At 42.9% G+C, this 72,089-nt stretch overlaps 1 protein-coding gene across 2 annotated transcripts; it reads right to left on the bottom strand.

The window, feature by feature from the left end:
* Positions 1-29,575: 29,575 nt before the first annotated feature.
* PROSER2 (proline and serine rich 2) lies at positions 29,576-57,287 on the bottom strand. Of its 2 annotated transcripts, none has more exons than XM_044276747.1 (4): positions 57,163-57,287; positions 46,917-47,113; positions 33,158-33,383; positions 29,576-32,539 (listed from the first exon to the last, which is right to left on the bottom strand). In XM_044276747.1, exons 2-4 carry the CDS (start codon positions 47,046-47,048, stop codon positions 31,548-31,550), a joined length of 1,350 nt encoding a protein of 449 aa, XP_044132682.1. In that variant the 5' UTR covers positions 47,049-47,113; positions 57,163-57,287; the 3' UTR covers positions 29,576-31,547. The 2 variants fall into 2 exon arrangements, with proteins under 2 accessions (XP_044132682.1, XP_044132683.1); XM_044276748.1 differs by having other exon boundaries at positions 57,167-57,256.
* Between the last annotated feature and the right edge of the window lie 14,802 nt (positions 57,288-72,089).

The raw sequence follows: 72,089 nt of genomic DNA, 5'->3' as shown, positions 1-72,089 counted from the left end.
ACAATTTTTATTTTAGACCACGGGAGTACAGGCCCCAAACATTAGGCATTCACCGGACAGAAAACATCAAGTGATTATGTGGCTGGAGGTATATTAGACGGCAATTGGATATCAATTTCACTGCAGGCCAGTGAAATACAGGCCCCAAACATTAGGCATTCATTGGACAGAAAACATCAAGTGATTATGTGGCTGGAGGTATACTAGACAGTCAATCAATATCAATTTTACTGCAGGCCAGTGGACTACAGGCCCCAAAAATTATTCATTCACCATACAGAAAAAAACTATTGATAATGTGGCTGGAGGTGCATTAGGCAGTCACCGTATAACAATTTTACTTTTGGCCAGTTAGATTACAGGCCTAAAAATTATACATTCAACATACAGAAAAGAACAAGTGATTATTTGGCTGGAGGTATATTAGACAGTCATTGGATATCAATTTTACTGCAGGCCAGTGGACTATAGGCCCCAAAAAGTATTAATTCACCGTACAGAAAAGAACAATTGATAATGTGGCTGGAGGTAAATTAGGCGTTCACCGTATAACAATTTTACTGTTGGCCAGTTAGATAACAGGCCTAAAAAATTATACATTCGCCGTTCATAAAAGATCAAGTGATTATGTGGCTGTAGGTATTAGAAGCAGGGCCGTCTTTAATATTGATTGGATCCTTGGCAAAAATTTACTTGGGCCCCCTGGATCCCGCCTTCCCACATCCTAGCATGCAATCACACCCTCCACCACAACACACAAAAAAAAGAAAAATCCACACACCTGGGAGAGTACAGCGAATGACTGTAAATACTTCCAGTTCTGAAGACTCCAGCGGCTCAGGATCAGTGCTCTGGGCAGCTGGGCACAGGCTGGAAGTGGGCACCGCTCTGCAGGAAGGAGACCGGAGCTCGGCTCACCCTAGCGTTACAGTGCACCCCAGTACCCCACAGTATGCAGTATAGCACCCTATTGTATACAGCACCCAGCAGTATGCAAGAAGTATAGCACCCTATAGTATACAGCACCCCACAGTATTCAGTATAGCACCCTATAGCATACAGCACCCCACAGTATTCAGTATAGCACCCTATAGTATACAGCACCCCACAGTATGCAGTATAGAACCCTATAGTATACAGCACCCCGCAGTATGCAGTATAGCACCCTATAGTATACAGCACCCCACAGTATGCAGTATAGCACCCTATAGTGTACAGCACCTCACACTATACAGTATACAGCACCCCACAGTATACATCACCCCACAGTATACAGCCCCCTATACTATACAGTATACAGCACCCTACAGTATACAGTAGAGCAGTATAGCACACCGCAGTATACAGCACCCCACAGTATACAGAACCTCACAGTATACAGTACAGCAGTATAGCACTCCACAATATACAGCATTCCACAATATATAGCACCTCACAGTATACAGCACCCCAAAATATACAGTATACAGCACCTCACAGTATACAGTAGAGCCGTATAGCACCCCACAGTATACAGCACCCCACAATATACAGCCCCCCACAGTTTACAGCATCCCACAGTATACAGCACCCCACAGTATACAATAGAGCAGTATAGCACTCCGCAATATACAGCTCCCCACAGTATACAGTAAAGCAGTATAGCACCCCACAGTATACAGCAACCCAACGGTATACAGCACCCCACAGTATACAGTAGGGCAGTATAGCACCCCACAGTATACAGCACCCCACAGTATACAGTAGAGCAGTATAGCACCCCACAGTATACAGCACCCCACAATATACAGCCCCCACAGTATACAGCATCTCACAGTATACAGCACCCCGCAGTATATAATAGAGAAGTATAGCACTCCACAATATACAGCTCCCCACAGTATACAGTAAAGCAGTATAGCACCCCACAGTATACAGCAACACAACGGTATACAGCACCCCACAGTATACAGTAGAGCAGTATAGCACGCCACAATATACAGCTCCCCACAGTATACAGCACCCCAAACTATACAGAATACATCACCTCACAGTATACAGCACCCCACAGTATACAGCACCCCACATTATACAGTAAAGCAGTATAGCGCCCCACAGTATACAGCAACCCAACGGCATACAGAACCACACAGTATACAGTATAGCAGTATAGCACCCCACAGTATACAGCCCCCCACAGTATACAGCTCCCCACAGTATACAGCACCCCAACGTATACAGCACCCCACAGTATACAGTAGAGCAGTATAGCACCCCACAGTATACAGCACCCCACAGTATACAGTATAGCAGTATAGCACCCCACAGTATACAGCACCCCCCACTATACAATAGCTTACAATATATTAGTATAACAGCCTCTGTCACCTTTTCCTGATGTAATCTTCACAAAAAAAGCTCCACAGTTAAGGCAAACTTCTCCTGCAGCAACACTCCTAGTATACAGGACCTTTGATTACCTCATAGCCATGTGACCAGTAATAGTGCTAGGTTACTGGTCACATGGTGATGATGTCATCTAAGGCCCTTTCTCCTAAAAGAATAACAGCTCTCACAGTTCGCTGCCTGGAGTGCCAGCAGGCAGGCATGGCAGCACCCCCCTGTGTAGCTGACAGCCTGACACCCGGGGCAGCTGCCTTGGGCCCCCGAGGAGCAACTGGGCCCGGGGAAGCTGCCTCTTTTGCCCCTTGTTAAAGATGGGGCTGATTAGAAGGTCGATAGATATCAATTTTACTACAGGCCAGTGAACTACAGGCCCCAAAAATTATTCATTCACCGTACAGAAAAGAACAATTGATGATGTGGCTGGAGGTACATTAGACTGTCACCGTATAACAATTTTACTGTTGGCCAGTTAGATTACAGGCCCCAAAAATTATGCATTCACCGTACATGAAAGATCAAGTGATTATGTGGCTGTAGGTATATTAGAAGGTCGATAGATATCAATTTTACTGCAGGCCAGTGTACCACAGGCCCCAAAAATTATTCATTTATCTAACGAAAATAAAAATTGATATTGTGGCTGGAGGTACATTAGGCGGTCACCGTATAACAATTTTACTGTTGGCCAGTTAGATTACAGGCCCCAAAAATGATGCATTCACCGTACATAAAAGATCAAGTGATTATGTGGCTGTAGGGATATTAGAAGGTCGATAGATATCAATTTTACTGCAGGCCAGTGGACTACAGGCCCCAATAATTATTTATTTACCGTACCGAAAATAACAATTGATATTGTGGCTGGAGGAACATTAGGCGGTCACCGTATAACAATTTTACTGTTGGCCAGTTAGATTACAGGCCCCAAAAATTATGCATTCACCGTACAGAAAAGAGCAAGTACCGTATTTATCGGCGTATAACACGCACGGGCGTATAACACGCACCTTCATTTTAGAGGGAAATTTCAGGAAAAAAAATGTAAATTTCAAATAAAGCCTCTGATCTGCCCCCTCTGGTAACGCAAACCCCCCCTCCCTCCCCAGTATTAATCATTGGTGGCAGTGTCAGTTCCTATCGGAGCCCCAGCAGTGTAATGCTGGGGCTCCGATCGCTTACCATGGCAGCCAGGAGTCACGCTACTGAAGTCCTGGCTGCCATGGTATGTTAGTGAGCAGAGAGCAGCGCATTATACTCATGTGCGCTGTGGCCGCCGGTCGCTCCTTCTCATAGGTCTGTGCGGCGCATTGCTAATGCTGTAAGCATTAGCAATCCGCCGCACAGACAGAAGAAGGAGCGACCGGCGGCCACAGCGCACGTGAGTATAATGCGCTGCTCTCTGCTCACTAACATACCATGGCAGCCAGGACTTCAGTAGCGTGACTCCTGGCTGCCATGGTAAGCGATCGGAGCCCCAGCATTACACTGCTGGGACTCCGATCGGAACTGTGGGATATGGCCGGCACATTCATTGGTGGCGCAGTGGCCACAGTCCCTCCCCTCCTCCTCCTACTCTGTCCTCGTTGGTCTTCAGCGGCAGCCGCGCACAGAGGGGAGGGAGGGACTCCCTCCTCCTTCCTCCTTCCTCCTCCCTCCTCCCTCCGCTGTGCCGGCCGGCTCAGTCCTGCCTCTCTGGCCTCTGGAGGACACGTTTCAGCCCTAATCGGCGTATAACACGCATACATCATTTGCCCCCTATTTTCAGGGGGAAAAAGTGCGTGTTATACGCCGATAAATACGGTAATTATGTGGCTGGAGGTATATTAGATGGTCAATGGATATCAATTTTAATGCAGGCCAGTAGAGTGCAGGCCCCAAACATTAGGTATTCACCGGACAGAAAACATCAAGTGATTATGTGGCTGCAGATATATTAGACGGTAATTGGATATCAATTTTAATGCAGGCCAGTGGAGTACAGGCCTCAAACATTATGCATTCACAGTACAGAGAACATCAAGTGATTATGTGGCTGGAGGTATATTAGACGGTCAATGGATATCAATTTTAATGCAGGTCAGTGAACTACAGGCCCCAAAAATTATTCATTCACCATACAGAAAAGAACAATTGATAATGTGGCTGGAGGTACATTAGGCGGTCACCGTATAACAATTTTACTGTTGGTCAGTTAGATTTACAGGCCCCAAAAAGTATGTATTCACCATACAGAAAAGGTCAAGTGATTATGTGGGGGGAGGTATATTAGACAGTCAATGGATATAAATTTTACTGCAGGCCAGTGGACTACAGGCCCCAAAAGTTATTCATTTACCGGACAGAAAACATCAAGTGATTATGTGGCTGGAGGTATATTAGATGGTCAATGGATATCAATTTTAATGCAGGCCAGTAGAGTGCAGGCCCCAAACATTAGGTATTCACCGGACAGAAAACATCAAGTGATTATGTGGCTGGAGATATATTAGACGGTAATTGGATATCAATTTTAATGCAGGCCAGTGGAGTACAGGCCCCAAACATTAGGCATTCATCGGACAGAAAACATCAAGTGATTATGTGGCTGGAGGTATATTAGACGGTCATTGGATAGCAATTTTAGTTCAGGCCAGTGAAAGGCCCCAAAAATTACTGCAATTTTACTGCAGGCCAGTACAAATATATGTAAAATACAAATGTTTAAAAGAACTAAAAATTTTAAATTGGAATGAAAACATGGCTAACGAAATCCCCCCTCTTAAAAAAAAAACTAAATGATAATAGTTGAAATTAGATAACACGTGGTCGTCACAGGTGTTGAATACCTCCATTGACCCAAAAATTAGGCATTCACGAGACAGAAAAGGCCTTTTATGCCGCTGTATTTACATAAGACAGGGACCATTATTTGTTCTGGGTGGTGGCGGATATGTGTGGGCTGGCATGAGGAAATTCAATTAAATGTGGTCATCACAGATGTTGAATTCCTCCGAGATCCATGCCTCATTCATTTTTAGAAATGTGAGGTAGTACACTGTCGTGAGCTAGGCGAGTGCGCTTATCAGTCATGATCCCCCCTGCTGCGCTGAATGTCCTTTCGGACAGGACACTCGACGAGGGGCAAGCCAAGAGATCCATGGCAAATTGTGCCAGTTCTGGCCTGAGGCTGGATCCGGAGGGAGGCTGTCGATGGGTTGGCTGCAAGAATGGCCTCATATCCGAAGTGACCAACACGTCTTCAAACTACCCTCTTCTTGCATGCACTGTAGGATTGGTACCTGCAACAGTTTTTCTGTGGGTGAAAATTCCTCTGCCAGCACCCGCAATAGCAGAATGCAGCATCTCTCGAATCAAGGGCTGGAAATGCTGCATTCTGACAGCCCTCTCTGATGCTTGTAACATGTCTGCCATTTTGTGTTTGTACCGGGGGTCTAAGTACATTGCCACCCAGTACTGGTCCTTGCCCTTTATGCTTTTTATACGGGGTTCCCTCTTCAAACACTGGAGCATGAAGGCCCCCATTTGCACTAAATTGGAAGCGGTGGAGCGGCCTGGCTCCTGCTCATCGCCCAGGAGAATGTCATCCTAGGTCTCCTCCCTCCCAGCCACGGACAACACCAGGGACCCCAGAAAAGTTTAAAGCCTGCTCTTCTTGCTCCTCCTCCCCTCAGGCACCATCCTCCTCTGACTCCTCTTCAGACTCCTGGCATTGCGACTTCCTCATCTTCATGCGTCGCACATGAGCAGCCACTGACGCTGTGAAAAAAAAAAACCTCCCCAGAACCTGTCCTGCCGCAGAGTTCCTACAGGTAGTCGTAAACGGCACGTTTCTGTTGGAGCAGCCTATCAAGCATATACAAGGTGGAGTTCCAGCGCGTCGGACAGTCACAAATCAGACGTCTGACGGGCAAGTTGTGTTGCCGCTAAACATCAGCAAGGCAAGCCATGGAGGTGTAAAATCTTCTAAAATGATTTTCCTGGCCTGCCGCAAGACGTACTGGACCCCGGGGTATTTGGCAACGAATCACTGCACGACTAAGTTCAGGACGTGTGCCATGCACGGCACGTGTGTCATTTTGCCCTGTTTCAGGTTGCTCAGCAGATTGGCACCATTGTCGCACACCACTTTACCAACTGTCAAATTAAGTGGGGTTTGCAACTGATCGGCCTGTGACCGCAGAGCTGAAAGGAGTGCAGGACCGATGTGGCTCTTGGCTTCCAGGCACAACAGCCGCAGCACAGCATGGCAACGTCTCAAATGGCACGTCAAATAGGTTCTGGGGAGCTGAGGGGGTGCAGCGGAAGAGGCGGTAGCAGTGGAAAAGGAGGAGTCAGCCGAGGAGGAGACAGGGGATGGATTAGGAGGAGGAGAAGAAGAGGCAGGTCTGCATGCAATCCGTGGCGGTAGCACCAAATCCACACGGGTGCCATGGGTTGCATGCTTGACAGCGTCAGAAGGTTCACCCAGTGGGCGGTAAAAGTTATATACCTTCCCTGCCCGTGTTTGCTAGACCACGTGTCTGTGGTCAGATGTATCTTGGCATCGACACTGTGTGCCAGAGATACATTCACTTGCCGCTGAACATGGCCATGTACAGTTGCGTTCAAAATAATAGCAGTCAGACATCACTAACCTGATCAATCGCTGTTTTTGGTAAAAATGATATTTCTACATGGCAAATAATTTAGAGAGATAGAAACCCAACAGACCCAACAGTCATGACATGCATGCTGCTGATTCTCTGTAATTCAATTACTTAATGAAAGGGGCATGTTCAAAATAATAGCAGTGTGGAGTGTAATGAGTGAGGTCATTTATTGTTTAAAAAACAGGTGGCAATCATTGCCCTTATTTAAGGAAGGAAGGCAGCAAAAGTTGTACATGCTGGTTACAGTGCATTTCTCTCTGAAATTGTAAGGAAAATAGGTAGTTCCAGACATTGTTCTGAAGAACAGCGTACCTTGATTAAAAAGTTGATTGGAGAGGCGAAAACATATAAAGTACAGAAAATGATAGGCTGCTCAGCTAAGATGATCATAAATGCTTTAAAATGGCAACCAAAACCTGAAAGACGTGGAAGAAAGCAAAAAACTACCATTCGAATAGATAGAAGAATATCCAAAATGGCAAGGACTCAGCCAACAATCAGCTCCAGGAAGTTCAAAGAAGGTCTAAAGTTACCTGTGAGTACTGCTACAATTAGAAGACACCTATGTAAAGCCAAACTATCTGCAAGAAGCCCCCGCAAAGTCCCACTGTTGAAAAAAAGACATGTGCTGAAGAGGTTAAAATTTGTCAAAGAGCCTATTGACTGGCCTAAAGAGACTGTGGACTGATGAAAATAAGATTGTTTTTTTGGGGTCTAGTGGCCGGAGACAGTTTGTCAGATGACCCCCTAACACTGAATTCCAGCCACAGTACACTGTGAAGACAGTGAAGCATGGTGGCCCAAGCATCATGATATGGGGATATTTCTCATACTAAGCTGTTGGGCCTATTTATTGCATACCGGGGATCATGGATCACTTTGAATACATCAGAATACTTGAAGAGGTCATGCTGCCTTATGCTGAAGAGGAAATGCCCTTCGAATGGGTGTTCCAACAAGACAACGACCCCAAACAGACCAGTAAATGTGCAACATCTTGGTTCCAGACCAACAAGATTGATGTTATGGAGTGGTCAGCCCAATCCCCCGATCTTAATCCACTAGAAAACTTGTGGGGGGACATCAAAAATGCAGTTTCTGAGGCAAAACCAAGAAATAGAGAAGAACTGTGGAATGTAGTCCAATCATCCTGGGCTGGAATACCTGTTCACAGGTGCCAGAAGTTGGTTTACTACATGCAACACAGATGTACAGCAGTTCTCAGAAACAGCGGTTATACAACTAAATATTAGTTAAGTGAATCAAAGGAAAGCAAAATCTTCAAACATTTTTCGGTTTATATAGTGAATGTTTGAGTTTGTAAAGAAGAATACAATCACTGCTACTTTTTTGAACAGTCTAATACTCACTTTTCTTCAATTTCTTTAGAGGAACAACACAAATTTGATATATTTTACTTCATGTTTTGATTTGGAATAGAATGTGTAGTGTTCCCAATGCATTTGTGCGTATGAAAATAAAAGCTATTAGAAGGATTTTGAGCTTTATTCACTTTTTTAAACACACTGCTATTATTTTGAACACAACTATAGCTCTGGGATGCCCTTCTGGGAGAAATATTTCCTTCCGGGGACCTTCCATTGCGGTGTGCCAATGGCCAAAAATTACCACTTTTTATGGCAGTAGTTGGCAGGCTACCAGTTCCGACAAACCGGCGGTCAGCCGTTGTATAAGAGGGTTATCCGGCGTCATCAACTTTTTACATTCGAACATTTGGGCCACGGAAGCCTGCCTTTTGCCAGATGAACGCGACAACGGCACGGTGGAAGGTGGAGTTGAGGACAAATGGGAGGAGAGAGGGGAAGGAGAAGAGGCAGGACGTGGAGCACCGGGAGTTTCTCCCACTGGGCTCGGTGGTGGGAGGCCAGGTGACTTCTTAAGGCGGTCAACCCTCTATCAGTATTTTGTGGAAACAGGTATATAGAACCTGATAATTAGTATTTGCTGTAAGACGATAAATCAAACCTCTTAATCAATATTTGTGGGAAGCCGATGCATCACAGGCCTCAATCAATATTTTGTGGAAGCCGGTATATCAATCCCCTCTATCAGTATTTTGTGGAAACAGGTATATAGAACCCAATAATGAGTATTTGCTGGAAGCTGGTATATCAAACCCCTTAATCAATATTTGGTGGAAACAAGTGTATCACAAGCCTCAATCTACACTGTGCAAAAATACAAATGCAACACTTTCGGTTTTGCTCCAATTTTGCATGAGCTGAACTCAAAGATCTGAAACATTTTCTACATACACAAAAGACCCATGACTCTCAAAAATTGTTCACAAATCTGTATAAATCTGTGTTAGTGAGCACTTCTCCTTTGCCGAGATAATCCATCCCACCTCACAGGTGTGGCATATCAAGGTGCTGATTAGACAGCATGAATATTGCACAGATGTGCCTTAGACTGCCCACAATAAAAGACCAGTTTGTGCAGTTTGATCACACAGCACAATGCCACAGATGTTGCAACGTTAGAGGGAGTGTGCAATTGGCATACTGACTGCAGGAATGTCTACCAGAGCTGTTGCCCGTGCAATGAATGTTTATTTTCTCTATCATAAGCTGTCTCCAAAGGTGTTTCAAAGAATTTGGCAGTACATCCAACCGGCCTCACAACCGCAGGACCACGTGTAACCACACCAGCCCAGGACCTCCACATCCAGCATGTTCACCACCACCTGGACAGCTGCAGCAACAATTGGTTTGCTTAACCAAAAAATTTCTGCAGAAACTGTCAGAAACCGTCTCAGGGAAGCTCATCTGCATGCTCGTCGTCCTCATTGGGGTCTGAACCTGAAATGCTCACATTCGATGGCGTCTGGCATGTTGGAGAGACGTTCTGTTCACGGATGAGTCCCAGTTTTCACTGTTCAGGGCAGGTGGCAGACAGCCGATTCAGAGCATCCCAAACATGCTTAATGGGAGACATGCCTAGTGAGTATGCTGGCCATGCAAGAACTGGGATGTTTTCAGCTTCCAGGAATTGTGTACAGATCCTTGCAATATGGGGCCGTGCATTATCATGCTGCAACATGAGGTGATGGTCGTGGATGAATGGCACAGCAATGGGCCTCAGGATCTCGTCACGGTATCACTGTGCATTAAAAATGCCATCAATAAAATGCACCTGTGTTCGTTGTCCATAACATATGCCTGCCCATACCATAACCCCACCGCCACCATGGGCCACTCGATCCACAATGTTGACGTCAGCAAACCGCTCACCCACATGACGCCACACACGTTGTCTGCCATTTGCCCTGAACAGTGAAAACCGGGACTCATCCATGAACAGAACTCCTCTCCAACGTGCCAGACGCCTTCGAATGTGAGCATTTGCCCACTCAAGTCAGTAACGATGATGAACTGCAGTCAGATCCAGACCCCGATGAGGAAGACGAGCATGCAGATGAGCTTTCCTGAGACGGTTTCTGACAGTTTGTGCAGAAAGTCTTTGGTTATGCAAACCAATTGTTGCTGCAGCTGTCTGGGTGGCGGGTCTCAGACGATCATGGAGGAGAACATGCTGAATGTGGAGGTTCTGGGCTGGTGTGGTTACACGTGGTCTGCGCTTGTAAGGCCGTTTGGATGTACTGCCAAATTCTCTGAAACGCCTTTGGAGATGGCTTATGGTAGAGAAATTAAAATTCATTGCACATGCAACAGCTCTGGTAGACATTCCTGCATGCCAATTGCACGCTCCCTCTAACTGTTGCAACATCTGTGGCATTGTACTGTGTGATCAAACTGCACATTTCAGAGTGGTCTTTTATTGTGGGCAGTCTAACGCACTCCTGTGCAATATTCATGCTGTCTAATCAGCACCTTGATATGCCACACCTGTGAGGTGGGATGGATTATCTCGGCAAAGGAGAAGTGCTCACTAACACAGATTTAGACAGATTTGTGAACAACATTTGAGAGTCATGGGTATTTTGTGTATGTAGAAAATGTTTCAGATCTTTGAGTTCAGTTCATGCAAAATTGGAGCAAAACTGAAAGTGTTGCGTTTATATTTTTGCTCAGTGTAGATTGAGGCCTGTGATACACTCGTTTCCACCAAATAGTGATTAAGGGGTTTGATATACCGTTTGTGTTTATATTTTTGCTCAGTGTATATTTTGTGGAAGCAGGTATATCGCACCCCTAATCAGTTTTTTGGGGGGCAACAGGTATATCACACCTGTTGCAATTACTTATTCCAATAGCGTTTGTCCCTCTATTTCTAGCTGCGGTATCTCAGCAGAACCGCACACAACTGCTGCACAATACAAATGCACTATAATATACTTTCTATGTTAGAAGGCATATTATAGGTATATTACACCCCTCAGTAAGTCACACCTATCGATAGCACACCTACAGCAGTCCTTAAAAGGACTTTTGCGGCCCTCTCCCTACACTGACAAAAGACTGGATGCAAAATAGCGGCCAGATCAGGTTTATTTATAGGGTGGGGGTGTGTCCATGTGCTGAAACGTCTCAATTGGCTGTCCTGTCCCACCTGATGGATGTGTCATGGGTCAAAGTTCATCGCTATGCCAAAAAATATGGCGCATGAGAATATAGCCATATGTTCGCCACGAGACGAACGCCGGGTGAACCGCAAGGTCATCTCTAGAATATATGATGTTAATAATTCAAATTAGTAAATAGCCTGACTAAATAAAGGGACCTAGCCCTCTGTGATTCAGACTGTATGGCCAAAAAATACTTCCTTGTTGTGTGGTTAATCTAATAATTGCCTCACTGGATATTTGTTCTGTCAAATGCTCAGTTAAAAAATATTCTATCCTTGAGATACCAACCCTTACGTCATGTGAGTGTTTAATGTGATGCACTCATATACGGGACATTCCGTATTGGTGAACCACAGGACAAAGGTGTGGTAATAGTCAGTCACAGTCAGCAAGTGAGCCTTCTGAAAATGAAAGACTTTTATCATAACGTACAAACTCCCGATGTGCAATTCACAAGACATTCCTAGAAAACTAGTTATGCAAACAAACATGGCAGGCTTTATCTTATTTCTCATTTACACTTCATAAAGGGATTGGTTAAAACGTGCTTAACTTTGTAAGAGTGAAACGGAGAGATCAGGCTGCAGGCAATGAGAAGAGACCAGGGCCAAGGCAGTACCTGATCCCAAATTAACAGCACCAAGCGCCACAAATGTCTTGCTGAAAGCTTCAACAGCATTATTGAAAAGATGTCCTGTAAAGTTAAGCACATGAACATTTCTTGGTCTACTCATTTATGCCAATTAGCATAAATGTGACACTATGGCCTCTTAAGGTGGCCATACACATTAGTCTAAAGTTGATTAAAACAGTCGATTTCAACCAAACTTGGGTAATACTTAAGAATGAATGATTGTTTTAGCTGACAGATAATAGACCATTATCTTTAGTTTTTACAACATTTTATTAAATGCACTTTAGTAGGTAGCCATTACATGGAACCAGAAAGAGAAGGTACAAAAAGGAAGCACCACATTTTTGTTACATAGTCATCTGGAAAAATCAGCATATACAAAACATCTGATATTGGCACATATTTCAATGTACAATGAGACAAATAAGAATGAACATAAACAATAACAATATACATGTAAAAAGTAATGTGTATCTGCACCTCAAAGAGGAATTATAGATGCCAGCTAACCAGATTCCGTAACCAGGGCAGGACACCAGACCAGCAAAATATTCTAAACTGTAGAGAATTGCCTATATCTTTCCCATGAACCTCAAATCTGAGAAAACCTATGTGTAGTACCAGAGTCCCAATGAGCAATCTGCTCCATTCTGTAAACCTGATCACATCTATTAACCTATGCCCTCAATGAAGGCACCTCTGTACTCCTCCAGTGAAGAGCCAAGTTGGCCGTGTTTAATATGTTAGTTCGATAGTCATTAGAAAGATGTTTTGTTCAAAGAAAGGTCTTTCCTCCATTGCCTGTTTCATTGACCATGTATGGGCAGTTTGAACAAATGTAACAGCCAATATGGACTTAAATGTGTATGGCCATGTCTGTGAAATGAACGTTCACCAGATGATTGTTCATTCAACTGCTGTTCAACATCGACCAACTTCTTTCTAATCTGTATGACCACCTTTATATCTAGACAGTAGCAGTGTGGCTTGAGATTTCTCCATAGGCAGAGTGATCATATTAAGTGGGCCCTGCATCAACTTAGTGAAGATATCTGTTAGTGAACTGTTCAAGACTGGTACAGAGATAACAGGGCTATATTAGCAAGTTAATGTTTGTTAATGAAACAAATATCAAATGACACTGTCTTAGGGTCCATTCACACGTCCGTTGTTTCTTTCCTGATCTGTTCCGTTTTTTGCGGAACAGATCTGGACCAGATGTGGACCCATTCATTTTCAATGGGTCCTGAAAAAAATCGGACAGCACAATGTCTGATTTTTTTTCAGGACCCATTGAAAATGAATGGGTACAGATCTGGTCCAGATCTGTTCCGCAAAAAACGGAACAGATCAGGAAAGAAACAACGGACGTGTGAATGGACCCTTAAGGCCCTTTTACACGGGTCCTTTATTGGGGCAAACATATGTATGAACATTAGTTGTCGTAAATTTTCTTCAAACGCTCACTCTTTAGGTGAAAGCATCATTGATGTGGACACCAAAATCATTGCGCTATATAAACAGGGATCTGCTGGCTTGAAAATTTGAATCTGTATGTGGATAAATGACCGCAGTAGCAATCAATGGTCCGCAGGTGATTTCTGGATGTAAATCATTAAAAATGGTTTGTTTCCAATAATTGCTTTGTCAGTTGACCTACATAAAGGGTTATGCTTGTGTGTACCCTGTACAGGAACAAAGCCTCTTCCAGAAACCACTGGGGGCATCTTATCTCCCCGAGAACAAAAGGATTGTGACTTTCACATCCAACTTACAGCAACTTTCATCAGACAGGTGCAGATGCCACTTAAGGTGGATTTATACAGTGCAATAAACCGGGCAGATTATTGGGAACGAACATTCCTGCAAACCAGGGCCGTAGATACATTTTTTTCCCGGGGGGGGGGTTCAGCTTTCTCAAATTATAAGACTTTATCTAGCAGACACACCAGGGTTTGAAAAAAATATACCAGCCATATCATTCCTAAACCAATTCTTTACCTTGAGCAATACCGATTTAGTTGTTTGACACCATATGGAAAAAATTTTTTTAAAAAGACTCGTAATTATTTGGTACCTACCCACTGCACGTTTTCACTGGGACTGGGACTGTCAGGACTCCAGATAGTATTCACAATTACATCAGTTTTTCTTTTTCACAGACAGTGCACAAAAGACATCACATCACCATCCATTCACTGCCTGGGCATGGGCAGTTGGGCACTGGGCGAGTGGGCGGGCAGGCAGGCTGGTTCCCGCTCTTCAAACACTAAAACTAGGCGGCCGGCGGCAGCGTAACGTGACATCACTCACTATGTCACGCCGCAGGCGCATGCTACTCCCACTTTATTAACTAAGGCGGAGCAGGCGTGTGACGTCGGAGTGAGTGACGTTATGTGGCCGGCCGCCGGAGTCACGGAGGCGGAGCACAGGAGCAGTGGGGGTGGACTGAATACACTGTCTACAGTATGTGTCTTTGTATCATAGTTACCATCTGTGCGGTCGTCGGTCGGACACTAGTGTGGGGCTGGCAGGCGGCAGTGCAGGAGGCGGAGCACAGGGGTGTGATTAGGGTGTGCCCAGGCACACCCGGCACACCCCGTGCGCACGCTTATGCTGCCCGCCCTGCAGCCTCCATCACCTCTCTGTGTGCCGCACTGCCCGCACCGCTAATGCAGGCAGCGGCACGCCCGAGCCGTTCTCTGGCAGGTTAGGAGGACAGACACTCTGGGGGGGGGGTTTGAACCCCCCTTATCCCCCCCCCCTTATCTACGCCCCCTGCTGCAAACGCTCGTTCCCATCAATCGGCCAGTCTAAAGGTGCGGCTGATCCCCTGATGAACAAGCAAAATGCTCATTCATCGGGTGAAACTGACGTTCGTGCCTGCACCTAAATTATTGTTTCTGGGCAGCAGATCAGTCTAAACAGGAATCTGCTGCCCATAAACAATGCAGTTGTATGAGGACGAGGGATGGCAATAGCGGCCGCTCATCTTCATACTGTAGAGGTGATCATTGCATGTAAAAGCAGCGCTTCACCCTCATCGAATGAGCAGTCGACTGTCAAGAAGGAATGCATCCTTCCCGACAATCTGCTGCTCCTTGGCAGGTGTAAATGCACCTTTTGTCCCTATCCCCAAGTGAGCTTGCAATCAAATTTCTCTATCTTATAATCAGGCACACTAGGACCAATTTCATAGGAAGATAATGAATCTGCTAACATGTTTTTTGGAATGGGGAGAAACATGGGGAGAAAATCCAAACTTTATAAAGATGTTTGTACATTTCTATATTTTCCTAGCTGTGCATATTCACCACCAATGGGTTTACCATCAAACAATCATAAAGGCATAAATACATCAATATGGATTTACCAAAAACTGCCTGAGTTCTTCTTAACATGACCTAGGTATGAGTCTAATAAAAATAAAAGGCTGATCTAAATCAAATGACGACACTTTTTGACAGTCTTTCAAACATGCAGACTTGTGTGTTCTTTTTACTTCATTGTGCCAATATTGTATGTGAGTGAGCAGTAGAAGTCATACTCACAAGCTGCTGGTACAAAACCTTTTGTTTCTTTTTATTTCTTTAATTCATTCCAGTATAAAATGGTACATCATGAGGGATGCCGAGACAGACATCGTTCACACCTCTTCCCCTCTACGTGACTTTTCGGCAGAACACGTTCCCTTACTTATGCATGACATTGCTCACTCACATACAATATTGGCACAATGAGCTAAAAGGAACACACAAGTCTGCATGTTCGGAAGACTGTCAGTGCTGGGTTCAGCAGAGCTCCCGGTGTGGACTTGTATTTGCTACAGGTGGCTGAAGTGCTACGTATTATACAGACTTTTTGACACAAAACTTTCACAATCTCCTGTAAAGTTTACATTTAAGTTATGTATTAGTCTGGATAGAATACAGACACATGATAACCAGAAGCTGCACCTCGAAGCTACTCCTCACAACAAGCCTTGATGTTTTCCAACACATTCCTTTTTACTTTGTCATGGCAACCAAAATCCCTGAAATTCTTCCTACTCCGATCTGTAAGAACAAACATCTACTATCCGTTTTTCCTTTTATTTACTGCACTGTAGGAAACAAAGCATCGATAATTACATAGCAAAAAAGAACTATATGGGTCATTAATTAAGACCGGCATTGGTCTCAACCCCCATGCTTTGGCGTCAGCTCCCTTGCTGGCGTAATTTTAAAAAAAAATCCACGCCGCAAACTGGCGTAGAAAATGATAAATGAGACTGGCTGGTCGGCCCGCCCACTTCCCCACCCACACCACACACCCCTTTTTCGCCACCTTGAATACGCCAAAAAGTGTGTATATTTCTTAACAAATGACCCTCTATGTGCGTTTACAAGGCTAGGCGGTTCAGTATTTAGCACTGGGTCCTTGCAGTCCTGGGTTCAAATCTGACCAAGGACAACATCTGCACGGAGCCTGCATGTTCTCCCAGTGTTTGCGTGGGTTTCTTCCCACACTCCAAAGACATACTGATAGGGATTTTAGATTGTGAGCTCCACCGGAGACAGTGAGTGATGCTAATGCCTGTAAAGTGCTGCGCAATATAGTAGCGCTATATAAGAGTACAATAAACAGTAAATATATGAAGCAGTATTTCTACAGGGCCATATGTGGTTGCCAGGGACGCCTTACAACAATTATAGTGATGAAGCAGATAGCAAAGGAGCATAGCTGGTATGACAAGAGGATATCTTCCAGACCTTGGTCTTTCCACATGCAACATCTCTCAAGTGCACAGACTGAATTATACCAGAATGTAATATTATGGATATTGATTCCACTTTGTCATCACTGCTTACTGACCATCACCCAATTCTCTCATCTCCAGGTATGTCTGCATTGAACCTTACTGCTACACCCAGCTTTTCCAGTCTGATATTGTCCACCCCCTCATCTCTCCTTCTAAATCTTGGTATGTCTGCATTGAACTATTAATGTCTCTTTTCCTGCTGGATTTATTGAGTATTTGTTTACATTGACTATTTCACCCCTGTATCTGGTCCTATCTTGATTAGGCCATATGTAGCCCCCTCCCCTCTTGGTCACACCTGATTGATCACTGAGTGGTATAAATCTAAGTTCATAGGTCTTCCAGACCTTGGTCTTTCCACATGCAACATCTCTCAAGTGCAACTCTTTAAGTGCACAGACTGATTTATACCAGAATTGGACCAGAAGGGGACCACAGGTAATTACAGACATAGTCAATGCAAACAATGTTTACATTTTTCCTCTTACTCATCCTACTTGTCCATAACCTCCTGAAATACCCCCACATCCATTCACCCAGCAAGGAACTATTCATCTCTTCGTCCATCTTACCTTCTCATCTGATCGCTTGCACAAACCTGTTTGCCAACATAAAACACTTCCTTCCCAAACACACACAGACACCTCATGCCCTCTCCTATTCTCATCTATTAACAATTTCTCTGCTTCTCCTTACTGCTGGTGATATCTCTCCAAATCCAGGACCCCCTCAGCAAATCCCCACTATCACCTCCATGTCCCACTACAAATCTCCGTCTACAAATTTCTACAACCCCTTAATCCTAATTACCATTCCTCTGACCCCTGCGCCTTTAGTTCCTCTTGCAGGAGCATTATGGAACGCGCGCTCCGTCTGTAACAAACTGTCGTACATCCATGAACTGTTCATCTCTCAAAACCTTTCCTTTCTGGGTCTCACAGAGACATGGCTGACATCCTCAGACACCACCTCCCCTGCTGCACTCTCTTATAGTGGATTTCAATTCACTCACACCCCCCGCCCTGGCTGCAAACATGGTGGAGGAGTTGGTCTTCTCCTATCAGACACCTGCTCCTACAGCCCAACTCCACTGCCATCCTCCATTACGCTCACCTCATTTGAAGTACAATCTGTTCGCATCTACTCTCCCTCCAACCTTCAAGTAGCAGTCATTTACTGCCCCCCAGGCCCAGCCACCATATTTCTTGACCACTTTAACACATGGCTACTACACTTTCTTTCTGCCGACATCCCCACTATCATCATGGGTGACTTCAACATCCCTATTGACACATGTCACTCGGCCGCCTCTAAACTCCTGTCGCTCTCTTCCTCCTTCGGCTTATCACAGTGGTCTTCAGCTCCCACCCACAGAGATGGTCACACTCTGGATCTGATCTTTTCCCGCCTCTGCTCCCTATCTAACCTTTCTAATTTGCCTCTCCCCCTATCCGACCACAACCTACTCACCTTCTCTTCATTGGTCTCTTCTGCAGCTCCCCCGGTCCACACACTAGCACACCCCCGCAGGAACCTCAAACAGCTTGACTTTCTTACTCTCTTCTCCCACTCTCTACCATCTGTTGCCTCCAAGACCCAGAAGCTGCTACCACCCTATATAACACCACATTAAGTACAGCTCTGGACACTGTTGCCCCCCTCGAACACAACAAAATCCAGAAAATCAACAGACAACCCTGGCACACCAACCTGACCAAAAAACTCAGACAAGCTTCCAGGGCTGCTGAGCGGCGATGGAAGAAATCCCATTCTAAAGATCATTTCACCGCATACAAGCAATCCCTCCTCATATTCAAATCCTCACTCGCTGATGCAAAACAGGCTTACTTCTCATCTCTCATATCTTCCCTGTCACACAGCCCTAAACAACTTTTTAGCACTTTTAATTCCCTTCTCCGTCCCCCAGCGCCCCCACCCTCTCCTCTCTTCTCAGCTGAGGACTTTGCCAAATATTTCAAACAAAAGATAGTCCACATCAGAGAAAGCTTTACTACACAGTCCCCACAGACCCTCTACACAACTGCTCGGTCCTCTTCTCCCAAAACCCACTTCTCTACCATTACAGAAGGTAAACTCTCCACTCTACTCTCCAAATCTCATCTGACCACCTGTGCACTTGACCCAATCCCATCCCACCTCATCCCTAACCTCACTGCAGTGTTTATCCCAGCCCTAACTCATCTCTTCAACCTATCACTAAACTCTGTTGTCTTCCCCTCTGCTTTTAAACATGCTACCATTACACCCATCCTCAAAAAGTCTTCACTTGACCCATCTTCCTTGTCCAGTTATCGCCCCATATCACTTCTTCCGTATGCCTCAAAGCTACTTGAACAACATGTCCATTCAGAACTGTCCTCCCACCTCTCCTCCTGCTCCCTCTTTGACCACTTACAATCTGGCTTCCGACCCCACCACTCGACCGAGACTGCCCTTACCAAAGTCACCAATGACCTACTCACAGCCAAAACCAAGAAACAATACTCTGTCCTCCTTCTCCTTGACCTGTCCTCTGCCTTCGACACTGTTGACCACTCCCTTCTGTTGCAAACTCTCTCATCTCTTGGCATCACTGACCTGGCCCTCTCCTGGATCACATCATACCTCACAGACCGGACGTTTAGCGTCTCCCACTCCCGCACCACCTCCTCGTCTCATTCCCTCTCTGTTGGTGTCCCGCAAGGCTCTGTCCTAGGACCCCTGCTCTTCTCTATCTACACTTTTGGCCTGGGACAGCTCATAGAGTCCTATGGCTTTCAGTATCACTCCTACGCTGACGACACACAAATCTACCTCTCTGGTCCAGACATCACCACCTTACTATCTAGAATCCCGCAATGTCTATCTTCTATATCATTCTTCTTCGCCTCTCGCTTTCTTAAACTTAACATGGATAAGACAGAATTCATAATCTTTCCCCCATCTTGTTCAACCCCCCCCCAACAGACCTATCTATCACGATCAATGGCTGCACATTATCCCCAGTCAACAAAGCCCGCTGCCTTGGAGTGATCTTGGATTCTGCCCTTTCCTTCCGACCGCACATCCAAGCCCTTTCCACCGCCTGCCGTCTCCAACTCAAAAACATCTCCCGCATCCGCGCTTTCCTTAACTTTGAATCTGAGAAAATACTTGTACATGCCCTCATTATCTCCCGCCTAGACTACTGCAACATTCTCCTCTGTGGCCTTCCATCTAGCACTCTCGCACCCCTCCAATCTATCCTCAACTCTGCTGCCCGACTAATCCACCTCTCACCCTATTATTCCTCTGCCTCTCCCCTTTGCCAATCCCTTCACTGGCTCCCCATTGCCCAACGAATTCACTTCAAAGTACTTACAAATACATACAAGGCCGTCCATAACCTGCCCCCTCCCTACATCTCTGAGCTAATTTCCCGATACACCCCCACACGCACTCTCCGATCCTCACAAGACCTCCTTCTCTCCTCTCCTCTTATTGCCTCTTCCCACAATCGACTCCAGGATTTCTCCCGTGCATCCCCCATACTCTGGAACTCGCTATCCCAACATATCAGACTCTCACCTACAGTGGAATCCTTCAAAAGAAACCTGAAAACCCACCTCTTCAGACAAGCCTACAACCAATGACCCTGCTGCCTCTATACCGCCATGACCAACTTAACCCGCACCTACTGTGTCCTTCTCCCATACCATGTAGATTGTAAGCCCTCACGGGCAGGGCCCTCTCTCCTTCTGTACCAGTTTGTAACTAATTTTGTTTATGATTAGTGCAATTGTCTGTATTATGTATGTGCACCCCTTCTCATATGTACAGCGCTATGGAATGAATGGCGCTTTAATAATAAATAATAATAATAATATTAGCAATCATGTAACACATCCAGGCTAGTTATGGCCTTTACTCACCTACGGCCCCTTTCACACGAGTGTGATGGATTAGGCCGGATGCGTTCAGTGAAGCTGGCACCATATTGCAAGCAAGTTCAGTCAGTTTTGCCTGCGACTGCGTTCATTTTTTTCCACGTGAGTGCAATACGTTTTGATGTGTTTTTTACGCGCGTGATAAAAAACACTGAAGGTTTACAAATAACATCTCCTAGCAACCATCAGTGAAAAACTGCATTGCATAAGCACTTGCTTCCAGATGCAATGCGTTTTTCACTGAAGCCCCATAGAGGTATAGAACATGCTGCTTTTTTCACGCAACGAAGAACTGATGCATGAAATAAATGCTCATGTACACAGATCCATTTAAATGAATGGGTCAGGATTCAGTGCGGGTGCTATGCGTTCACATCACACACTGTACCTGCGCGGAAAACTCGCTCGTGTGAAAGGTGCCTTACGAAAATACTATAATGATGTCAAACGAGTCTTCTCATTTATTAACCTGTTCAATATTTGATCATTTACACACACTTCCGACAAAGCTATAACCTTTTTCTATTGTTATGTAAATAATGTTTGCACCTTTTATTAGTGATAAATAGTTTTTTTGTTGTCATTTAAAAAATAAATCTGTTTTTATTTCTCATACCTAGGGAAATTCAATTTTTAATTTATTAATAGCATAATGTGCAACTATTTTAAATGATGTCCAGTTTCCACAACCTTCATTCTGATATAGGGGATGCATGGGTTATGGTTGCTGGGGGTGGGTCTAGAAGCTGCGGGTGGTGTTCGGTGGCATTTTGGTCATGCAAGACCTTTGGGGGACATTTAACATTAAATTTTTTGTACTGGTTTCTCCTTTTATTGGGGCTGACATAAACGCTCCAGTTACAGGAGGGATACACCACCACCACTGCAGAGCTGATCTGGGTCTACTAAGATCCAGCAGCTCAGGCAGAAACTCTGCCCCTAGTAATCACATAATCGGTAGTACTGGCGCAGAAAGCAACACTGCTCCTTTCTTATCTGTCTGTGCAGCACTCATTGAGTGCTGTGTATACAGAGAGGGGGAAGGAAGGGTCAGTAAAAACTCTTCTTTGCTTTCCCTATAGGGAGACCTACTTGTGCAAAGCTGATCAGAAATGTCTGTGCAGAGATAGGTGTTGACTGCCCGAACCCATATAGTCAGCGTACGGTTAGCAAGCAGCTAAATTTTTTTAAACTTTTTTAAAGTACAGGTCTATGATTACCTGCTGGTGTATGAAAACTCAAATCATATACTGTACTTCCCATAGTACTGAGTGGAATTCGTGATAAAGCCCCATCCCTTATCACTTGAGGTGTGTGAGTACTTGTAAAATACAGTCTATGTCAACAGGTACTATTGAAGAAGGTCAATACCTGCTTAGTAACCTAACAGAAACTGGCCATATTCATATTTAGACTTATGGTATATATTCATAGAAACTAATAATGTTCTTGTAACAGCATCTACTATGGCACCCTATTAGAAGTGCAGAATTCATCAAACTAAACAGGAAATATCAGCCCCTGAAATTCCATTATCTTTTAGGTTTATTCATTTTAACATAGTTGCCATTTCACAGTATAATATTATTCATTTACTACTACAGGAGACCATAGTTTATAATGCATTCACCTTATACCTTTGCATTAAACCGAATTATATCTTGAAATATGTAACACCCCGAAATATTGTGATACCACTCCTGCACCCTGCTTCTATCTGTGTCTACTAACATTTATGTCATCTATGCAGTAGTGTTCCATAGGGGGCGGGGGGCGTTGCGCCCTGGGTGTCAGGCTGTCAGCTATACAGGGGGGTGCTATACAGCAGCGCCCAGCCCAATGTCTCTGCAAGGAAGGAGAGCTGTGATTCTCTTTGAGAAAGGATCTTTGATGACATATCATGTCGATATTACTGGTCACATGGCTATGAGGTCATCAAAGGTCCTTTCTATCAGGAGTGTTGCCGCAGGAGAAGTTTTCAATAATTGTGGAGCTTTTTTTGTGAAGATTACATCAGCAAAAGGTGACAGGGGCTGTTATGCTAATATACTGTAAGTTACTGTATAGTGGGGTGCTGTATAGTGTGGGGTGCTGTACTGCTCTGCTGTATACTGTGGGATACTGTATACTGTCAGGTGCTGTATACTGTGGAATTTTGTATACTGTGGGGTGCTGTATACTGTGGGGTACTCTATACTGTGAGGTGCTGTATACTGTGGGATACTGTATACTGTGAGGTGCTTTATACTGTGGAGTTCTGTATACTGTAGGGTGCTATACTGCTCTACTGTATACTGTGAGGTGCTATACTGTATGCTATAAGATGCTATACTGCATATTGTGGGGCCTTGTATACTGTGGGGTGCTATACTATATATTGCATACTGTGGGGTGCTGTATACTATAGGTCGCTATACTGCATACTGTGGGGTGCTGTATATATAGGGTGCTATACTGCATACTGTGGGGTGCTGTATATATAGGGTGCTATACTGCATACTGTGGGGTGCTGTATATACACTACGTGCAGAATTATTAGGCAAATTAGTATTTTGACCACATCATCCTCTTTATGCATGTTGTCTTACTCCAAGCTGTATAGGCTCGAAAGCCTACTACCAATTAAGCATATTAGGTGATGTGCATCTCTGTAATGAGAAGGGGTGTGGTCTAATGACATCAACACCCTATATCAGGTGTGCATAATTATTAGGCAACTTCCTTTTCTTTGGCAAAATGGGTCAAAAGAAGGACTTGACAGGCTCAGAAAAGTCAAAAATAGTGAGATATCTTGCAGAGGGATGCAGCACTCTTAAAATTGCAAAGCTTCTGAAGCGTGATCATCGAACAATCAAGCGTTTCATTCAAAATAGTCAACAGGGTCGCAAGAAGCATGTGGAAAAACCAAGGAGCAAAATAACTGCCCATGAACTGAGAAAAGTCAAGCGTGCAGCTGCCAAGATGCCACTTGCCATCAGTTTGGCCATATTTCAGAGCTGCAACATCACTGGAGTGCCCAAAAGCACAAGGTGTGCAATACTCAGAGACATGGCCAAGGTAAGAAAGGCTGTAAGACGACCACCACTGAACAAGACACACAAGCTGAAACGTCAAGACTGGGCCAAGAAATATCTCAAGACTGATTTTTCTAAGGTTTTATGGACTGATGAAATGAGAGTGAGTCTTGATGGGCCAGATGGCTGGATTGGTAAAGGGCAGAGAGCTCCAGTCCGACTCAGACGCCAGCAAGGTGGAGGTGGAGTACTGGTTTGGGCTGGTATCATCAAAGATGAGCTTGTGGGGCCTTTTTGGGTTGAGGATGGAGTCAAGCTCAACTCCCAGTCCTACTGCCAGTTTCTGGAAGACACCTTCTTCAAGCAGTGGTACAGGAAGAAGTCTGCAAGGTAAGAAAAACATGATTTTCATGCAGGACAATGCTCCATCACACGCGTCCAAGTACTCCACAACGTGGCTGGCAAGAAAGGGTATAAAAGAAGAAAATCTAATGACATGGCCTCCTTGTTCACCTGATCTGAACCCCATTGAGAACCTGTGGTTCATCATCAAATGTGAGATTTACAAGGAGGGAAAACAGTACACCTCTCTGAACAGTGTCTGGGAGGCTGTGGTTGCTGCTGCACGCAATGTTGATGGTGAACAGATCAAAACACTGACAGAATCCATGGATGGCAGGCTTTTGAGTGTCCTTGCAAAGAAAGGTGGCTATATTGGTCACTGATTTGTTTTTGTTTTGTTTTTGAATGTCAGAAATGTATATTTGTGAATGTTGAGATGTTATATTGGTTTTACTGGTAAAAATAAATAATTGAAATGGGTATATATTTGTTTTTTGTTAAGTTGCCTAATAATTATGTACAGTAATAGTCACCTGCACACACAGATATCCCCCTAAAATAGCTAAAACTAAAAACAAACTAAAAACTACTTCCAAAAATATTCAGCTTTGATATTAATGAGTTTTTTGGGTTCATTGAGAACATGGTTGTTGTTCAATAATAAAATTAATCCTCAAAAATACAACTTGCCTAATAATTCTGCACTCCCTGTATAGGGTGCTATACTGCATACTGTGGGGTGCTGTATACTATAGGATGTTATGCTGTATACTGTGTATTGCATACTATGGGGTACTGTATACTGTGGGGTATTACACTGTATACTGCAGAGTGTTGTACGCTATGCACTATGAGGGGCTGGGGGTATTATACAATAGACGTCAATTCAACAAATCTGACCTAGATAAATTAAGGGTATTAGGTTATCCTAAATAAAAACTGGCCCTCCCTACGGCTGATAACCCCCAATTTACAATTTATCCTATAATCTGTAATAATAATTGCATTCAATTTTATTAAAATTCCTCCCACCACTACACACTGGCGAACTATCGTAGTGTATTATTCTGCGTTCACTCCTGCACCAGGGATGTGGTTCTGTGCACTGTCACCACTCCTACCTCTATTGCTTCCCTTTCATTGATTAATCACGTCGATTATATGGTTTAGGCTCAGCACGGACGATAGCAGTCTTCTAAAATCGCTTCATGCGCTGCCCTCAAAATGTTTGCTAGATCCCTGGCATCCTCAAGGGTAATGGGCAACGACATTATAAACATGGTATAGTTTTCTTTAATATTTACCAGAAAAATAAATAAACATGGGGCACAACACGAAAGAGGGGACGGTCGGGGCAAATGGAGAGAGGAGGCCCAAGATGGGTAAACAGCCCACGGCCTATGATATACTTAATCTGCCCTCAGTGTTCCGATAAGTCAGAGAGCACGCTGACGCCTGTCTCACTTGTATGCTCGCCGCCGGCCACCGCTCACCTTCCAGGTGGGAAAACCTCCCATGGTCCTTGTAGCCGCTTGCTACAGTGCTCCTGAGAAAGAAAACGGCTGTGCGGCCTGTGCCGTCTAGTGAAGTGACTGCCTCACCAGTGTTATGTGTATCAGTGTGTGTCTGCAGATACACTGCCGCTGAGCTGAGCCTGCAAAAACCACTGTGGTGTGTGGCAGGAGTGGTGCAGACAGTCACAGTGGCACTGTGGTGTGTGGCAGTTAGGAGTGGTGCAGACAGTCTCAGTGGCACTGTGTGTGTGGCAGTTAGGAGTGGTGCAGACAGTCTCAGTGGCACTGTGGTGTGTGGCAGTTAGGAGTGGTGCAGACAGTCACAGTGGCACTGTGGCAGAACAGTGTGCAGGCAAGAGGCAGCAGACTAGACAAGTATTTTTTTCAGTTAAGGGCCTTGCTGCTTTGAATTTTCAATGGGGGGAGGGGTGTTGAGGAGTCACAAGGCTGCTGCCAGCCAGTGCCAGGGCAGAAATTTACAAGGGGCTCAAGTATGGATGGGAAAGGACCAGGCGTATTAACCTGTAGGATAACAGTGCCGTACCTGTACGGCACTGCAGGACGTGACTTGAGCCCCAGCGCTGAACAGGTATGGCAGGCTGATCGGGCAGGTGCAGGAGCTGTACCCGTCCGATCAGCGGCACGGGTCCGGCTGTCAGGACAGGGTGCACCGGCATCAGTGAAAACGACAGCCCTCTCTATAAAAATATGACCTGATCCGTCCCATCAGGTGAACCTGTAAAAAAATAAAAATAAATTATATATATATATATATATATATATATATATATATATAATTAAAAGCTGTGCAAAAACAGCAGTTTTTTTCTTGACCTTCCTTCACAAAATGTTTAATACCAAGCTTACATTGTATTTTCATGGTGACAGATTACCTTAAAATTTTCATTTACGAGCAAATTTCTGTTTACTAGTGATAAAAAATGTTGTTATTTCAAACAAACTAAATATTTCAGCATATTTAAAGGGAGTCTTTCACCTATACTGACCATCTTTGAACACTAACACCATTATCAGCATTATAGTCCCCATACGTGAATGCTACTTACTGTTTAGCTGTCCGTCGCTTATTTCCTTCACTTTTATCCAATATTCAAATTAGGTCTGTAGGTGCCCAGGGGCGGCGTTCAAGCGGCTGGTGCCCAGGCCCCTCTTCGCTATTCATATGAAACCCCTCCCCTTTAAAAACTAGGTTCTTCTTATTACCGCCTCCCTTCAGTGTGAAATGCCGCACCTGCGCACAGTATTACCCATTATGGGCATCGGCATTCAGAGCGTTTATTACGTATGTGCCGGCCCCAACATCCCGATCTAGCACGGCGCAGGCGCGGCATTTCACACTGAAGAGAGACGGTAGTAAGAAGAACCTAGGGCCGGCCAGAGTGTTTAAAGGGGGGGGGGGGGGTGTCATATGAATAGCAAAGAGGGGCCTGGGCACCGGCCGCTTGAACGCCGCCCCTGGACACCTTCAGAATACTGGATAAAAGTGTTTTTTTTAAGGAAATAAGCGACGAACAGCTAAACAGTAAGTAGCACTCACATATGGGTACTATAATGCTGAGAATGGGGTTAGTGTTCAAAAATGGTCAGTATAGAAAGACTCCCTTTAAATATAATAAAGTTTCTTATGGTTTCGGAGGGGGGAAGGGGGGTGCCAGAGAAAGTACCGGCCCCGGGTGCCAAATACCCTAGGCACGCCACTGCATCTATGTATTCTGTTCCAGGTTCACCACACTGTGCATTCCTAATATTGACTGTTACGAATAAGAACCTTTCGAAACGCGTCAACAGCCTACACCAGAGAGAATTGAGCCTTGTATTGTCTGTGCACCATTGATAAATAAAGCCGGAGAACCTGACACTTTAAAAAAGTGAGTGCTGGAGTCTGAATCTTTCCATTATTTCCATTCCTAATATTGTATGCAACTGGTTATTTCATGTAATGTGCCTGGTTCACCAGCAGCTGGCAGCAAACACGGCAGAGCTGTAATTACTTAGAATGGAGCTAATCATTCCATTCTACCCTCCTCTGTAGAGAAGTAGACGAGTCCTGTTTCCTGCAGGAAGAGTAGGGACCAATTAGAACTGGTTCTAGTGCTAGTGGTATTGTGTGTGCTGGTAGGGACTCCATGTTGGAGCTCACCGGATTCTACCACATCTCTTGGCTGAACATAAGCCCGACCAAAGAGTGAAACACAGCATTACGAAGAAAGCAAAGACACTAAATAAGCTTGTCAGGACAGCAAAGTCAGATATAGCAGAGTTGAGTTTGCCTGCTAGTTTAAAGCTAAAGCCTGCTGGAACCAAGACAAAGCCTGAAACTGTTTGGATAAACATTTATTCAAGTAAAGCTGTGACTGAACTTCATCTCAAGGTCTGGACTCAAGTTATTTCTTCAAACCCCTTAATTATTCCCCCTATTTATTGCTCCAGAGCCAAAGCCTGGGTTCCAGCCGTATCCAGGTAGGAGCACCGTGACACACAATAAGTGACATTTTAGGCCGCAACATACCACTCTGCAATTCCTATACCTGGGACGCGTGTTATATAGAGGGCCTTAGGGGGAGGCACCCGTTGCAAAGACGGTGGTCGATAAGAGGACAAGTTCTAGTTGTCAAATAAACATGAGCCAACAAAGACCACTTACATGTATATAGAATTCTGAAAAATATATTTTGAGCAACACCAGGTACAGTACATAAAAGTATATGATATACAGTATATTTTACAGACTATAAAGGTAAAAAATAAGCCCATAGTTGAACAACAAATGTATTTGTATTGCCAGTTGATAGTTTGTTGAGGTTCGTTGTTTGATAACTCATTTCACAGTATTCTAAAATGCCACTCCACTCAAATTTTACTCCTATTTTAATGATCACAAATTACTCATGTTTTACAGTGTAATAACAATCCATTTTCTGAGAATGAAATCAGCCCTTTACACATAAAAATGAGGAAGATATTATCACAGCTTCTCCCTTGAATGGCAACAATATATTTGGCACAAAGTTCAATGTAATGTTTTTGCTCATTTTCCAGATTCTTGACAGATATGGCAGCTAAATCTATGGTATTATTTTATATTTGAGCAAGTAGTAGGGCACACCTACACTTGGACACACATAGGAGATTTAGTAAATACAATTTATGCAAACAAACACTGTGTGCAATAACACATATGTATAATAACACATAAAATGTAATTAAACAAATATTTGCATGCTATAAATTCTCATAAAAATAGATAAAATCTATAAAAATGTTCATTTGAATGTAGTCCTGAAAAAAGGGAGCCTGATTTAGACAGAGAAGGATGGATCCTTCCAACTATGTTTGTCTGTGAAATGATGCTTGTATAGCAAGTCAGAAATATTCAGCTCTTTAAAATAGTTCGTAGTATTCAGGAAATACAAGGCAAAGTTCACAGGAGTAAGAACTATGCCTTGTATTTCCTGAATACTACGAACTATTTTAAAGAGCTGAATATTTTTGACTTGCTATACAAGCATCATTTCACAGACAAACATAGTTGGAAGGATCCATCCTTCTGTCTAAATCAGGCTCCCTTTTTTCAGGACTACATTCAAGTGTGTGACTCAGTGAACATTTTTTATAGATTTTATCTATTTTTATGAGAATTTATAGCATGCAAATATTTGTTTAATTACATTTTATGTGTTATTATACATATGTGTTATTGCACACAGTGTTTGTTTGAATAAATTGTATTTACTAAATCTCCTATGTGTGTCCAAGTGTAGGTGTGCCCTACTACTCGCTCATATATACATTATTTTCTGAAGATTGGGTGTAATCTTCTTTGTAGGTGCACCCACCTCTATCATTGTCCAGGAAGTGAGCCCTCTCCAAACACTATTTTATATAAAATAACTATTATTTTATATTTCTCAGCAAAATTCTCTGGCTGGATGGTGGCATTCTGTGGCCTAAAATGAACACAAAAGTAACACAACACCAGACTTATGTGCTGCTTGTGAAGCCAGACACTAATTCCAGTGATTTTTCATAATCAGTCTGGAAGGACAGGTCTATTGCATGTATTTCAAAAGAGAAGCCAGAGAATTTTAGTTCAAAAAGGCTTCTCCTAAAGTTATGCGTTGTACTTTAAGTGCCGTGTTCAAAGAGTAAAGCGTGTGAAGCCCGAAGTTTGTGACGCTAAAACACTTAAACTGGATTAAGTATATACCGACATGTATGTGCCTGAAGACGTTTTCTTTAGAGTTCAAATAACCCAGTATTTGACATTATATCTGAGTATCCAATATAGTATATTCGGAATTATTACAGAACATGTCCCAGGTAATACAGTAGATCTCATTGCACTTGATGAAATTGAAAAACACTAAACATCTCACAGGTGTAATGAACATTTTAGGATTTCATGGTCATATGAGTAGAATGTGGTCCCTGTCAGACTGAATACTGAAGGCTCTTTGTGGTATCCGGGCATGCATACCTGCTCCAAATTGTTGACTTGTGTTTCCACACAAGGTTGCTAGAGGCATCTGGTGAATTATTAATAAATCTGAATAACGACATTCTTTAGCTTCTGGTATTTTTGATGAAATTTATACTAAATATATGTAGACACGAGCATTTCCTTCTTTGCATTTTGGAACATCTAAAAAATGTTATAGTGGCAGGAAATTAAATTTATACCTGTAACTCTTAATATACAGAACTTGAACTTTCAAGGCTGTGATGCAAAGTTTATATGGTTAGCAAACCATCTCTTAGCGCTTATAATTCTACTGTCCTTTTAGAGACCAGTTGAAACAGGAACCTCTGCATTCCCTATAGTAATGTCACTGATCTGATATAAATCACATGACACACGTTGCCGTGTAGCCCCAGACTAAATCAGGGCGCACCTTTAGACTGACTAGTTAAGTTTACACCAACTGGTAGGTGGCTTACTTTACTCCAGAATTGTGAATGGTCCATCTAAAAAGGCATGTTCCCTTTCAATTAGGCCTTGCCTGTTTCCTGATAAGTCACACCCCCATGTCTGACAAGCTGAAAACGGTGTCCAAAACACTTAATGGTGGTGCAAAGCATGTAAGCCAGTGTTTTATGCAAATAACTGCAGAATTTTGCCACATTTTGATTAGTAAATGTCCTCATTTTGTTAGATATTCTTGAAATATTTCTAGAATGTTCCCAAAAATAACTTGCCATCGATTTCAAATAAAAAGAGTAACTAGATATTTCTTGGACATTGCAAAGAGGCATAAACTTCTCTAGAAGGTATTCTGCTCTAAGAACATCCTGTCATTTACAATAAGATGCAAAAAAAGTTAATAAATAGAAAATATTTATAGATATCATAGTTAAACACAGATTTGAAAATAAAAATCACAACTAAAATAACAGTATTAATTAACCAATGTGTTTCTCCACTATTTTAAGCAAACTTAAATCCATAAGAAGTACACAGAATTGTTCTGCCATGGATAATCCATTTGTAGTCTTAACTTTAATATTTGACCCTTCATATTTTCTATAATATGACTGCATTAAAAATAAAAGATGCGTAATTATAATAGATACATAAAACCAACTGTACATAAAAGTAGTTGTAAGTCACTGCTCCGTTCCTTGTGGTTGTGAGAACGTGGCCTTGTATAGAACATAGACAACATAAAAAGTCATAACTGAAGTCCAACTGTGTCCAGAAAACCTGGAATTATTTCAGTGTCCTGACATTAGGCCGAGTCTTCTCAAAGCGTCTTTTCTAGACTCCTCTGAAGAGTCACGTCCTGAGAACTGTACTGTAATTCCTTGAGACCGGAAACCTGTAGGTCTTGGCATTGAATAAGTTCTTTTAATTTCCTGATTAGTATTTATCTGTGTTTTCTCCTGTGCAATGTGTATGCTACTGGGTCGTTTGTTCCTTTCTATAGAAGTTCCTGGTTCACCTTTTATAACAACAGTTTTTCCAAGAGAAACAAAGGCACTTGGCTCGTTCATCAAGATTTTGCTGATACTCTCATTCTCATTTGAATGCCTTCTGCTTGTTTCTGGAGGCATCATCTTGACTGAATGCTCACCATTTGAGACAGGAGACTTGCCTACATCAGCTTGAACAGGGATTTCTTTAACTAAGCCAAGTTTGATGAGGGCTTCATATCTTGTCTGCTCAGAAGTGACTTCCCGAAACGAAGTTCTCCGTCCCACTTGTTCATGACGATTTGTTGCATCAATTTCATCTGCAAACCATCCAGGACCGTGTATATTAGCCAACACTTGAGCTTTACGTTCCTGTACATTGACAGCTGCCTTGGCGATAGTTTTGTTATACTGCTTCCCAACTTGTTTAATAATTATGTTGTTTGGAAAACGACTGGGTTTGGTATTTGGTGATCCTGGAAATATAAAATGACCTTCACTGATTGGTGAGGTACCAACACTTTTTTTCAGTTCTGGCGACTTCCCATCTTTAGGTGACAAGGGTGACATGTTTCCACTTTCACGTTTTTTCTCCAACATTTTTTGAGCAATAATTACAGGTGTTGGAATAGCCCCATGTAGTTTTCGTTGTTCTGATGGCAGGTCAGGAGAAAGATTCTCAGTTTCCTTCAGTGGAATAGTCACAGATGAACTTACTGTTGTGGGTGATTGTGAGGTCCAAGAGTCTTTTTGAGTAAGATTCCAGTTAGTACTGCCTAATCCAATTCCAGAGTCTATATAGGGAAAAAAAAATGACATACATGAGATATCTGTGAATGTTATTCTTCTTCTAGGTCATGGTATATAAGTAGTAATAAGTCAGAGCAACTGGACTTGTATTTTTTTCTTGAAGACATTTTGCTAGTGATCCGATTGGCTTTCTCACTTAGAATGGCTTGTACAAGGGAAAATTCTCATACAAGCCCTCTAACTTGAGAAAGCTGGTTAGATGATTTCCGAAAAGAAAAAAATACAAGTCCAGTTGCTCTGACTTATTGCTACTGATATATGTGTGACATATTTCTTAGTAATATACAGTGATCATAGTTAGGGACATGGCAGAAGCCTTGATTTAAATCTATCATTTTTCTAAATTATGTTTAAAGGAGTTTTCCCAGAAATTTTATATTGATGGTCTATTCTTAGGATAGGTCCTCAACATCTGATCTCTTGGGGTCTGACTTCTGGCACTGTTTTTCAGTAGCTCTGGCTCTTAAATGGGAGTATCACTGCAATAACCAGCTCCGACCACTATCCTATGGATAGCCCATCAATAAAAACTCAACAAAAAAAAATCACTATAATATTTCAAAGAATACAATTTTTTAGTATAATACAGTATAACAGCTTACCTTCAGGTGAAATCTCAACATGGTTGTGGTCAGTCTCCACCAGATCGATAATGTCATCAGTGTCAGAGTGGCTATCTTCTGTTGACCTCGGGGAGTAATAGCCAAGACTAGAATTAGCAGAAAGCGGTGGTTCTTCAGGGTCATCTTCAAAAGCATCTAAAGTTTCTTCAAAAAACATGAGGGCATTTTTCTCTTCATTTGTTAAGTATTTCAAGTTTTCATCATCCTAAAGAAAACAGAAGAAAAAACTCACAGCAAGAGGCAACACGGTAAAAGCACACACCTTGTCATGTCATAGTGTTGCTAAGGATGGTCACTGTTAGTGCTTGTAAAGTCAGCTTTTGAATGCTGCCTTATAAAAACACAATAATGCAACTCAGTCAGTAAATATCATATACAATATGCAATAGGTGGTATAAAGAATAATACATTTTTTTTTAAATATATTCATGTATATAAATTCATGGAAAACTACTACAGATGTAGCAGGCTTTAATGTAATTCCTAGCGCATTAACAAGCTTATCGAGCTGACTTAGTTTAACAATGTGCAAAACTTGTTGCACTGTTGGGTTTTACATTGATGACCTTTAGATAAGTCAACAGTATCTGATCTGTGGGGGGCAGACATCTGGGATCCCTGTCAATCAGCTGTTTGAGAAGGCAGCAGTGCGGGCAGTAGCGCTGCAGTCTTCTCGCAGCTTAGCCTAGGGCATATGAAGTCACGTTCATTGGTCACATGGCCTAGACCTACTTACCTGTCAGGGGAGATAAAATGATCACTAAGGTGGTTCTCACTGAGGTGGTTTTGATGCGTTTCTGCTAAGGTAGCTTCATGGTCTTTTAGCTTAGACCATGCGGAGTATCTGTTCTTATCAGTAGGTGAACAGATGAACAAGGCCACTGAGATGGAGCTGAGAAACGCTAAGAGGTTAACCCGGAGGTGTAGGCTGGTGGCTGAAAGACAGCTCCAGGAGTGGCAGAAGTGCCCCAGGAGTGGAGACCCTGTGGTGCCTAAACTAACTGGGGGTGAGTGTCCACACATTTGCACGCACTTCACTTTCACACATTTAAGCGCACCCACCTCTCTTTTCCTGGTTTTATGGCCTGGCGTAAGATGAGGAAATTTTTATAATTTCAGCCAAATGTCTGCCGTGCCGTAACTGGCACACATTCACTTTAGTCTTTATTTTTTATGTTCACTGTTCACGTTCCATGTTTTGTTTGTCACTAGGAATTGTGGCTCTTGGCCAACACCTGGGGTGGCAGCCAGGTGGAAGCCAGAGCATAGTTTGGAGCTTTTCTAGCTTCAGCTGAGGGATGGCCACTACTTCCAGACCCTTGTGTGTGCCTTCTGGCCCGGAGGGACTGGGATTGGTTTATGGGGGTCTTCTGTTATAGAAAGGGCCTACAATAGACCCCAACCTCGTGCACGCTTTTGTGTGGTATGCTGCACAATTTTGTTGCATGAGTATAGAAAGCATGTACCTAGGGGGTTTAAAAAAAAGTGCCTAGGTGCAGCTCAGCCCCATTGAAGTGAATGAGGCTGAGCTGCGATACCAAGCATAGCTGCTGTAAAATATAGAGCACAATGCTTGGTGAGCTGAAAGAAAGCCACGGCTACTGCCATCATTCGTACCTTCTAAAACAGCTAATTGGTGGGAACTCAGATCAGATACTGATGATTAGAGATGAGCGAACTTCTGTTTTAAGTTCGGCGTCTAAAGTTCGGGTTTGGATTAGCGGAGAATCCCGATCTGGAACCGGATATGGATTCAGACTTCCGTTGTGGTCCGTGGTAGCGGAATCAATAATGGCCGATTATTGATTCCGCTACCACGGACCACAACGGAAGTCGGAATCCATATCCGGTTCCAGATCGGGATTCTCCGCTAATCCAAACCCGAACTTTAGACGCCGAATTTAAAACAGAAGTTCGCTCATCTCTACTGATGATATATCTAGAGGAAATTTATTAGTAAATTGACAACTAGATGTTACCAGCTGGGAGTGTGTCACTAATCCATCCTATTCTTTTTAATATCTGTTTGTCTGTTTGCCAATGACACAAAAGTGTGTAATAGGGTTGATATTCCTGAAGGGGTTTGTAACATGGAAACAAAATTTGCTTCACTAGATAAATGGTCTCAACAATGGAAACTGCAGTTCAAGGTTTTCAAATGTAAAATAATGTACTTGGGGAGAAGGAACCCTCAGTCTGAATATCGCATTGGCAGCTGTGTGTTATCGAGGACTTAGAAGAGAAGGATTTAAGGGTCCTGATATCAGACAGCTTCAAAAAGGGTGCACAGTGTAGACAGGCAGTAGGGAAAGCAAGTAGGATGCTTGGCTGCATAGATAGAAGTATAACCAGTAGGAAGAGATTGTGATCCCACTGTTTAGAGTATTAGTAAGGCCACATCTGGAATAATGTGTCCAGCTCTGGAGAGCCCAACACAAAGACATATATAAAATGCAACAGGTGCAGAGATGGGTTACAAAAATGGTGGAGGGTCTTAAGTATAAAACATACTAGGATAGGCTTAAAGAACTTAGGCAGACATTTATGAAAACTGGCAATTTAGACGCCAGTGTCTGTCCCTCCTGCACTAGCGGTTCATACACCTAAGTTATGTAAAGGCGGCGGCCTGTATATAACTTAGGCTGACTTTTCACTTCTACATCAGCAGATGTAGTTGGGAAATCTACAGTAAGTGAACTTAAAGAGGACCTTTCACCGCTCCTGACATGCCTGTTTTAACAGCTTCATGCAATAACAATTCTGGAGCATCTATTCTTATGGTTCTATGTTCTGCCATTCCTGTATTATTTCTACTAGAAGTTATGAAAGAATTGCTAGCAGTCTGCAGTAAGGGTACAGAGGGGTGGTATTCAGTTGGGGGGGTGTACCTCCACAGTTTGAAGATGGCAGCATGGATTGGCTAGAGCGAGTCTGCGCAGGGACACCCTCCTGTACCCTTAGTGCAGACTGCTGGCAATGCATTTATAACTTCTAGTTGAAATAATAAAGGACATATGGAGCGATAAGAATAGATGCTCCAGAATTGTTATTACACAGGGAATGCATGAAACTATTAAAAACAGGAGCGGTGAAAGGTCCTCTTGAAACATGCCTGGGATAAACACATGTCTATTCTAAGGGCAGACTAGATGGTCCAGGGGGTCTGTTTTCTGACATCAATCTTTTATGCTTCTATGTTTTACTACCAGGGCTGTGGAGTCGGTAAGATAATGTTCTGACTCCAACTACTGCATTTTATCACACTCTGACTCTGACTCCTTCATAAATTGCCAATAATGTAGTACAAGGGTTGCTGGGACATTTCACTGGTGTTCACAGCATGCCTCTGCTTCATACTTACCTGTTATCCACAACTCTGGTCTGGCTCTTGTGTGTCTATCTTTCAGTCTGCAGCCTTTTTACTACCTCTCCGCCACTGCAGCCGATGACTGGATTCAGTGGTGACAAGAGACACCTCACCACTGAAGCCATTTATTGGCTGCAGCAGAGCAGATGATCAGCCCCATGCAGGGGACGAATTAAACAAGCCGTGGACTAGAAAATGGACACATGGGAGCCAGTGTGTAGGACGAGAGCAGCAGGGAGTAGATAAGCATAATTCTTTACATAGCAGAGCCAGGGTGTAAGCATCTGTGAAAAGTTCCCAGACAACACCTTTAATGCTGTCTGCCTGTTCTGTGTACTGGTTCTGAGATGTAAGGCATGCCCAGTAATCAACGTCCTCCTCTGATCTTTAAAGGAGGAACTTTCTACTGAGCATGTAAAGCACAGTTTCAGGCATTGTTACTAATTGAAGAACACAGAATAGAAGATACCTAGTATAAGGGACAGGAGAGAACACATGAGCGGTGAGAAGATACCTAGTATAAGGGACAGGAGGGAGCACAGGAGAGGTGAGAACATACCTAGTATAAGGGACAGGAGGGAACACAGGAGAGGTGAGAACATACCTAGTATAAGGGACAGGAGGGAACACATGAGAGGTGAGAAGATAGCTAGTATAAGGGACAGGAGAGGTGAGAAGATACCTAGTATAAGGGACAGGAGGGAACACATGAGAGGTGAGAAGATACCTAGTATAAGGGTCAGGAGAGGTGAGCAGAAACCTAGCATTAGGGACAGGAGAGGTGAGAAGATACCTAGTATAAGGGACAGGATAGAACACATGAGAGGTGAGAAGATACCTAGTATAAAAGACAGAAGAGAACACAGGAAAGGTGAGAAGATACTTAGTATAAGGGACAGGAGAGGTGAGAACTGATTTTATATCACCACTTAGTTAGACAGAACATAAAATATATTTATGAGTCACATTTCAAAACTTTTCTAAAAAAAGTTAATAAATTAATTACACATTATTAATAACTGATGTTTTTTGCCACTATATAATTTAGAGTGTGTAGAAATATGCCCCTTTGACAACGATAAAGGTTCACCCAATGGTTAATCTATTAATTCACTTCTAGGCGGAATTACAGAGGGATGAACAGAACACAGAATTCTACGAAAATGAGCTGTAGAATCGTTATTTGATGGGCAACTCAATTATTTAACAAAAAAGATTTGTCAGGAGAGGTGACAGGTCCTATTTACATAACAATGGGTTGCAATTTGTGGGACTGGAAAAGGATGCAACACTGTTCCTTAATGCAGACTTTACTACAATTACCAAAATGGCCAAAAAGTGACTGTACCACTGACCACAAGAGACCGGCTGTGAAATAAAATACTGTCCACTAGATGCTAACCAAGAACAATTCATAGTAAATTCTGCTAATGTGCTTAGTATCTGAGCTATAGACATAGGGTTCATTCAATCCGGTTATCCAATCTGCCCATTAAAATGCTTTTTCTAGTTGTTCAAAAACAAAAAAAAAAAGGGAGCTACCCTTCCTTGATGATTGGGCGAGTTATGACATCTGCAAAAAAATGTAAGGGGTTTTCCGAGATTTTTAAATTATGACCTATCGTCAGGATAGGTCATTAATATTATATCGGCAGGGACTCCAACACCCTGGTTGAAGAGAAGGCCGTGCACCGTGCCAGCGCAGCCTTCCCTTCTTTCTTTACCTGCTCTCAGGTGACATTGCAGTGGTGAGCAGGTGTAACTACAAGAATCCATCCCATTCACCCCTTTACGGTCACCAGAATAAGTTAAAATGAAACTGCTTAAGAGGTCTTTTACATGATGCGATTTTTATGCAAAATTTCGACAACAAGTTCTCAAACATCGCCCAGTATAAATGCGCAGCAAATACACCATGTTGTTGATATAATATTTTTTTATGATGAGCTAAAAATGATCATTTGTCAGCAGACAAGGTATTTTAACAGCGACAAATATTATAACGCTAATACGTGCTATATTGTCAATCAGTAGTCTTTTTGTACAAATGTATATTCAGGTGTAATCTGACTCAAACGTTGTTCAAGGTCATGGTTAGCAGCTTAGCTTTAAGAGGGCAGAGTGAAAAATGTATGGTAAACGGTCAGGCCAGGCATCAGCTCGTGACAAGTGGAGGAGAACAGTGTTTTACAAGTCATGTAGCACATTTCGTTAATTAGTGGCTCGGGTAGCGCATTCCTTTTAAGGCTTTGTTGTTCCTCTAGGCACAGCGGCTTCATCACGTACACACTATCTGGCTATTTACTACTGAATTCCAAGCACAGGTGAATGACAGTGACATAACTAACTAAGGAGTCTCATTATGCTAATTACCAGTAAGCCAATGATTACCAAATGATTTACAAAAAATATTACTGAGAAAGCTCATAATGTTTGTGTCAAAAATGTTGACCATCATAATTACCTCCTGGCATGAACACAAAAAATATCTTAAGAAATAACAGCTTGATGCAGAATCTATTCAGCTATGGCTAGAAACGAAGCATTTTTAGGCTTTGTTTTAGGTATTGCATTACTGATATGGATCTAACAATAGTACTGGCTATGCACTGTTAATAAGTAACAGTACATAATCATTACGTCTAATGGCGGGTGACAAAAAAAACACAAGCCATGCAAATGCTAGAAAACTGTAAGAACAGGAAGAGTCAAGTCACCTAGTAGCCCATGTTACCAAGAGAATAAAATTGATATAAACTCCCCATGCAAAACCCATGTCATGACTAAAATTCTGCCAGTATGGTAAACAGTCCAGTGATTAGTTATACGTACAACACATTGGGGTGGGGTCAAAGATCTGGGTTGCCAGAGGATGTACCTAATTTATGATGGGGTGCAGACATAGTCATAAATTAGCCAGTCATGAGGGTCATTTACGCATATTTTTAAGCCAGCTTTTGGTGTAAAAATAGTAGCAAAGTCTCCTTTTTGACCGGTTGTGTTACAATATCAAGTTATGCGGTCGGTGTAAAAAAAAAATTTAACAGATGGGCAGGGCAGGGGGAAGAGCGGGGGCGTGTCGGGGGCCTCCAGCTGTAAATGTGCCCTAGTATGCCTGGAGTGAGATCTACTCCAGCCCCTGACTAGTAGATTTCAAGTATCAGTTACGTCAATTTCCTGGCATAAATGTTAATGAATTTGCCAGGGCTGATGGCCTGGCCCCTGTCATGCCCCCACACTGCCTTCGTTGTTGCATGGCCAAGACTGCTGTATAGCTAAACTATAAAATTACAGAGGAGACTGAGCACACACGTGAAAGCTTGTTAAAGGTATTAACTAGCATTCAGTCCACAAAGAGATTTATACGTTTAGTGCTTTACTACGAATCCTACTTACACCAATCTACTAATGACCACTCTTTACTGTCTTGCTTTGTGTTGGACAGCTTCCATGATCATGGATGCGTATGTGAAGAAATCATGACAACAGTGACCATACACACCTTGTCTAGCCAGCATGAAGGATGCAGGAAGCACCCACTGCCGCCCGGAGTACTAATTGGCACTTACGTGACAAATACTATGTCACCTCTATATAACATTTGTGACTCTTTGTATCCCAGAAAACAACTGATGTCACATCCAGCTAGACATAGCTGTGTAACCCATGTGATATTGCAGGAGGCTTATGGGCCAATTAGGTGATTCTCAGATGATTATTTCTTTTACACTATTACTAACCATTAACCCCTTAAGGACCAGGCTCATTTTCACCTTAAGGACCAGGCCATTTTTTGCAAATCTGACCAGTGTCACTTTAAGTGCTCATAACTTTAAAACGCTTCGACTTACCCAGGCCGTTCTGAGATTGTTTTTTCGTCACATATTGTACTTCATGACACTGCTAAAATTGGGTCAAAAAAGTTAATTTTTTTGCATAAAAAAATACATTTTTTACCAAAAATTTTGAAAAATTAGCAAATTTCAAAGTTTCAGTTTCTCTACTTCTGTAATACATAGTAATACCCCCAAAAATTGTGATGACTTTACATTCCCCATATGTCTACTTCATGTTTGTAGCATTTTGGGAATGATATTTTATTTTTTGGGGATGTTACAAGGCTTAGAAGTTTAGAAGCAAATTTTGAAATTTTTGAGAAATCTTCAAAATCCCACTTTTTATGGACCAGTTCAGGTTTGCAGTCATATTGTGAGGCTTAGATAATAGAAACCTCACAAAAATGACCCCATTCTAGAAACTACACCCCTCAAGGTATTCAAAACTGTTTTTTCAAACTTTATTAACCCTTTAGGTCTTCCACAAGAGTTGATGGCAGATGGAGAAACAATTTTGAAATTTCTATTTTTTGGAAAATTTTCCAATATAATCAATTTTTTCCAGGAGTAAAACAAGGGTTAACTGCCAAACAACACTCAAAATGGGTTGCCCTGATTCTGTAGTTTGCAGAAACACCCCATATGTGGTCGTAAACTACTGTTTGGCCGAACGGTAGCACATAGAAGGAGGGGAACACCATATGGGTTTTGGAAGGCAGATTTTGCAGGACTGGTTTTGTTTATACCATGTCCCATTTGAAGCCCCCTGTTGCACCCCTAGAATAGAAATTTCAAAAAAGTGACTCCATCTAAGAAAGTACACCCCTCAAGGTATTTAAAACTGGGTTTACAAACTTTGTTAACCCTTTAGGTGTTCCACAAGAGTTAATGGCAGATGGAGAAACAATTTTGAAATTTCTATTTTTTGGAAAATTTTCCAATATAATCAATTTTTTCCAGGAGTAAAACAAGGGTTAACTGCCAAACAACACTCAAAATGGGTTGCCCTGATTCTGTAGTTTACAGAAACACCCCATATGTGGTCGTAAACTACTATTTGGCCGAACGGGAGCACATAGAAGGAGGGGAACACCATATGGGTTTTGGAAGGCAGATTTTGCTGGACTGGTTTTGTTTATACCATGTCCCATTTGAAGCCCCCTGTTGCACCCCTAGAATAGAAATTTCAAAAAAGTGACTCCATCTAAGAAAGTACACCCCTCAAGGTATTCAAAACTGGGTTTACAAACTTTGTTAACCCTTTAGGTGTTCCACAAGAGTTAATGGCAGATGGAGAAACAATTTTGAAATTTCTATTTTTTGGAAAATTTTCCAATATAATCAATTTTTTCCAGGAGTAAAACAAGGGTTAACTGCCAAACAACACTCAAAATGGGTTGCCCTGATTCTGTAGTTTGCAAAAACACCCCATATGTGGTCGTAAACTACTGTTTGGCCGAACGGTAGCACATAGAAGGAGGGGAACACCATATGGGTTTTGGAAGGCAGATTTTGCAGGACTGGTTTTGTTTATACCATGTCCCATTTGAAGCCCCCTGTTGCACCCCTAGAATAGAAATTTCAAAAAAGTGACTCCATCTAAGAAAGTACACCCCTCAAGGTATTCAAAACTGGGTTTACAAACTTTGTTAACCCTTTAGGTGTTCCACAAGAGTTAATGGCAGATGGAGAAACAATTTTGAAATTTCTATTTTTTGGAAAATTTTCCAATATAATCAATTTTTTCCAGGAGTAAAACAAGGGTTAACTGCCAAACAACACTCAAAATGGGTTGCCCTGATTCTGTAGTTTGCAAAAACACCCCATATGTGGTCGTAAACTACTGTTTGGCTAAACGGCAGGACATAGAAGAAGGGGAACGCCATACGGTTTTTGGAAGGCAGATTTTGCTGGACTGGTTTATTTACACCATGTACCCTTTCAAGCCCCCTGATGCACCCCTAGAGTAGAAACTCCATAAAAGTGACCCCATCTAGAAAACTACGGGATAAGGTGGTTGTTGTTTTGGGACAATTTTTGGGGTAAATTAGATTTTTGGTTGCTCTATATTACTCTTTTTTGAGGCAATGTAACAAAAAAATTTAATTCTAAAATTGTTTCTACATTCGCTATTTAGTTTTGTGGAACACCTAAAGGGTTAACATAGTTTGTAAAGTAATTTTTGAATACCTTGAGGGGTGTAGTTTCTTAGATGGGGTCACTTTTTTGGAGTTTCTAGTCTAGGCTACATCAGGGGGGGCTTCTAATGGGACATGGTGTAAAAAAAAAAAAAACTGTCCATCAAAATCTGCCTTCCAGAAACCGTATGGAGTTCCCTTCGTTCTATGCCCTGCCGTGCGGCTATATAGCCATTTACGACCACATATGGGGTGTTTCTGCAAACTACAGAATTGGGGCAATAAATGTTTAGTTTTGTTTGGCTGTTAACCCTTGCTTTATTACCGGCAAAATGGATTTAAATTTAAATTTTGCCCAAAAATAGGTGTTTTGGCACCGTTTTTATTTTATATTTTTAACACCGTTCATCCGAGGCGTTTGGTAAAAAGTTATTTTTATAGCGACGACTTTTACGCACGCGACGATGCCCAATATGTATGGCTCTCAGACTTTGGAGACACTAAGCAGGCATCCTAAAACTGCGGCCCTCCAGATGTTGTAAAACTACAATTCCCACCATGCCCTGATGATGGCTGTAGGTTGTCTGGGCATGCTGGGAGTTATAGTTTTACAACATCTGGAGGGCCGCAGTTTGAGGATGCCTGCACTAAAACTAATATTTTTTGGGGAAAGAAAAATTGTTTTCGTGTCTCCAAAGTCTGAGAGCCATAGTGTTTTATGTTCTCTAGTGAACTGTTGGGGATTATAAAAATTTAGTACTCCATGGAAGTGTGATACTCCCTGAAGCAATCGATAATGCAGAGGCCCGGATGATCGGGGCACGTGTCACATTGAGTTGTGGTGTCCTTCCGTATCCCCCTCTTGTGACACACTCTGCACTTTTTTTGGGTTCGTCCCTTCTTTCCAGTATGGGGGACCACACCTGGAAAGTGTTGGCCAGGGACGATCCGGGCGCCTCCAGTTCCCGAGGTACTCCGGCCTGCTCTTTCCCGGTCCGAAAAGATCAGGTCTTTGAGGACTGCCTCATAGAATTGGAGGAATGTCCCTGTGCTGCCAGCGCTTCGGGCTAGTACAAAAGAGTTGTACATGGCAACCTGCACCATGTAGACCGCAACTTTTTTGTACCATGCCCGGGTTTTGCGCATGGCGTTATATGGCGTGAGGACTTGATCAGAGAGATCAACTCCTCCCATATACCGATTGTAGTCGACGATACAATCGGGCTTGAGGACCGTTGCCGCGGTACCTCGCACAGGGACTGGGGTGGTGCTGTTACCGTGGATTGTGGACAGCATAAGGACATCCCTCTTGTCCTTATACCTGACCAGCAACAGGTTTCCACTGGTAAGTGCACGGGTCTCACCCCTGGGGATAGGTACCTGGAGGGGGTAGGCAGGGAGGCCGCGTTGATTTTTCCGCACGGTCCCACAAGCGAACGTGGATCTGGCGGCAAGGGACCTGAACAAGGGAATGCTGGTATAAAAGTTGTCCACGTACAAGTGGTAACCCTTATCCAGCAGTGGGTACATAAGGTCCCACACGAGTTTCCCGGTAACACCCAGAGTGGGGGGACATTCTGGTGGTTGAATCCGGGAATCTCGCCCCTCGTACACACGAAATTTGTAAGTGTACCCTGAGGTACTCTCACAAATTTTGTATAGCTTCACGCCATACCTCGCCCGCTTTGTGGGAATGTATTGGCGGAAACTGAGTCTCCCCTTGAACGCAACGAGAGACTCATCAACCGCGACCTCCCTTCCAGGTACGTAGGCCTGCTGAAATGTGGCCCCAAAGTGATCGATGACCGGCCGTATCTTGTACAGCCGGTCATAGGCAGGATCACCTCGGGGGGGGACATGCTGCATTATCGGAATAATGCAGACATTTCCGGATGGCCTCAAACCGGTGACGTGTCATGACCATACTGTACAGTGGGGTCTGGTATAGGACGTCCCCACTCCAGTATTGCCTGACACTGGGTTTTTGGACTAGACCCATATGCAGCACGAGGCCCCAAAATGTCCTCATCTCGGCTGCACTGACCGGCGTCCAGCCACCGGGTCTAGCCAAAACTGAGCCTGGGTTTTGAGCGACGAACTGTTGGGCGTACAGATTCGTCTGCTCCACCATCAAATTCACCAGTGGGTTACTGAAAAAAAAACTAAAAAAGTCTATTTCAGTAAACCCCACTGTGGGAATCTGGATTCCAGGATTGCCAGCGAAATCCGGAATCTCAGGCTCAAAGTCCACTGGGGGACACCAGCTAAGTTCATCGGCAGGGGGCTCCGGTGAACTTATTTGGTGGGCCGGGAAACCAGTACGAACCCCAGGGCGGCTCGTACTAGGGTGGGCCACAGGATCCCTAGCATGTGTGGCCCCTGGCTCCACCTGGCGGCGTCTCCGCTGCCTTGGTGGCTCATCGTCATCCGATGATGATGAGGAGGATGCGGATGACAAAAGGAACGTGGGGTCATCCTCATCCTCACTGGGGCTCTCAGAGTCGGAGGCAATCTGGGCATATGCCTCCTCGGCTGAGAACACCCGGCGGGCCATGGGTGTGTGTGTGTGCGTGTGTATGTGCGTGCGTGTAAACCTTTATTCTATGTGCGTGTGTGTGGGGGCACGGGTGTTCACGTACTAAAAAGTCCAGGCAAAAAAAATGGGCAAGTGTTAGGAAAAAAAAAAAAAAAAAAAAGTTCAAACTTGCTGATCTGCGGTTCAACGCTGATCAGCGGTCGGTGGGGTGGTGGGGCGGGCGATGCGCTAACAGTGGACGGACGCTAAAAAGTGCCGGCCAGTCAGCGCACGCAGAAAAAAAAAAATGTGGTGGTGGGGGAAGGGTCTGGTGGTGGGGGGAGGGGGTTGGTGGGTGGGGGGGGGGGCTGGTGGTGGTGGGGATGCGGGGGGGGCAAGTGGCAGGGGGGGTCTGGGGTCTGAAAGTTGAAAAAAAAAAGTTTGGAATAAATGTGCTTTTTTTTTTTTTTCTAACTTTTCCCTTCTTTCCCTGCCTAACGGTGCCTCTCCCTCACTGACCCTAACCTACCTGGGTGGCGATGGGTGCAGGAGGGTGATGGATGCCGATTTAGGGGGACACAGGAGCTGGTGCTGGACGATGCTGCACGGTCAGGGTGCTGGACAGGAAGAGGAGGGGAGAGAGGAGCGCAGGAAGTTTGAATCTCGCGCCTCTCTCCCCTGCACCAATCAGCACCCTGGACAGCGGCGTTCAGCACCAGGGCCAGCTCCGCCTCTGCAAATCCTCGGACTGCGATTGGTGGTGTAAAATTACGCCACCGATCGCAGTCTTTTTCCGGTTCATCGGGTCACAGGACACCCGAATGGACCGGAAACGCAGAAAACCGCAGGTCTGAATTGACCTGCGGTTTTCTGCGATCGCGGATACGGGGGGGTCCAATGACCCCCCCCTGCGTTGTTACGGGATGCCGGCTGAATGATTTCAGCCGGCGTCCCGTTCCGATTAACCCCTGCGGCGCCGGAATGCAGATTTTAAGTCAGGACGTACCGGTACGTCCTCGGTCCTTAAGGACTCGGGAAATAGGGCGTACCGGTACGTCCTCGGTCCTTAAGGGGTTAAATAGTGTTTTATCCCTTATTCAGCAATATTAGCATTGCATACAGAGGGAAGTGAATGCAATAATGGCTGGAAGGTTTTACACAAATCTAAATGATAAATGCACATAATATATACTGTCAAATGCTAATGGCAAAGTTACTCTAATGACATGGAATACATATGTTTAAGCAGACTGGCTGCTTGAATATAAGGAATGATATTGACTATGTGTTCTCCAACAAAATTAACAAGTTTATTGGATAGTAATAAAAAAAACATCAACTGTATGCTAAAGCTTCAAAGCAAAAAAAAAAAAAACAACAACTCATAACTGGAACATGCTGCATTAAGTTAAAACGCCAGAAGCACAACTGCAGAGCAAAAAAATTCCATGAAATAAAATGCTTTGTCTGTAATGGATTTCATAATTCAGTACAGAATTTGAAATGAATAAATAGTGGATGGATAAGAAAATGCAGGGAAAACGCCACAGAATTTTTTTTAGGCCTACCTCTCGGAGTCTGTGTTGCTGTAATTTGCACCAAAGTTATCAAATATTGCACAAATGTGTTGCATTTTTAGGTGTAAAAATAAAACGAAAATGCTTCAAAGCCTTATTTTGTGACTTTTTGAATCCAGAATTTTAAAGTGCAGGGCTTGATAAATTCCATGTGTGGAACCCCTATTTTGTTAGGCGTTTGGCTTTAGTCAGCAATTGTAAAAGTGGTCTGATAATAGATAAGTGAAAACATTTTCTCCATGTTCTCTTAATTTGGACAATTTTATTGTATTTATACCTACAGCAGATTTATTTAATGTACTTACGAAGTGAGAGCTTCTAGACCTTGAACACTGGCTGCTTTGACTATCAAAACTTCCACTTCTTTCAAAGTCACTGCGGTTATGGAACTCGGATTCCATGATTGAAGAGCTCAGCTTCAACAGGTTGCTCGGCATTCTCTGAACGGGATACTTTGTGCTTAGAGGAACCGTGTTTCTTCACTATGAATCATGCCCTTACACTAAAAAAAAGAGAAAATAAACAGATAGTATAAAGGGATAGTGAAATCATGCCATTTGCTAGTTTTGCCATTTCAAATGCCATATCGAAGGAAGGGCAGATTCTTTAAGCAGTTCTGTGCTCTAGTTAATTGAAGGACATCCTAATAGTAAAGATAGAATCATAACTATAGAGATACTGTACATTTGTCTTTGTTCTGTTGTAAGATACAGTCTATCTCACTTGATGGTCCAAGGAACAGTAGGTTACGATGAGATAAAATTTGTCATAACCAAGCACCACACGTGCTTGGTTATGACAAATTTTATCTCATCGTAACCTACTGTTCCTTGGACCATCAAGTGAGATAGACTGTATCTTACAACAGAACAAAGACAAATGTACAGTATCTCTATAGTTATGATTCTATCTTTACTATTAGGATGTCCTTCAATTAACTAGAGCACAGAACTGCTTAAAGAATCTGCCCTTCCTTCGATGAGTCCAGCTCATCCATGTACTATTGGCCACTACTGTTGAAACTTGCACCAAGATAACATTGGAACCCACTTGTTTGCTTGATACTTTGGTTTACCTAGTGTTAATCTAGCCATACACTCTCAATTGGCCAGCAGCAACCCCTCACGCCCCGAACCCAATCAGACTTAGTTGAGCATGCATGCGTTTGTTTTGAATAGAGAGCGGGGAGTAAACACGTGTCATACACTTCTGACAGTGGCTTATCTTCCCAGAGAACTAAAATATCTGGAATGCTGAAATTCAACTGCTTGGTCCTTCTATCCCCTGGCATTGGCTTGAAAGTTGACATCTCAATACATATTAGAGATACACATAAATCTGTCAAATGTGGACAGCTTTAAACCCCCACTAATTTAACGTTTATGACATAACATTTTAGAGGTTAGTTGGAAGAAAAAAAAAAAAACTCTTACTTTAACATTTTTCCACAATATTTTTTTTACAAGTGCAAAATCTGAACTGAATTCCCATCCATTGCTAATAATATGGCACATTGGGCTTGAACAAAAAGCATTCTAGGCATACTACCTGGCACAGTGACGATGGAGTTCCCTATAAAAACAAGCCATTGTGAATGTCCAGAAAGGATTGAGGCTTAAGGATTAGTAGACAGGTGTGTTTATAGATATAACAGCACATTGTATTTAACATGACCATGAATAGGGCATGCATATCCCTGTCAGCAACACACACAAGCCCAAAAGGTAGATGCTTCAAAATACACAATGGTTTACATGTTCCTCTCATATACTAGTACAAACAGTAGTGTCCTCCACACCCTATTTCATTTCAAGCTTAAAATGCAGAAGTTGGAACTGCTCAATGGTTGGCCATTGAAAACCAACCATAGACAACCCTTTATATACTGGCGCTCAGCTCGGAGTAGTTGGAACACATGGTTTTGTATTATTCACAATGATCTTGGCAGGAAAGCACTCATGTCAGATGTCACAAGGACAATTTGGAACTTACCATCCCACTGAAGATACAGCAGCAAGAATGACTTAATCTTGTGGTTATGAAAACAACTAATATTCTTCCCATAAGTGATCTATTCTCCAGAGTATAAGTGCCCAAAAACCTGTTAAAACTCTAAAAGCCCTAATTATTCATTTACAATTGGATGTTACAATAGATGGAATGATCGAATTGCACTCATTTCAAATGCCATATGGCAACTCTGGATAATGTCAGAGTTAAGGACTACTTCATGATGTCTACACCCTCCTGAAAAATACTCAGGTCAACCACAGGAAGCCCAAGTCTAATTGTCCATACAGCATTTATTGGAAAAAAAAAACGCCACAGCAGGTTTTGATGCGGTTATTTGAGCCAAATACAGACGTGGGTCGAATAGGAAGGAGAAGTGTAACTCCTATTTATAATTTGCCTTCATTTTGAATCCATCTCTGCACAAGACTCAATCCTTTGGTGCATCTCGGAAGGATTGTGCACCATAAATGGAGCTAGCGTAGATTTCTTGTGAAATTAAAAATCAGTGCTCTGATGCAAGTATTAATAAATTTGTCAGGCTGTGGAGCCCCTATCCCCTTCTACCTGATTTTTTATTTTATTTTTGTCGCAAGTACATCATAAAACAGCAAAAAGTACCAAAATTTTAACTTTTTGGCACCACTTTTCTGTTGCAATGGGATTCCTAAATTTGATCAATATTATTTGCATAAATTGTTTTTTATTTTTTGTGTGGCAAATATAGCTTTAAGTTAATTGGAAATTAGGAAATGCACACTACAATCAGTATTCTTTTGTGGCATTTTCGGATCCATGGCATTGAAAAAAATAAATAAAAAAAAATTAAAAGTAGCATGCCCTAACAAAAGTTTGAAAAAAATGTGTGACCACAAAAGGTTTAGTAAAAAAAAAAAAAAAAAAAAAAAAAAGGCATAAATTAATAAATTTCATCGCAACATATTGAAAATGAGCAGGTTTGGATTCCTTGCGAATGATGGGTTGTGCCAGCTTGTGAGTGGAAATACAACCCATTCACTTTCATCATGTTTGATGTACAGCAGCATCACTTATCCGTGATCTTTGGCTGCATGACTTAAGCCCCAGACTTAAAGGGAAAAATTCACTTTTGGTCAACGTTTGTCCACAGTTCTGCGTAATTCAGTTTGTTTCAACAGACCACAGCTATTTGCAATATCACTTTATTGTCCCAGGGTGGGTTAGTTTTTTAGACCAGGTGGCTGACCACAGAAAACTGTTTCATCAAAGCTAACATCATATGCTAAAGTCTAGAGTTCCTAAGGGGCACATGTGTTCAAAGTTCCACATGCTTTCACTCAGCGTACGCCACTGCTAGTGACATGGGCATTCAGGGTTCAACTTCCCTGCCGTTTTTGTCCTTGACATGAGCGATAGTGACAATAGGTATATAGAGCTATATGCGGTTCTTCTGATGGTAATACTGCACTTAGCTTATCACTATATATGGTACAGTATTGTGAAGCGGTTACTGACTTATCTAAATTATTTTTATATTTCTTATCCTGATAAGAAAGTAATAGCTATTAGTAAGTCCAGACTCCAGTCCTCTATTAACCCCAGTAAGAAGGAAATTAGTGAAAAATATTACACATTGAGTAACTCAGTTTCGATGCTGTTATCTATCTGATTACCTCAAGTGTACACACACCACTCACATTTCAATTATTCTTCCTTATACGTGTAGTAGAATAGTAGTAATAGTTCTGCAGCTGCCAAAAGTACAAAGATACAATGTGAGCACGCTTTCAGCGTTTTGGTCCTACCTGAGCTTATTACAGTAACTAATCAATGGAATTCCTGGTCACCAGCCATCTGCTTATGGTTCCACATCTAAAAATCCTATACTGTATATACTGTGGGATGTGAAGTTTCTGTTCGCTGACAACTAGTTGAGTCACTTGTGAATAAGCTCTAGTGTACTGCTGATCTGATCTCTTCACCAACTGGTTCTACTGGATTTTCAAGCAGGACTTCAGATACCTAAAGAATGAATTTGTACAACAAACAAACTTGTCTTCTCTTGGTTAAAGTCCTGGAGACTAGTTATTCAAACATTTGAAGATGATGTAGAGGTAAATGACCTCGTAGAAAATGTTAGAAAAGCCTGTGCATGAACTCTGCCTCCTCACGTACACCATGTCTTGTTCCAGTCAACAGGTGTTTCCATGCATTGGCAGATATGTCACATCTTTCGTCCTAGGACCACACCTAACAATAATTACAACTTACTGAAATAAATCAATCATTTTAGATGGATGACATGTGTATTAAAATCTACTGGGCACACTGGTGTATACGTCAACTCTGCACCATAGATGCAAAAGCAAATTTAGCCTGAAATGCACTGCTAAAGGGAAGTCACCCAATACATGGCCCAGATGAAGAAATTGATGGTACATAAGATTTCCTGCAAAGCATGTAAACCTGCTGTTTCATTGGGCGAGGGGGCTCACTTAGGCTCTGTTACCAGCAGCTTATATGCCAAATGTTGACGCCAGTAGTGAAAAAAAGATGCTCTAGCTTGGAGCCAGTTTTAGGAATAGATTACAGAACTGCCTAACTAAAATAACTTGCCATAAAGTTAGAATTAGTGTTGCCACTTTCACAAGTGGGACTGTTCTGATAACAATACTACAGGGCTGTTGAGAATCCTACAGTTTTTTGCTACAGCCATGCAGAAGTCATAACATGCTTAGACTAGATGTGGGTGAAATGTCTGTGGTAGTCAACCTATCCCATAGTGAAGACCTCACATGTGGCCCTTAATTTCTTCTATGGGTCACATATAGTCAATGTACTGTACTAATAGCCCAAACCAAAAAAATATGTCACCTATAGGCGATACCAACAATTTAATGCAAGATTTCATATATTTATGGATACATATTTAAAACTGTTTACATAAAAGGTGGAAAAACTTCATAGGTGTCCACAAAGAAGATTAAGAAGATAAGTGTTACCTGGTAGGCATAAAAAAAAGTTACTACTATCCATTGCCTAGGCCACAGCTCATAGAAATAGGTAATGGGGGACAAGCAGTCATACCAAATGGGTATATGGTGAACAATTAGCAATCCACTGACCAATATACTGTACATACAACATACCCCAACAAAGAAGGTACCCCACAATTACGGTTATGTACTTTGGGACTGGAGTGGGATTTTTCCAATTTTTTTCTCTCAATGGGTTTAAATTTATATCTAGATGGTATCTCTAAGTAATTGGCAGCTTGCATTGTCATGATGGATTGGCAGAAAACTAATTTGAAAACAGATTTTGACCATCGCCGCTCTGCTATCTGATGTAATCACCGTCTAGTAAGCCCTGTAGTTAGCTTTCTGATATCATATGGTATGTACCAGGCAAGAGACATCTCTGCATTTCTTCACTAAAAACTGCATCTAGAGCAGGGATGTCAAACTCGTGGCCCTCCAGCTGTTGCAAAACTACAACTCCCATCATGCCTGGGCATACTACAGCTATCAGGGAATGATGGGAGTTGTAGTTTTGCAACATCTGGAGGGCCATGAGTTTGACATCCATGATCTAGAGCATAGGATGACTTCAAGGATGAGGGAAACCACCATAAGAACCTGTGGACCACCATTACCAGCCTGCCGTCAGGAAACAACTCATTTCCTTCAGCATATTGTCCAAAATATGTTTCGACAATTATTTTTGCACAAATTAGAGGGAATATCAGGTCTAGTTCAAATTCCACCTCCTGCTGTAGAATGTCACAGTTGGGTGACTATAGAACCACCATACTTACAGTACCTCGCTTACATTTTGAACAAGTGCTGTCAATGCTATTCCCTGCTATAGTAGGGAGGATCTCCAAAAGTAAACCATTTATCACACAATTGCAGGGATAGCAATTCCATAATTGGTTTTGTTATTGGACTCACGCTTGAAGGGAACTGGTCACATCCAGCAAGTAATAATGAAGGACGAGCTGAGCAGATTGACATAGAGTTTAATGGGAAAATAATGAGCATAATTAGTATTTTATTCATAAGAATGTGTTAGGTGACTGTCTGCAGTAATAAAAGTCCAGACAGAGAGGATGTTTAAAGACTATAGAGAGGAATTAGTATATATGGAGTGACTCTAAAAAATTAGATTAAAATAACACTTTTATTTTGGAAAATTAGAACACAAAGAATATTCACATGTAGATTGTTAAAGAATATTCTGATGGAAATATAACTTCTTGAAGAACATTGAGATGTAAAGATTTCATTGGAATGGACATCTAGGCTTTTCAGGGAATTTGAGCACTGAGCCATCTAACCACTTGTCAAACAAATAGGAGTAGGGTATCATGCTACCGGGCGAAAGGGGCGCCAGGCGATTCATTGTAACAAACACCTGCTGTGAGTTCACTTGACACCTTTTGTCCTGAGTGAATAGGTAAGTAATAGATTAAGTGGATGTAAGATTGACCCCAGAAGGACTAGACACATCTATCTTCTACAGGTGTTTTATGTAATTTGCCCAATAACTTGTTTTTCAAGAATAACACATTATCCAGAAATAACAAAAACAGAATCTTCCTGTTTTTTACCTGAAAGCATGCCATCAAACACTTTTTGTTGAAAAGTTTTTTTTGGGTTACAGAGGGCAGACCACGGGGGAATAATCTAGAGAGACGCTGCCTTCCTGCTTTGAAAAGTTGCGCCCGCCTAAGGCTTACTGCACATGGTTGTGTTCATACTGTGGTCAGCAATCAACAAAATACGAATGCTTTCCATGTGCATTCCGCAGTTTTCATACTCCCATCAATGGAAAGTACTATTCTCGTCCGCAATATGGACAAGAATTGGGCATGTCCTATCATTTGCACAAAAACAAATCTGCAAAAAATGCTGATGTGTCTATGGCCCTGCAGAAATCTTTGTCAAATGCTTTGTTTTTCTTTGGTTTTAATTTATTTTTTAGTTCTTTGGTTAAAGTTGGTGCCATGTAAAATGTCACCAACTACAGGGCTGTAATTACTTTTAATTCCAGAGTAAACCTGTCCAGTGATACATCCTCACTGCCATACTGTATAGTATTACAAAATGACAGACCCAGTCCCTTATGGCAGGGCTGGGGTTGCTATTGGGAAACACCACTTTTTTGCCTTCGCCACTTATTCTAATTGAATATATTTACTGGTGATTTTTGCATTTTAGGGGATGAACACTGTATAAATAACACTTGCAAACTTCAAAGGAGAATTCCTACACAGATTTGTTGCAGACATTTCTGAGCCTGAAGGTCACTGCAGCATATGCAAAGTTTTCTTCAATCCCTATCCCGATGAATAGGAAGTAGTCACAGAAATTTTTGCAAGGAATCTGCCGTGCGTACCCTTAGGCCTCATGCACACGACCGTATGCATTTTGCGGTCTGCAAAAAACGTATCCGCAAAAAATACAGATGACATCCGTGTGCATTCCACATTTTGTGGAACACCTGGCTCCTAATAGAACAGTACTATCCTTGTCCTTAATGTGGACAAGAATAGGACATGTTCTATTCTTTAGCGGAACGGAAATACGAAAACGTAATGCAGGCGGAGTAACTTCCATTGTCCGCAAAAAAAAAAAAAAAAAACTCATGCACACAAAATACATTTGTGTGCAAGAGGCCTTAGGGTGCTGTCACATACAGCTTTTTGTACCAGTTTTCTGATGCAGTTTTTGAGTCAAAGCCTGAAAAAGAGAACGGATTCGCTACCAGCATGGATTAGCGACTTTGGCTCAAGTTATCTCCCTGAAAAAAGAACCAATTCGCTACTGCCACCTTTTCTATCAAGGTCTGACTTTCTAAAAAATAAGGTGACCCAGTAACCTCCTAGGCTTTGGCTCAGAAAACTGCAGTAAGTACTGCCACAAAAAGCCATGTGTGACCACTACCTTAGTAAAGTCTTGACTTCTAAAAAGATATGCACAATCCCAATTCTAGGCACAACCTTTTTAGTACTGTTTGATTTTCAGGGTCAATTGACATAAGATCTATCAAGGGATCACAGCGGATTATGGCTCATCCAGCTACACCCAAAATCATGTGTTTGTTTTGTTTGGAGATGCTCGGTACACTAGTGATACCCCCTATAGAAGCATAGAATAATAATTGATATACTATAGGAATCTAACTATACTAGGTTGGCATAGGATCGCCACATTATGAGGGATTGATCCCAATACCGTACAATCAACCAATAATGCCCGGCTACATAAAGAATCAAATGAGGCTTATGTGTGTACACAACTGGCAGTAGAGTACCTTTAATAGCCCCATACAGCTAGATAGACGGGCGAACATGCAGAACGCTTGCGGGTTTGGCTGATGTTAAAGGGGTATTCCCAATATGGGACATTGATGTTATCTCGCTAAGATATGCCATCAATGTCAGATAGGTGCAGGTCCCACGTCTAGGACCTACAGAGAGCAGCCATGCATATGCAGCTACCCTCGGAAAATTGCTATGGTAGTTCCAAAAGTAGTCCCTTAGGTGAATGGTCCCTGCTATAGGAACAGTCTACTATTTTTGGAACTCCCATAGTGATGATTGGAGACCACATTGGGCATGGGTGGTGTGCTCTCCTTCACTTAAGGGCCCCATTCTCTATATAAGAGAGGGTCCAAGAAGTGGGACCAGCATCTATCTGACACTGATGGCACATCCTAGCAATATGCCATCAATGTCCCAGATGGGACAACCCCAGTATGGGAACCTTAACAGCAATGGAAGAAATGACAAATGTACATTATAATTGGCAGTGTTTGTTTTGGCAGAAAGTGTAAGGTAACTCACGTGGCTTAATAAACAGATAAAGTAGACAATTCAGTATCATTCCTGTGTGACTCAACACACAGTAAAAATACCAAATCACTGCTAGCATGTTATCATAGCACGGGCACAGTCACATGGCTCTGTTATCAGACCGTGCTTCAACCACACACTGCCAATGGCAGATGACTCACGGGCCACAAATACAGCTGGCCATACACATGCAATAGGGTGACAGCGGTACCTCTCAATTCCCTCCGGACTCCCCCAACTTTCTCACCGCTCCCCATGTATAATGTGTATATGCTATCAATGGGAAGAGAGTAGACCTGTCCTTCCCAGACACTCCTGGGAGAACAAAAGGAAAAAATTAAGTTCGCCCAATACTTCTCTCCCACAACATCATCTGTCAGGAGCTCCCAATACACATTAGGTTGTCACCCACAAATATGCCCATCTCCTGTATGTATCAATATGGGTCATACTTGCTGAATAATGCGTGTGTGGTCCCCGGGATCTTGGACGCTGTTTATGTCATAAGGGTATGTTCTCACACAGCAGATTTGTCTGAGACGAGAAATGAACATATTTCTTGAAATTGGGATTTGATTTGTACAAATTGGTCGGCAGATACAATTTGGGTATGAATAAATTTAACCCAATTCAAAAGTGCTCAGATTGCCCTGAAAGTCAGGTATGACACTCTGAGGTCTCCTAGGACTGCGTCCAACCTTCAGTGCCCCACAGTATTAGGGCACTTTCACACTTGATCAGTTTTATCCTAATGCATTCTGAATGGAGAGCAATCCGTTCAGGATGCATCAGGATGTCTTCAGTTCAGTCACTGTATGGTTTTTGGATGGAGAAAATACCATAGCATGCTGCGGTACATTCTCTGTCCAAAACACTTGCCAGAATGACAGAGCCGACATTATTTTCCATTCAAATGCATTAATGCCGGATCCGGCTCCCAGTGTACCAGAAAAACGGAACAGGTTTTGTGATCTGCGCATGCACAGACCTTTAAAAAAGTGAAAAAGATAAATACCGGATCCGTTTTTCCGGATGTCAACCGGAGAGACAGATCCGGTATTGCAATGCATTTGTGAGACGGATCCGCATCCGGATCCGTCTACAAATGGTATCCGTTTGCATACAGAACTGCCTGCCGGAATCCAACAACGCAAGTGTGAAGGTACCCTTAGTAACGTCAGCCTGCTTAATCACACACTGTCCACTTTTTGGTAGCAGGTGCCGCCTTCTACCTTCTGACCTTTAAAGAAGGTGGCCGCCATTTTAAAAGATTCGTCCAAATCGTATCACAAAATATTTGGATTCAGCTAGAATCTGAATTTTTGGGAACTTCAAGGCAAATTTCATTTGTTTAGAAATGATTTAATCTCTGAGAAATCTTATTTATGGCAGACCTAATAACCCTTTACAATACACTGAAAGGAGATGACCAGGCTGGATCCCCGCACCCTGCACCCACCATATTACCGAGGTGCCAGTGAAGCACTACCACTCCCAATGTGCAGGCTATCCTCGTAATGCTGTTTTCACACTATACAGCTACTGTATACTACTATGTAACTCATTCATCATTTGGGTCAGGACAGGAACTGGATGGAGCCCAGCTCCAGCACTGCTCCCTCACCAGCAACCTGGGGGCTCCTCAGTACTACAAGAACTGCAATAACCAGAATGCACAGAAGAAGCACTTTGTGTACACTTACCTACCAGTGCGCAGGAGGTAGATAGTCGTGGAACTAGCAAATCCCAGCGTACTACTGCTGGTGAGAAATCCTGGAGGCGAATGGAACAGGTGGAGCAGGGTGAGGTGTATAGTGACAAGTAGCAGGGCGGGGCAGCAATACACGGGAGTGGCTCCTGCAGCATTCCTACAACCTGACTGCAGGTGACACATGGACTCAGAGCACGCTCCTGCCATCTAGTGCTACTTCATGTGTACTACACCCGTTACGGCTCGAGAGTCCGAAAGCGGCTCAAGCCACGGCTCAAAATTCAGGAGGTTACTACAGCCATCTAGTGTTATTTATGTGTACTACACACGTGACGGCTCAAGAGTCAAGAGGCCGCTACAGCCATCTAGTGTGACTTTATGTGTACTGCACAAGTTACAATTCAAGAGCCAGTTCACTCCTGCCACCTAGTGTCACTTTATGTGTATTGCACAAGTTACAATTCAAGAGCCAGGAGGCCACTTCTGCCAACCAGAATTTTTTCTTTTTTCTGGACAACTTATCCCAAAATCACAGACAGCCAACATTTTTAACTGACAAATTGGAAAACCATAATGAATGATAAACATTATAAGTAATACATGTCTATAGCTCAACGTACTGAATGTGCTCAATGTAAGAAATCATTTCCAGCATTTACTATGAGCTGAAAAATAAAGATAATTACCACCAAAATAATCTAGTTAGGTAGCACCAGCCTCATAAAATTCACGGACAGTTGGCAACTAGTGTTACATAATCATCAGGCAGAAAAAAATCTGATCACAATTTGTGCAGAAAAGATCATTTATAATATGAAGAAATATTTTTTTTGTATCTATAATTTGCATTTTATAAGGTTGTATGTATTCTTCAGATATCACATGTTATCAATAGGGAGAGAGTAGACTGTCGCTCCCAGACGCTCCTGGGAGAATGAAAGGATCGATGAAAAAATTAAGTTCGCCCAATACTTCTCTCCCCCAACATCATCTGTTGGGAGCTCCCAATTACACATTAGGTTGTCACCCACAATTCTCATATATATAATAAAGGAATCAACGTGTGTCTACAAATATGCCCATCTCCTGCATGTATCAATATGGGTCATACTTGCTGAATAATGTGCGTGTGGACCTGAAATCTTGGAAGCCGTGAGCATCATAAGGCCTAGTTCACACGAACGTGTGTGACCCGTGCCCGTGCTGCGGCCCGCAAATTGCGGGTCGCAATGCACGATCGCCGGCCGTGGGTCAGCCGCATCGGATCGCGGACCCATTCACTTTAATGGGTCCGCAATCCGCCCATTCTGCAAGAAGATAGGACATGTTCTATCTTTTTGCGGAGCGGAAGTACGGGATGCAACCCTACGGAAGCACTCCGTAGTGCTTCCGAGGGGTCCCGTTCCGTGCGGCCGTTCCGCAATTTCGGATTTGCGGACCCATTGAAGTGAATGGGTCCGCATCAGTGATGCGGAATGCACACGGAACTGTGGCCGTGTATTGCGGCCCGTAATTTGCGGGCCGCAATACGGCCACGGATCACACACGTTAGTGTGAACTAGGCCTAAGGGTATGTTCTCACACAGCAGATTTGTCTGAGACTAAAAATGAAAAAATTTCATGAAATTGGGATTTAATTTGCACAAATTGGTCGGCAGATACAATTTGGGTATGAATAAATTCAACCCAAATCAAAAGTGCTCAGATTGCCCTGAAAGTCAGGTATGACACTCTGAGGTCTCCAAGGACTGCGTCCAACCTTTAGTGCCCACAGTATTAGTAATGTCAGAGTGACAATGACAGCTATGTTTACATACTTTGCATTTTATAAGGTTGTATGTATTCTTCAGATATCACTTTCACTGGTCCTGAGGTTACAATATTATTATTTTTTTTGGGGGGGGACAGGGGACATTACAAGGCTTGGAAGTTTAGAAGAAAATCTTGAAATTTTTCAGAAAATTTCTAAAAACCCACTTTTTCAGGACCAGTTCAGGTCTGAAGTCACTTTGTAAGGCTTACATAATAGAAACCACCCAAAAATGACCACATTTTACAAACGACACCCCTCAAGGTATTCAAAACTCATTTTACAAACTTTGTTAACCCTTTAGGTGTTCCACAAGAATTAATAGAAAATAGAGATAAAATGTCAAAACTTTTAGTTTTGACATTTTAGATAGATCATCAGCATCTGACCAGCGGGGGTCCGAAACCCGGGAGCCCCACCGATCAGCTGTTTGAGAAGGCAGCAGCGCCGCGGCCTTCTCACTGTTTACCGCCGGCCCACTGACATCAAGACTTGTATCAACTTGCCTGGGCGCGGCTAAGCTCCGTTCACTTGAATGGAGCTTAGCCCCGCCCAGGTCAGTGATACTAGTTGTGACGTCACTGGGCCAGTGGTAAACAGTGAGAAGGCCGCGGCGCTGATGGAGCGCCGCTGCCTTCTCAAACAGCTGATCGGCGGGTCCCGGGTGTAGGACCCCTGCCGATCAGATGCTGATGATCTATCCAGAGGATAGATCATCAGTTAAAACAAACTGTAGAACCCCTTTAAGGCAAGACTATATTATCCGACTCATACATGAATGACCCACTGTTTGCCAATACATAGCAGTTTGGTCTGTGGACTGTGTATTCTGAACATTACCTGTTCTATGTATAAGAACTTAATAGTAGTACACATGTATTGTATATTGTACAGTACAGTTACAGTAAGAAACAGTGTGTGCTTTTCCCCTGGCCACTTTTTATAGTGTACTTTGGTGTACTACCAAGTCATTTATTAGTCACACCAGATTCAAGTTCCGCGGGGGTTTATTTCTCAAATTCTGCCAGTAATGATGAGGATATATCACCTGTGTATATGGTAATGGTCTTGAAGTTTATGTAGCTAAACGGGTTTCCTTACTTTAAAGTATATTTCAATATATAGTATTGAGTCCCAATCTTGTTGTATGGTATAATTTTTTTTCAACTTGCAAGACATCTTGCCATGAAATAGTTGTAAGTAATGTTGAAGATATTTTGGGTATTAATGGTGCTAATTATTTGTTGTTTTTCATTTCGGATATCTGGCGACTGGCAATTAGTTTTCGTCTTTACATTTTGAGTTTAGAATGGGGACCTACACAATTGCTGGCGTGGTGCGGGCTACATGTGCCACCATTTGGTTGAGACTGAAAGCTTCGGTGCTGCCACATCCAATCAGGCAGCAGTGGCTTTATATAGCCCAGGGCTTCCTAGAGAGGGCTCAATTCCCAAATTGTATTGGTGCCCTTGATGGGAAGCACATACGGGTTAAGAAGCCACAGAACTCAGGGTCCCGATTCTATAATTATAAACAGTTTTTCTCAGTAGTTTTGTTGGTCTTGGCTGACACAAACTACTGGTTTATAATTGTAGGGCTTCAGGGCTTCCAGAATGGGTCGGTGGCTTCAGTCCAACCAACTGGACCTACCACAGCCAGCTCCTCTTCCTGGCTCTTCTGGTCCATCTGTGCCTTATGTGGCTGTAGGGGACGAGGGATTTTCCCTTTCTACCCACCTCAAGCGGCCCTTTCCTAGGCGAGGTTGGGATGAGAAGAGGCGCAATTTTAATTATCGTTTAAGTAGGGCCAGAAGGTTTGTGGAGTGCGGCTTTTGTATTTTTTTTCTAGCAAATGGGTTTTCTTTCGGCCACACAGCTGGCCCCCGAAAATGTGAATGTGGTCATCAAAGCATGTTTAGTGCTGCACAACTACATACGTACCTAAGGCCTCTTTCACACAAGCGTGTGACGGATTAGGTCCGGATGCGTTCAGAGTGCGTTCAGTGAAAATCACACTATTTTGCAAGCAAGTTCAGTCAGTTTTGTCTGCGATTGTGTTCAGTTTTTTCCGCGCGGGTGCAATGCGTTTTGATGCGTTTTTCACGCGCGTGATAAAAAACTGAAGGTTTACAAACAACATCTCTTAGCAACCATCAGTGAAAAACGCATCGCACCCGCACTTGCTTGCGGATGCATTGCGTTTTTCACGCAGCCCCATTCACTTCTATGGAGCCAGGGCTGCGTGAAAAACGCTGAATATAGAACATGCTGCGATTTTCACGCAACGCAGAACTGATGCGTGAAAAACAACGCTCATGTACTCAGACCCATTGAAATGAATGGGTCAGGATTCAGTGCAGGTGCTATGCGTTCATGTCACGCATTGCACCCACGCGGAAAACTCGCTTGTGTGAAAGAGGCCTCAGAGTCGACACCTGATGAAGACGGCCAAGTATATAGTCTGCCATCTGGAAGAGATATTTTCCAACTTGGAAGATCAGGATCTGCTGGACTGAGAGTGAGGGAGTTATTTTCTGAATATTTTATGTCCCCTATTGGTTCATTCCCTTTCCAGTAGTAGTACTCAACACATGGAAGGTTGTAGATACTATTTTTTTTTTCACAACCTGGATGGTTAATTTTTAGTTTTTGTATTTTTTTGTTAGGGACTTGCAAGATAATGAGGACCCTTGACGTGGGTTGCGAGCTTACATATTTTGCTAACATATATTGTTTGGAACATGGTATGTGAAATATGTACTAATACCTCATTAATATAAAGTAACATTTTTACCACTAAATGTATGCATGTTTCCCCATCATCATTAATAAAGTTGTAGTTGGCCTCATTATGAATTAATACAAACTATCATTACATGTGTCCTGTCACTAAACTGTATCTGTATCGTGTTTACTATCATGTGCATATTGGACATTATATTATGAAATGTTTTGTAGATATGTATTATAAATAAAAATATGTTGAATAAAGTGTATAAATTTGTTGATATTGTTTGTAAGGGTCCATTCACACATCCGCAATTTCGTCCACACGTCACACACAATTTTCATTCACACGTCTGCAAAATGCGGACAAGAATAGGCATTTTCTATTAAGTGCCGGCGATGCCCGTGTTTTGCGGATCCGCAAAACACTCGGACGTGTGAATGGACCCTAACTGATTCTCGAGTTTATATAGTAAGTGTATTTGGGTGATATTAATGTATATTAAACGTTTACAATTATTAATGTGGTCTATGTGTTTGTGCGACATAAATATGAATATGCACTGTATATAATAAAGAGAAAAAACAATAAAAATCCTGAAAATAAAAAACTGTTTATTTTAACACAGAATAGTCAACTTGACTTTTAGTTTTTCAAATAACATAAATAAATAATAGAAAAGAAAATTTACTAATTAAAAAAACGCCGAAGTGGTGAGGGGGTACCTGGAAACTGAGGGCCATGGTATGAGGGTTGTGAAGGGGGCGAGAGTGCAGAGATGGCCCAGCTTGGGATGAGGAGGGGACAGGCTGGCCATAGGAAGTTCCTCCGTGATATTGTTGGTTATTTGGCCGACTTTTTTGGCCATAATGTTCCCTGGCAAGAGGGAACTGTGTGGGACCCTTTAAACCCTGGGGAATTGGCACTGGGTGGAACCCAAACACGTGCACATGGGTGCGCCAATTCTCCAGGGCGACAAACATCTGTCGGGTCATTAGGTGGAGTGGCTGCATCCAGAACGATTCTGAGAGCCGCTTTGGTTCTCACTAATGGTTTTGGAGGCAGCCTCCGCAAATAATGGGTCAGACTGCGGGCATAGAGGTCTAAGTGGTCCTCCTGCCGGGCTCTAGACAAATGGTCCAATACGTGGCTATTGACCAGAGCTTCAGCAGGAGGCATGGCTCATCTTCTTGCCCGGCTGGGTAGAGCCAAAGTGGAGGGGGGGGGGGGGGGGTGAATACACTCCCAAAGCAGCGGGACACGCTGATGCCGAGGTGCGGGGTTCTTCAATACTCTCTGTAGGAGGTGTCCACCTCGCAGGCGCTCGTGTGCTGGGGAGCCGACTATTCGGCTTCATCCTCTAGGTTGTCCTCCGTTCTTCACAAATAAAAAAAAAACAGAACATGTAAATTAATATATGAACACACTTTTTTATTAAAAATATTCACATCACATATTACCATCATCAGCATAATACATTTAGCATATAGTACTACATGAACTAACCAACATATTACATATGTGGTCATTTAGCAACATTGGGGAAATGAGAAGTTGGCATAGCTGGCCATAGCAAAGAATCTGATTCCACTTGTAATGTTGTTCACCTACTTTTGGTAATGAAAGGAGGAATCGGCTTGGTTGCCATCGGCAACTATGACATTTCTCATTTACAAATTGTAGTCAATGTCAGTGTTTATAATTAACTTACAGACGCAGCTCCATGACATCTCGTCATCCATGAGTTGTTCCCTAAACATGTAGGGCCTTTTCTTCGGTGGCCAGGAACCACTACGCCCTTGGTGCTGCATCTCCTTCCTGAACTGGTCCTTGCAGCTCCGCCACCGATTCTTAATCTCATTCACTTTTAATAAAAAGACAACAAAGGAAAATTTAGCAAAATATACAATCCTACAGAGGACAACGTATGACGTGCTATGCTAGGGAGGACAAAGTATGACATGTGCTATGCTAGGGAGGACAATGTATGACATGTGCTATGCTAGGGAGAACAGCAAGGATCACACACACAGATTGGCTACTTACCGAAACTCTGGCGACTGTGGCCTTTGGTTTTCTCCCATATGCTGGTAAAGAGCTCCTGGGTTATCTCCACCCATGCTGCATCCTTTTTGTACCCTTTGTGGTACTCCCCCGACTTTGTCCTCGTGCAGGAGAGGCCCTGCATTTGGATACAATGAGCCTCTCGACATTCATGGCTTTTGGAGGCTTTGGCATCCTGAAATAGGTCCGCAAGGGCAGGGGACTCTTCAAACCCCTCCCTCGTGCACTACCTGGAGCCAGACGCTGAGAAACTCAAATTCCTGTCTAAAATACCTTCACTGCTTCTAAGTTACTTGGGTTTACAACGCAACGCATCCGGATGCAATGCGTTTTTCATGCAACCCCATTTACTTCTATGGGGCCATAGAACAACGCTGAATATAGAACATGCTTTGATTTGCATGCGTAAAATACAACGCTCATGTACTCAGACCCATTGAAATGAATTGGTCCGAATTCACTGAATAACTTCAGTTTTTTTTTGCAGACCCATTAAAATGAATGGTTACGCAAAAAAAAAAAAAAAAAAGGAACAAACATGGAAAGAAAATATGTTCGTGTGCATGACCCCTAAGTGTCAGGGTTTGGTCAGTATTAAGGTTCGGGTCAGTTTTAGGGCTCATGCACACAAACATATTTTCTTTCTGTGTCCATTCTGTTTGTTTGTGGACCGCATGTGGAACCATTAATTTCAATGGGTCCACAAAAAAACGGAAGTTACTTTGTGTGCATTCTGTTTCCGTATGTCCGTTCAACAAAAGAATAGAACGTATCCTATTATTGTCCGTATTACGGACAAGGATAGTACTGTTCTATTAGGGGCCAGCTGTTCCGTTCCACAAAATACAGAACGCACACGGACGACATCCGTATTTTTTTCCGGATTCGTTTTTTGCAGACCGCAAAATACATACGGTCATGTGCATGAGCCCTTAGGGTTACGATTAATAATAGGGTCAGTATTACGGTTACAGTTATTATTAGGGTTGGTATTACAGTTAGGAGTCTGTATTAGGATTAGTAATAAGGTTAGGGTCAGTATTATGGTTAGGCTCTGTATTAGGATTATTATTACGGGTCAGTATTAGGGTAAGGGGGTCAATATTACAGTTTGGATCAGTATTAGGGCCAGGGGTCAGTTTTCAGGCACATGAACAGAAAAGGGAAGGATAGTCTCTACTCACCTGTCCCAGAGGGGTCCCACGATGATCATGCAGTGATGCAGACAGGCCTCTTCTGGCAGGTCTGCTCTAGTGTAACGTCAAAGGCAGTGCGATGATATCATCTACGTCACAGAGAAGCGCCCAGAATGGAGGGACAGGGAACCAATCGTTCCCTTCTTCCGCTGGAGCTGCCAGATGCTCAATCGTATTTGCGTCCAGTGGACGCAGATAGAATTGAGTGCAGGAGCTCCAGAAACCAGGTGAATTCACCTGGTGCCTGGGGCCAGTGTCGGACTGGGGTGCATAGGGCCCACCAGAAGAACCGATTCTGGGGCCCACCCTATAGCTACATGGAAATATTAGGGTACATCAAGTTGCACTGGACATAAACGATGTAGACTTGCTGCACACAAGTACATGGTGGCAGGTCCACAGCATTTACGTACCAGCAAAGTGGATATGATTTTAACCCCTTATGGACTTAGGGCGTACCGGTACGCCCTGTTTCCCCAGTCCTTAAGGACCCAGGGCGTACCGGTACGTCCTAACTTTAAAACACGATTGCAGCGCGGGTTAATCGGAACAGGATGTCCGCTGAAATCATTCAGCGGGCATCCTGTCACAACGCCGGGGGGGGGGGGGTCCCGTGTCAATTCAGACCTGCGGTTTGTGGCTTTTACCTGCTGCGGCAGTGCTATCGGGTCCCCATGCGGCTGTGGGGGGGACCCGATGGCATGGAAGGCAGCGCAATGTCTAAGGAAGGCATCGCGCTGCCTTCCGGTGACGAGCCTGTGAGATCCAGCCCCCTGGATCTCACAGGCCGGAAGCTGTATGAGTAATACACACAGTATTACTCATACAGCCAATGCATTCCAATACAGAAGTATTGGAATGCATTGTAAAGGGGATTAGATCCCCAAAAGTTCAAGTCCCAAAGTGGGACAAAAAATTAAGTGGAAAAAAAAGTTTAAAAAATAAAGTTTCCCCCCCAAAAAAATAAAAGTTTCAAGTAAAAATAAACAAAAACGTCATTTTCCCCAAATAAAGTTTAAAAAAATTGGTAAAAAATAGGGGGGGGGGTGAACTGAAAAAATGTGACTATGGAAACACTAAAACATGATTTTATTTGCTTCCAAAATGAAATCATTGTGTAAAACTTACATAAATAAAAAAAGTTTGGTGGCAGTGTGATCGCATATCCCCATTTTGGAAGAAAATCAATGAGCTGTATGGGCTAGTCAGCGGTAATACCACAAGGTGGACACCGGAGGGCGCATTATTGTCCATGTTCCTTGGCTCCATCTCCTCCCTGAAGGGGGGGTCTCCTAAGATTTTTTGTACAGGCCGCTCGCCTGGTTATCCCTCGGCATTGGAAATCTAGGGAGACTCCGAGCTTCGAGGAGTGGCTTAATACATTTGAAAAGATACATAGAATGGAGGAGCTTATTGCTGAGGATGGGGGTCAGGAAGCGAAATATCTTAAGATTTGGTCTCCTTGGCTGCTTTATAAAGGTTCCCAGTCTTATCTTACGTGGTTGAGCAACATCTCTAGTAATGCCTAATACTACCTATTCTGATGGGTTTAGGCACTTCCCTTCTCTTCCCCTCTGTTTCTGTCTGTGTGTATGTTCCCAGATGTTCTTGCTCTCTTCTAGAGTAGGTATATATCTAATTGCGAACTGTGTCACTTTATTGTTGGACCACCTATATTTGCTATGTACACAACCACTTTCAATATCCTTGTACTGTAAATTTCAGAATTGGTATATTGCTATGTATTGTGATTGTATACCTTTGCATTCTTAACCTACTCTTGTCCTTAATAAAAGAGATTGAACAACATAAATATTGAGTTTGGTTTGGCTGTTAATCCTTGCTTTGTAACTGGAAAAAAATTATTAAAATGGAAAATCTGCCAAAAATGTGAAATTTTGAAATTGTATCTCTATTTTACATTAATTCTTGTGGAACACCTAAAGGGTTAAAGTTTGTAAAAATCAATTTTGAATACCTTGAGGGGTGTAGTTTTTATAATGGGGTCATTTTTGGGTAGTTTCTATTATGTAAGCCTCGCAAAGTGACTTCAGACCTGAACTAGTCCCTAAAAATTAGGTTTTTGCTTCTAAACTTCTAAGCCTTGTAACATCCCCAAAAAATAAAATATCCTTCCCAAAATGATCCAAACATGAAGTATACATATAGGGAATGTAAAGTAATAACTATTTTTGGAGGTATTACTATGTATTATAGAAGTAGAGAAATTAAAACTTGGAAATTTGCTATTTTTTCACTAATTTGGGGTAAATTTGGTATTTTTTTTAAATAAAAATGATTTCAAACTTCATTTTACCAATGTCATGAAGTACAATATGTGACGAAAAAGCAATCTCAGAATGGTCTGTATAAGTCAAAGCGTTTTAAAGTTATCAGCACTTAAAGTGACACTGGTCAGAATTGCAAAAAATTGCCAAGTCCAGAAGGTGAAATAGGGCCGAGTCCTTAACCCCTTCACGACTGCAATACGTTTATATACGTGATATTTGCACATGCCCCGTGCAGCTATCACGTCTATAAACGTCAAACCAGCTCTTTAATCCAAGCGCTGCAAAGCGCTTGGATTAAAGCTTCTGCCCCTGCCCTGGTGCTGTCACGGACAGCATACAGTGCAGTAATGCCGGCAAGAGACCAATCAGAGTGGCCCCTTGCCGGCAATCGATCCGATTGGTTAGTCTGTGCAGAATAACCAATCGGATCGCGGCAGTGAAAAAAATGCCGGTTTCAGGCTCTGATCTGCGCATCAGAGCCTGAAATCAGGTAGTGTCTCTTTGCCCCCCGATCTTGCGCCTCCAACACCCCCTGTCCGTGCCTGCCCCTGATGCAGTGCAGTTCCCCCGCCCCATCCATATTCATGTAGTCTGCCCGGGTTGCCCCTGATGCGGTCCGCCCCCTCCCCGCCCCATGCATTCTTCCCGCCCCTCCTGCCCCAGCCTCCCTTAATGTTGGCGGCCGTACCCCCCCCCCTGCCCATCCCCTTTTCAGCGCTTCCCCCGGACCCCCTGCTGTGTGTGATGGTGGCGGCTCCATTCCTGAGCCGCCGCCATCAGCAGCGAGTGTCAGCTCTATGCAGCTCCCTCTCTCAACCATTGGGGCTGCCGCGCTGTGATGGCAGCGCCCGATGGTTGCCATGGCAACCGGGTGCTTTGCAAAAGTGTCCGCTGTTGCCACCTACAGGGCATCTAATAGTATTATACTTTGCAATGCAAGAGCATTGCAAAGTATAGTACAGCCATCAGCCCCACTGGATCTTCATGATCCAAGAGGGACTTGATAAAAAAAAATAGTGAAAATAATAAAAATTAAAAATAAAAATTAAAAAAAGAAATTGCCTTTTCATATAAAAAAAATATAAAAAAATAAACATATTAGGTGTCACCGCGTCCGTAACGACTGTCTCTATAAATATATCACATAATAGACCCCGTCCGATAAACACCAAAAAAAAAACTAACAAAAAAAAAAAACTGTGCCAAAAAAGGTATTTTTGTCACCTTACATCACAAAAAGCGATCAAAAAGGCTTATGACCCCCAATAGTACCAATCAAACAGTCACCTCATCCCGCAAAAAATGATACCCTATTTAAGACAATCGCCCAAAAAATAAAAAAGCTATGGCTCTCAGACTATGGAGACACTAAAACATCATTTTTTTGGTTTCAGAAATGCTATTATTGTGTAAAACTTAAATAAATAAGAAAAAGTATACATATTAGGTATTGCCACGTCCGTAACGATCTGCTCTATAAAACTATCACAGGACCTAACTCCTCAGATGAACGCTGTAAAAATAAATAAAAACTGTTCCAAAACAGCCAATTTTTTGATCACCTTGCCCCATAAAGTGTAATAATGAATGATCAAAAAATCCTATGTACCCAAAAATGGTACCAATAAAAACCTCAACACTTTCTGCAAAAAAACGAGCCCCTGCACAAGACGATCGGCAGAAAAATAAAAAACATATGGCGTTCAGAAAACCAATCCAGCAAAATCTGCCTTCCAAAAACCGTATGGCATTCCTTTCCTTCTGCGCCCTGCCGTGTGCCCGTACAGCAGTTTACGACCACATGTGGGGCGTTTCTGTAAACCGCGGTATCAGGGTAATACATTTTGAGTTTTGTTTTGCTGTTAACCCTCAATGTGTTAAAGAAAAAACATTTAATAAAATGGAAAATCGGCTAAAAAAGTGAAATTTAGAAATTTCATTTCCATTTACCTTTAATTCTTGTGGAACACCTAATGGGTTAACAAAGTTTGTAAAATCAGTTTTGAGTAACTCGAGGGGTGTAGTTTCTACAATGGGGTCATTTATGGGGGTATCCACTATGTAGGCCCCACAAAGTGACTTCAGACCTGAACTGGTCCTTAAAAAATGGGTTTTGGCAATTTTCTTAAAAATTTTAAGAATTGCTTCTAAACTTCTAAGCCTTCTAACGTCCTAAAAAATAAATAAAAAAATGACATTTCCAAAATGATGCTAACAAAGTAGACATATGGGGAATGTTAAGTAATAAATATTTTATTAGGTATCACTTTCTGTTTTAGAAGCAGAGAAATAAAAATTTGGAAAATTGCGAATTCTTCTAAATTTTTGGTACATTTTGGATTTTTTCATAAATAAAGGCGAAATATATTGACTCAAATATATGACTATCATGAAGTACAATGTGTCACGAGAAAACAATCTCAGAATGGCTTGGATAAGTAAAAGTGTTCCAAAGCTATTACCACATAAAGTGACGCATGTCAGATTTGTCAATTTTGACCTGGACACAAGGGCATCAATGACCCTTGGTCATGAAAGGGTTAAGGGGTTAAGGCGTCTCAGCCACAAGTTATGAACAAAATTCACTGCACAGATTGGACTGCGGTGCGGATTTTAATTCAGTGGCATGATTTGCTGTGGATTTTACTGCTGCAGGTTTACAAAATGACGGACCCTCACCTGTTCGTTTGTCAGGACTTCACACACATGAAGACTGCACCGCACAGAACTGTATTGTGCACCGCCATATATCAATATCATAGGCTGGAGATCAGCAACCTCCGGAACTCCAACTGTTCTGAAACTACAGCTCCCAGAATCCTCCTTTTACATCTATGGGATTTACAAGAACAGCTGAGTAAATGTGCATGCTGGGAGTTGTAGTTTCACAGCAGCTGGAGTGCTGAAGGCAGTGGCATAGCTAAAGGCTCAAGGGCCCCAATGCAAGAGTTCAGCTTGGGCCCCCTTACCTCAGTGCTTTGTGGCCAGGGGCAGGGAAACACATTGTCTTTGTGGTGCCTGAGGGAAAAATTGAAACGGCAACACTTACCCACCATGCCGAATTTTTGACCTAACCCCTTCTCTTCAGCCAGAGGCACAGTCAATGTCTGAGCGCTCAGACATTGACTGCGCCGAATGCCGCCGAATGCAGAGACGAACGGCGCAGGCACGAGATTTCGGACGCCAGAAGCAGGGGGAGGATCGATTTCACTAGGAGATGGGTGTGCTGGAGCGAGGAGCTGGGCGGCAGTTTATGAAGGTAGACAGAGCCTCTAGGTGCTGAAAAGACACCCACATAGCACCTAGAGGCTCATTTGCATAAATATAAAATTGCTTTTTTAAAGAAAACGGCGGAACGGAGGAATATAATACTTGGCTTGTATGGTACATCAGACACTAGCGGATCGCACAACAAGTGGTAGAAACCCTTTAAGCGGTACAAGAGTCTTTGGACTCCCTCAGGCTCCTGGGCCAGGTAGCGACTGCTACCTCTGCACCTCCTATAGCTATACCCCTGGCCGAAGGTTGCTGAGCGCTATTGTAGGCCATCAATACTGATTATGGGGGGGGGGGTCTGAACTCTCCCACCAATCAGCACAGTGATGCCAAGAATGCTCTGCGTTTCTTCAAGTCATGCACCCTGATTTTTGGTCATACAGACACAATGGAGGACATTTACTAATTGTCTTATGCCACTATACTGATGTAAAAAAGTCACCAATTATGGCGCTTGACATGTGTACTATACTTTGTGGATTTTTAAAGGGTTTCCGTCACCAGAATAAACCCTATTAAATTAGCGACGTGCTAATGTCAGCAGACCCTAACTGTACTATTTTTATGCCTATGGATGCCCTAGATTACTGCACAATTTTAACTTTGATTATATGCAAATTAGCCTCTAGGAGCAAGGGGGGGGGGGGGGGGGAGGATGTTGCTCCTGCTCCTAGAGGCTCTGTTCTCCCACCTCAAGTCACGCCCCTGCCGTCCTTGACTGACAGGGCCAGCGTTCGTCTTCTCCTGCCGGCCCTGTGCGCTGGATAAATTTCACAACTGCGCAGTCCTAGCACACAGGGCTGGCAGGAGGAGACAAACGCTGCCTGGCCCTGTCAATCAAGGACAGGAGGGCGTGACTTGAGGTGGGAGAATCGAGCCTCTAGGAGTAGGAGCAAGGCCCCCCTGCTCCTAGAGGCTAATTTGCACTAATTTCATATCGTCAAAGTTAAAATTGCGCAGTAACTGGGGCATCCATAAGAATAAAAATAGTACAGTTAGGGTCTGCTGACATTAGCACATCGCTTTTTCGGGAACGGAATTGCATTTCCGGATCCGGGCAGCACATCGTGCAGCCCCATAGAAATGAATGGGGCCGCAATTCCGTTACGCAAAATGCGGAACAGAATAGTGGACATGTGAATGGACCCTTATTCTGGTGACAGAAACCCTTTAAGCTTCTTGCCACTTTTCTGGAGCAACGTCCACCACGTCCTCACTCAAGTATGGCAGAGTGGATTAACCCCATAGATGCTGCGGGTAATTAGGCACAATGGCATCTAGGGGGTTAACAGGGCAGCAGAGTTGATGATATAATCATAATCCAAACTACAAGCAGGATATGTTGGCTAATTCTCAATTTTACATCAGTACGAGGGTTAGTAAGACCGCAGAGTGCACCTGTCTTTGTTTTTGTTATGATATAATCATAATCCTAGTATAATTCACTCCTCAAAAAGAGGGCACCATCTATCTAGACTCAATATTATCCTATGTATTCGGCACAATACTAAGATGCATTCCCCATGTACAATTCTAGGGCATCTATTCTTATGGC

This window comes from Bufo gargarizans, chromosome 2, assembly GCF_014858855.1.
Source record: "Bufo gargarizans isolate SCDJY-AF-19 chromosome 2, ASM1485885v1, whole genome shotgun sequence".
Taxonomy (NCBI): Eukaryota; Metazoa; Chordata; class Amphibia; order Anura; family Bufonidae; genus Bufo; species Bufo gargarizans.
This window is presented reverse-complemented; position numbering and strand designations above follow the sequence as displayed.

What these genes read in the sequence shown, in the direction of transcription:
- PROSER2 (XM_044276747.1), bottom strand. Translation starts at nt 47,048, where the DNA reads ATGCCGAGCAACCTGTTGAAGCTGAGCTCTTCAATCATGGAATCCGAG. An exon ending in GGTCTAGAAGCTCTCACTTC is followed by an intron (nt 33,384 to 46,916) that starts GTAAGTACATTA and finishes TGTTTTCTTTAG; the next exon opens with GATGATGAAAACTTGAAATA. An exon ending in TGTTGAGATTTCACCTGAAG is followed by an intron (nt 32,540 to 33,157) that starts GTAAGCTGTTAT and finishes TTCCCTATATAG; the next exon opens with ACTCTGGAATTGGATTAGGC.